We start from the raw sequence: 72,089 nt of genomic DNA, 5'->3' as shown, positions 1-72,089 counted from the left end.
TCGGAGTGTTCAACGATCGACCATCAAGAGAGGCCTGTGTGGCCAGATTGGAAGCAGCCTTCGAACAAGAGGCACCAAAGTCAGATCAAGAAGATCAGATCTCATCAGAAGAAGCTTGTGAAGCTAGAACAGAAGCACCCCTCAAATTAGGGGCAAAAATGTCCGATGTGCTCGAAGAACCGAAGATGGGTCCTTTAGCAAATCAATACAACAGTCATTTTCCTGGATTCAGATGACTTCAGGAACTTAAAACCATTTGGCACGGACTTGTTACACTTTTACCCTTTGAGAGGCTCGCTGGGCTGAAAACCTGGAAGGGCGACCCAGGCAAAAGTTAGAGCAAGAGAAAATACAAAAAAAAAGAAAAAAAATGCAAAAGAAATGAAAAGAGAAAAATAGAAAAAAAAGAAAAGAAAAGAAAAGAAAAGAAAAGAATGGAAAAGAAAATAAGAACAAAGCTCGCAAGGTTGAAAACCCGCAAAGGGCGGCCTTGGCAAAAGTTAGAGCATAAAAAGTGAGGGTTAATACACGAGTGTACCTTAACCCGAAACTACGTAGGCTTGATTCCCATGTTTGGGATACGTAGGCAACTTCATCCTGAAGTCCAGCCACCAACGCTTTCAAAGCGACTGTGTCCATATATTGGTTTTGACCATCTTCGTCTTCTCCGTGTCCGAGAGTTCGGTCGTGATCATCACTAATGAGGATTGTTTACAAAATGCTGCGGCGTTATCCAAACAAGGGGCAACTTCCGTTGCCACGAGTTGCCATTCAAACCAGGGGCAACTTTCCGTTGCCATGCAGCGTCCTTCGAGTAAGGGGTAATTTTTCATTTCCTCCGATCCGAGGTTGCGTATCTTAAGAGTAAGTTCTACGCCCGTCGAGCGGTGGCCGTTTGCCAATAAAAAATAGTTTTTGAGAATTTTTACTGAGGTTAACCATTTTCTCAAAAATTATTCTATCTTTTCCAAAACTGGACCATTTTCTTGGATCCAAAAAAGGAAAAGTTTCAGTGCTCATAGCCTAACTTGCATGATTTTAAATCAGAAAATCGGACAAGTATGATAATCTAACTCTCATTTTGGTCAAAATTGTTTTAGTAGAAAACCAAAACAAAAAAATGGTCAAAATGATGAACTAGGGGTACAGTTGAGTCAGGTGTTCTGTCTTTACCCCGTGGTTAACATTCCTTGCCATAAGGACACTCTACCTGCCAGAAAGGGCACAACTGGAGCTGTTTGTAAAGGGCTGAAAGCTCTCTCACCCTCCAAGCGACAAGGAATCAAACCAAGTGCGAAGCACGAACTGGAATGGATCAAGATACTCCGTTCCCTCATCTGGAACATCAACTAAATGTCCCTGGAGGAAATAGTTGCGAGCTAACAGTGTTGGGTTTGAACCCACAACTTCCTATTCATCTATCAATCACCCTGGGAAGGGATGAAAAAATGAGAGAATAAAGAATAGAGAGGTGTAAGTTGTGAGAAAAGTGAGCAAAAGCGTTTTTGAGAGAAAAAACTGAGCTTGAGGGCCGAGTGATGTGAGAATCACAAATCAGAAAGGGTGGGAACAATACCTGAAGGAACTGGCTCTTCATGATTTGAGGTCTTTCATTTTTAAACGTCTGTGTGTCATGTCTTTTGTTTTGTTTAGCTCAACTTTTGTTTTGAGTCTTTTCCGAGTATTACTCGTTATGTCTAGGTAGTTTACCTTTTGATTTTCGTTGTTGAGTCTTTTCACTGAGTTCAGCCGTAGGCTCAATACCACGGTTTGAGAAACCCTTTTTTCAAAAACAAATCATTTTGTGCTCAGAGTGCTGTGCCATTCTCCACATTTGTGCAAAGCAGATTTGGTTCTTTCGTAAAGTCGTGGAGGTTCAACCTAGGTCGCATGAAAACAATGAGCATATGGATTCCGGATTGCATCTGAGTGTGTTTCAGATTCAGCAAATTCAACCTTTGTATTCTGTCTTGTCAGATTGAACTGTTTGTTCAGGATTCGCTATATGCAGATTAATCCCCAGCAGAGCATGAGCCGAGTGTTCGGACTGAGCAGTGGGTTGTTTAAGTTGTTTTGCTGTTAGTTGGTTCATTACCTGGTTATTACAATACAAATGTTTGATTTTCAGACAGGAGATCAATCTCATTTACATTGAGGTGTAACATGATGCAATGCGATGCAATGTATAAAATGTACAAATGTAACAATTTTTCAGACAAAAAGTTTGTTTCATTTCATCATCTTTTTCAAGTACAAAGTTTTGGAGAAAACAAAAACCTGCCTGCGGCAGTACAAGGTACCCTAGCTACCAGCAAAAGAAAAGCAAAACAAGAAGAAGAAAAACAGCAAAAATCTAGATCAATGTCAAATGGTCTCAGGCCTAGAGGTCCGTCCTCGTCCTCTTCCTGGACGAAGGTCCAGGAGCATCATCATCAGCGCCGTCATCTGAGCCCGAGTCAGCGCCATCTCCGGTTTCCTCCTCAGATAACTCCGCCTCCGCCTCCGACTCCGACTCATCATCGTCAGGAACTGGTGCCCGTGAGCTACTTCTAACATGAGTGCGCCCCGCCTTGGTGCGGGGGTATACTTTGCCCTCTCCATCTCCCCTTCGAATAGGAATGGATGGTCCAGCTGGAGCACCTCCTACAGTAGAAATTTGGAAGGGATGCTGAAAAGTACAAAAGGAAAACGCACCAGTATGCCGCGCAAAACAAGGTACGAATGCAGAATGCAGTGTATGAGTACAGTGTGTGAATACAGTCAGCAACATATCAGTTCAGAATGCAGTGTATGAGCACAGTGTATGAACGTTGTGAACAGTGTGTCAGTGTAGAATGCAGTGTATGAGTACAGTGTATTAGATGCCGTGAGGGCCGTGTATCAAGTATTGTGTTGTGCATCAGATTGTGTGAAATAGTTTACGGTTTGAGACCGTGGTCAGAAGAACATATTGGAATACTGTAAATCGCCAGAAGGTCGAGGCTCTGCTGGAGTATCCCCATCACAGAGGCGGTCAACTCCAGGGACTGGCGAGTGTACTCAGAGGAAGCCTGCAAAAGTGTTAGAAGCATCAGTATTCTGCGGAATATCAAATGAATTGAAATGAACTAACTGTGTAGAATGCAAAAATGCAGTAGTACATACCGGAGGCAAGCCGTAGAACCCGACTAGCTCGTGATCAGCCGGAGGGGGAGCAATGGGGATCTGGTAAGTCACCCCACCACGCCCTCGGCATGTCATCGTCACGGGCAGTGCTGGCTAACTAGCCCCCCGTCCTCTCCGAGCTCTGCTCCTGTCACAGGCCCGAGCCACCCTCGGTGCTCCCGCTCTCGCTCCTGCTCCTACTCCAGCCGCTGACGTCGTAGGCCTCTCTCTCTTAGCTCGACGGCCGCTGCTCAAAGGCCGCATAATGTAGGTCCAGACGTACTCTGTGTAGTCGCCTATGCCTCTGAAGCGTGTCGAGTCCCAGCTGATCGTGTAGTCAGCCATCTGCTCGGGAGTGAACCTCTCGGTGTCCCTCATATGGTCAGGAGGGTGAACCGGGACTATCTGCTCCGGTAAACCTAGGGTCTGGCATAGGAAACGCTCACCCAGGTACCAGGCTCGACAGACAGGGCCCTCTAGCAAAATCCTAAAGCGAATAGTCTCCTCCGCATCGGCAAATCACTCCCGCATCGCAGCTGGCAATGGAGCCCAAGGCTGCCAGGTGATCTGAAAATGAAATGCGGTTTGTTATCTATCTGTTATCAGAAAATACAGTGTAAAGCAAAGCTCAAATGAACTGCAAGTTCTAAACATACCTCTGCGGGGGTGATGGTGTCAAAGTAGCGGCGGAAGAAGATGAATGTCTCCCGCGGTCTCCGCACGCATCTCACGTCGGGAGAATGGAACACCGAGAGGGGTCTCCACATCAGGCACTGGCGCAAGTCTCGAAAAGTAGGCGTAGACCTATAACTGCAGAGTAAGTGTCAGTATGCTTATCAGATAAAGCAGAAATAGTAGAACCGTGTATGGTGCAGTGTATTGTGCAGAGTGTACAGTGTGTACAGTGTACAATCAGTGTAAAGCAGAGTATATGTGTGCCGTGTGTGCAGTATACAGTCAGCATGAAACAGACCACAGTGTGTGCAGTGTACAGAGTACAAAAAATATAGAGCAGAAACAAAAAACAGAAGAAGAAGACGTACCTCCCAAGCCCGCCAGTAGCCTCCGAGCAATTGCCCGCTGTAACGGGAGGCTGAGCTCATGTATGCATACAGAGTAGCCAAGGTAGCGCCACCCCAGTCGTAGCGCAGGATCCGCGTGACGTCCACTAGCGCACTCAACAAACAGAGTGGCACGGTGTTTGCCCGATCGGCGAAAATGGTCGTCCCCAGCAGAAACATCAGGAAGCCGCGGGCGTACTGCTCTACAACCTCGGACCGCGTCTTCGGCATGCCATCCCTGAATATGTGCAAGGTGTATCCTTTTTGGTATCCTTTTGCCTCTTGCGAGATTCGAAAGTTGCCCCACAAGAGTTGCTTTACAAATGCTTTGTCGTGAACATGCGTTGGTTATACGTCATTTCATTCGCATTATTGTGCACGCATTTCGTATCGCCATGCTCATCTTACTTGCATTGTTATGCACCCGCTACGGTCTGGCAAGACCTTAAACCCGCTCGGTCTGGTGAGACCTTAAATACGCCCGGTCTGGCGAGACCTTAAATACGCTCGGTCTAGGAGACCTTAAATCCTTCGAAGGTGCGAAACCTTTGGCATCTACATTGTCATGCATGATCCTCGTCACGCGTTGCTATACGCACCTTACATGCGTTGTTATGCATCTTCCTTATTTGCATTGTCATACATCTCAAAAGCTGCGCGTTGTCGCGCATTTTGAAATCATGCATTCTCATGCATTTAAAAAAAAACAACAACAGAATCATGCATTTTTTATGCATCTCAAGCCGCACGTTGTCGCGCATTCCAGACAACATGCATTTCAAAAAAAAAAAACATGCATCATTTGCATTTCGAAAGGAAAAACCAAAAACAACATGCATCATTTGCATTTCAAAAAAAAAAAAAAAAACATGCACATGTCATGCATTGTAAATAGCATGCATTATCATGTATTTTCATGCATCTGTCATGCATCCACCGTATATAGTGCATATGTCATGCATCATTGTAAATAGTGCACATGTCGTGCATCATTGTAAATAGTGCATATGTCATGCATACCATTGTAAATAGTGCATATATCATGCATCACTGTAAATATTGCATATGTCATGCATTTTACTATAAATATTCCATCCATTGCATATTTGTAAATATTGCATTGTAGCTTGCATGCATTCACTGCATCACCCCTAGCTATGTCTTGCGCCTTTCCATGTTGAGCTTGGTCTGGTATGTACCCATACTTTTCACATCGAAGCATAGTTCTGCATGTGTACGTGCCTATTCCACTGCTGGTATTGTGGTTTGAGGGTTGCGGCACCTTTTCTGTGTTAGACGTGGCTTGTTTGTGTCGATGCTTTTCTTAGGCAAGATACGGTTTGGGCCGCAGGCCTTATCCATTGTAAATATTCCATTCCATTGCATATTTGTATATGTTACATTGTAGCTTGCATGCATTTGCCGCATCACATCCAGCCATGGCTTGCGCCTTTCCATGTTGAGCTTGGTCTGGTATGTGCTCATACTTTTCACGTCGAAGCATGGATTTGAGACTTTTGTGTACGCGCTTATTCCACTGCTGGTATTGTGGTTTGAGGGTTGCGGCACTGTTTCTGTGTTAGACGCGGTTTGCATGTGTACATGCCTTTCCTAGGCAAGATATGTTTCGGTCGCGCGCCATATCCGCTATATATACTGCATTGTAATGTAGTTCGATTGCATCTAGCATTAGGATCATAATCTTTTCTGAACAGAGCATGCCTCACTTATGTCATTCCACCCAATTACTTGTTCCTGTGTCTGTCTACATCACTCATAGTTCTGCATGTGTACACGCCTATTCCACTGCTGGTATTGTGGTTTGAGGGTTGCGGCACCTTTTCTATGGTAGACGGACTTTGCATCTCCATCAATCTATTTGACATTTGTGTGGTTTTGAACCGCTCATGATTGGATCATGATTCAATTGCATTGCATATCATTTGCATTGTTTATACATAGTTTTGTATGTTTTGCATATTATTTGCATTGTTTTTACATCTGTTTTGTAATTTTGCATATCATTTGCATTACATTAGATTCAATTGCATATCATCGCACTGTTTGTGCACCCCTTGGTCTAAGGAGACCTTAAATCCTATATTCGCGTTGTCGCGTAGCTTTCGATTGCATTGTTATGCATGTTGCTAACGATATTGCACCTGTTGAGTTTTCTTTCTCTTTCTGGCATGATATTGTATGTACAGTTCATTTGAAGCTTGTGCAACTAGACGAGCCGCACAGGTATTGTATCCTCCAAGTGAGACGTATCGAGAATTGCATAATTCTCTTGCATCCTCTCTGAATTATAGTGTAGTTGGATTAATGTATGCTAGCTTAAAACTGTTGCATGTTATGCTTCGTTACAGCTTTCTTTGCATGACCATAAGTTATGCTCGGCTTCTTGCATTATCAGTTGCATTTCGCCCCTGCCTTCGGGCGCATATCTTTATTGTCTTGCATGTTTGTCTAAGTCTTCGGCCTTGTCAAAAATGGGTCGTCTCTGGGCTTTGACACTCACTCCCGTCATTCTTATGACTTTCGAGTTCTGTCAAAGAGGGGCAACTGTAGACACCCCATTTTTGACCGTCCTCAAGACTTGGACGTCACCATTTGAACACTCGGTGATCATCCTTGTTTGTGTTCGTTTTGAGTTCCCGGAGGTCTCAGCTACGTGCCTTGCCTCAGGATCTCTCGACTCGACTGCTTTGTGTTTGGTTTTGCACCAAACACTTGTGTTTTGCTTTGGAGGTCAGGGAATGGCTTGTTGGCCATCCCCACACTCCACCGGCCATGGATTGAGGCCACCGGCTGTGTTTTGTTGCCATCGGCCAAATGTTTGGCCGACCGGCACTCTAGATGGTCGACCGACCATCTATTTTGGTCAAATTGCATTTTGGCTGGCCGACCACTGTTCATCTGCTTTTACAGATATTTTTATGCCAACTGTGCTAGCTGGCATACACTTTGCTCCCGTATATGGAGGGATCTCCCTCTTGACTAGCTTGTTTGGAAAGCTTTACAAGAGGGATTGTCTATAAGAGGGAGCCTCTTCTCCTTCCATTAGGGTTACAAAATTTTTAAGAGCTTTGAGTTTTAGGGTTAGGGTTTGTTCATACTCTGTCTCTATATCTCTCCCTCTCTTGAGTGTTTAATGTGTGTTTAGTCTTAGTTTTGCACACAAACACCTACCATTACACCATACCTTAGTTGCTGAGGCATAAGGGGCTTGTTCTTGGAGGTTTTGGACTGGTTTGAACCTAAGGAAGCTGCTGGTCTTCCATTTTTGAAGAGGGTCTACAAGGGTAACAATCTTACCCCATTTTTTCCCATTTTTGAATAGCTTTTTCACCTATCTTGCAACTATTTTTAGACTTTGTGTATAACATATAAAAGTCTTGTTTTTTCTTGCTCTAAATAGTTGTTTAAGAGTGTTTTGAGCTTCGGGGTTGTTTGACCCCTCTTAGGGCTTGTTTGGACCCATTTTGTGCCATTTTGGTTGAGCTCCGGGACCACCTTGTTTGGGCCTCCTCACCACTAAGATTTCAGTGGTGAGGATGGTGCCTTGAGGTCCTACGAAGGAGAGACCCCCTCTCCTTGTTGTCCTTGAAAAGGACTATTTTAGCCTCTTGAGTGAGCATCTTATTTAGGTTCATGTTGGCTATATCTTAGCTGCTATTTAGTGTTATTTTGCCATGCTATAGCACTGTTTTATGTTGGTTTAGGCACACCATGCTTGTTTAGCATACATGTCTTATAATGCAATCATTTGCCTTAACATGTACTCAGCATGTAGATTACCATGCTTGCTTGTTTTGGCCAAGCTTTGTGAAGCTTTTAGGCTTGCTTTGCCATTCTTAAGGTCTGATGTAGGTTGTCTTAGCCATGCTTTGTTTAGCCTCTTTGCATTCTTGGCTTGTAAGCCTCAAGTGTATGAACCATGAGCATGCATTACTTGCATTATTCCAGTGGTTTGGAACCATTTAACATGTCATTTCAGTCCTCATGACATGCTTGCATGCTTGCATTTGATGCCCCTTTAATGTGTTAAAAGGTTGTTGTCTTATGTCCCTTGTTTAGGCCCTTGTGCATGCTTGCATGTTTAAGCCATTTAGAAGCCATTTAGATGCCATCTAGATGTGTTATTGGCTTTGTCTTAATATGCTAAAACTCTGATTTTGGTTGTTTAATTCATGTCATGTCCGATTTTGCTAAGTGTAGTTCAATACACCTTTGGTTTGCCTTGAATTTTGGCTTTGCTTGCATACTTTGTTTGTCTTGTCTAGTTGGTTTGGCACCTTTCATGACTTGATTTTCAGAGCTTATAATGCATGTCATTTGTCCATGTTTTCATCCTCTTAAGTGTGCTTGAGAGTTGCTCTTCAATGCCTAAGTGTTGGTCCTTGTGTGCATACATGCTTGCATGTTATTTGGTCCTCATTCTCTTAGCAATTGGCCACTGTTTTGGGCTTAGTATAGAGCTGCCCAAATTAGTTTAAGTCCATTACTCGCATGTTGTTGCATGCTCACCTTGTGTGTTGTTGCATACTTGTGTGTTGTTACATGTTTAGGTTGTTTAACATGTTTGCTCCATGTGTTGCTACGTGCTTGAACATCCACATTGCATCTTGCACACTTGTTGGTTTGTATTGCCTCATGCCTTGCATGCTTGCTTGCATAGGTTGTATGCCTAGTATGCATTGTGCATTGCATGCCCATGTTGCATACTTAGTTAACATGCCTAGGTTGCATTGCATTGGCATGCATGCTTTGCCTCTTGAATTGAGTATGATAGAGGTTGAGCCTCACTTGTTTGTTTGATGTGCATCTCATTTGAAATCAAAGTGCATACATGGTTTCTTGGGTCATCACGTATTGAAATGCGCGGTTGGTGGTCCGAGAATTGAGAACCATGTCCCTTTAAGTCACAAACATGATAAGGGATATGTTGGTGCACACATTTGCTTGAAATGCATTGCCATGCCTTGTTTTGCCCTCTGCTGCTGTCAAAACAGGTTCTGCAGGAAGTTTTGGCCGGTCGGCTAGATGCAGTGCCGACCGACCAACAATTTGTGGCCGATATCTCCACAGGTGGTCGATGACCATTCCCCATGGCCAATGACCATTCCTCATGGCCTGTGGTGTTCCATAGCACTCAGAGAAGCAACCTTGGAGTTTGTGAAATTTTCAAAGGTGCCAAACAGTAAAAACAGAGGCAACTTGTGCATGGCAGTGGACTTCCGAACGGAACCGAGCATGCATTACATTGGGCCCTCTTCCCGAGGCTGTTTACTGTTTTATTAGATTAGTTAATTTGCTTAACTAGTTTAATTTGTTTGTAATAATTAATTAGCTTGTAAGTTAATTAATTGTATTATTCTTTTGGTCCCTCCGAGCGAGGGCTAATTTGTAATAAGTGTGGGTGCGTGTGTGCTTGTTTTCTAACCCCCACTTATTTCTCCCTTTTACTTACCTGCTTTGATGGTTAGTATTAGGGCATATTTAATTTAGCATACCTTATGTTATGCATGTGTGCATCATTCACCAGCATTGCATGCACTGAGCTCGGCGCATCATGCTAACTGCATAAGTATTTCAAATCTAACTTGAATATGTGCATCAAATGGTTGCATTTCACATGCCATCCTAGGATTAGCCGAGCCTATCCTAATTGCATTCTGTATGCGTTGCATTAGACACTTAACATGGACTTGGATCATACATTGATTGCTAACGAGTTCTTTGTTTTGGCTTGGAGTACACTGTAAGTATTTTGTGCTTTAGCATCTCGCACGAGTGTGAATGATAACATGACAGCATGCTAACCATGTGGCTAGATTCTTATGTGATATGAACTGACTGAATGCCTATGGGTGAAGGTTGGATTGCTTGAGTTGGAACAACTCATCAAAATCCATGTTTTAGCCTACTCGCGAGTAGCAAATTTCAAAACATTTTCCAAACAAACGGATATGCGATACTTTGTTCCAAATTAGGCGATCTAGTCTGTACTTGTTTTGCTGTGCGCATCACATAGTAATTCTAGCTAATTAACTGGAATAAGAACACATAACGTTTTCAAATTTGGATATCATGGTTAGTAGAGGCCGATCTTCGGATCGGGCGAGAGGGGGTGCTCATAGCTGACCTTCCCCAATCGTACCCAAGTTCCCGAGCCGAGGCAACTTTGGTGATGACGGACACGTGGCCTTAGGCAACGAGTCAGGGTTTCCTAAATTCTCCCATTAAAAAATATTTAGGTGGCGACTCTGTATCTGGCAAAGTAGTCCATGTTTGGCACTTCTTTCCTACAAATATGTTTTCTCAAAACAATTTGTCGGATTTGGACTCTTTGGTTCAGACTAAGAACCGTGACACAAAATGGAGTCCGAACTGTGGTGGCATAATGCCCGAGGGCGCGTCCACACCAACGTTCACCTTGTATAACGGTAAGTCAGACCCTACAGATCACATTCGTTATCACAAACAAGCGATGACGTTGCATGCTGATGATGAAGCCCTCATGTGTCGAATGTTTCCAAGCAGCCTGGGACCATTGGCCGTCAGATGGCATTATAAACTGGAGCCGGTGTCAATAAAAAGCTTTCATCAGCTCCAAAAATCCTTTAGGGCAAGATTCATCACCAACGAGGTTCAACCAAAGCAAGCTGACTCTCTCTGGGCGATGCAAATTAAACCAGAAGAGACCCTCCATGAGTATTCGGCACGCTACTAGGAATGTTTCAACTTGGTGAACAATGCCTGTAATGATTCCATGGCCATCACCGCCTTTAAAATGGGGTTACACCTCGATAGTCCTCTTCGAAGTTTGTTGACTAGACGGCCTCCCAAAACAATCTGGGTGCTAATGAAGAAAGTTGAAGAGTACTGCAAGGTGGAAGACAATGCCCTTCATGTCAAGGCCGGATAGAAAGTCGTGAAGTCGGCCCCATCTGGTCTGGTTTAGCTGATAAGCGTTGTACCACCAAGAAGCCCTGAACCTCGGAGTCGGGCTAAACGAGACAATCGACATGATTCGCACCGATCAAGCGAGTGTTCAAATGAACAGTATCAAGTGGGTAGTAGGCGCACCAGATGTTCGGACAAGAAGTATACGGAGTTAGCAGAGCCGATCAGTAAGATCCTATCCAAAGTCTAGCATCTGCCGTTCTTTAAGTGGCCGTCCAAGATGATTGGACCCCCTGATACTAGACGGAGGGATATGCGGTGTGAATATCACAAGAACTATGGCCATGCCACTGATAGTTGTTATGCACTTAAGGACCACCTAGAGGAGTTGGTGCAAAATGGCCAACTAGCACAATATGTCCGTAAGAACAATCAACCGAACAGGGTAGCTCTACGGCCGGATTCACCTTCACTTGGTGTAATTCACATGATATACAGTCTGCCGCCGCCAACTCAAGTACATACGATCCAGCTACAACCTAGCCCATCCAAGCCATTTACACCAGCTAAACGGCCTCATGAAACTAGCAAAATCAGCTTTGACGATGTTGATCTTGAAGTAGTAACACTTCCCCACGATGATGCCCTTGTCGTGGAGTTGCGTGTACACAAATTCGTCGTCGAACGCTTTCTGATCGATTAGGGGAGCACCTCAGAGATAATGTATTACAAAACATTTATTAAACTCGGCTTTACTGATTCGGACTTGTTACCGACCGACTATCCTCTATTCGGCTTCAATGCCAACCCCGAGTACCCTTTGAGCAAGATCACATTATCAGTCCGTGCAGGCACCAAATTAGTCGATATGGAGTTTTTGGTCATCAAACTTCCATCACCATACAATCTTATCGTGAGAAGAACCTGGTTGCACGCAATGCAGGTTGTATCAAGTACCTACCATCAGTTATTTCGTTTTCCAATGCAACATGGCATCGAGCAAATTCGGGGTTCTCAAAAGTTGGCAAAGGCATGCTATATTACTGCTTCGGCAAAGAAGCTGAAGGAACTGGAAGTAAACTCGATTGAAGTCCCGGTTCGAGAAGTCCTCGAGGACATTAGAAAAAACCCTAGTGAAAAGGCAACCGAAGACCTCGATCAGGTCGGAATCAAAGGGAAACCCCACAAGTTCTTCATGATCGGCACCTCCCTGAACGAAGCTGAAAGACAAAGACTGGTTTCCTTCTTAGTTGGCAACATTGACGTATTTTCCTGGACGTTGTATGCGATGCTGGGGGTGAATCCGAGTGTAGCCCAACACTGTTTAAACGTTGACCCAAAGGTTAAACCAATTGTTCAGAAAAGTTGACGGTTGGCTGCGAAGCATACTTCGGTCGTTGTCGACGAAGTTGATAGACTGTTGGAAGCTAGGGCAATTCGTGAAGTAACCTATCCAACATGGTTGTCCAATACTCTGGTTTTCAAAAAGAAAAATGGATCTTGGCGTGTTTGTGTAGATTTCACGGACTTGAACAAGGCCTACCCCAAAGACTATTTTCCTATTCCCCGAATTGATCAACTTGTGGACGCTACTGCACACCACCAACGCATGAGTTTCTTGGATGCTTACCAGGGTTACCACCAAATTGCCATGCATCTGGAGGACCAGGAAACGACTGTATTCCTCACCCTATGGGAAACTTATTACTACAAGGTCATGCCGTTCAGACTAAAGAATGCGGGGGCAACGTACCAAAGTCTGGTTACTACTATGTTTAAAAAACAGTTTGGCCGCACCATGGAAGTATACATTGACGATATGCTGGTGAAATCCAAACAAAAGCATGCTTATCTAGCCGACTTAGCCGCGACCTACGGCATTCTCTGAAAGTACAAAATGAAACTGAATGCATCGAAATGTGTATTCGGCATCGAATCCGACAAGTTTCTCGGCTACATTGTGAACCATTGCGGAATAGAAGCCAACCCGAGACAGATCGTGGCAATTATAGAACTCGGCTCCCCTCAGTCGGCCAAAGAAGTTTAGAAGTTGATGGGAATGGCCGCAGCTCTCAATAGGTTTATCAACCGTTCCTCGGATCGTTGCCGACCATTTTTTCATACACTTCGGTAGGGCAAAACATTTCAATAAACCCCTGAGTGCTAGGCCGTGCTGGACGATGTAGACGCGCCCCGAGGGGCTTTATGCTGTGCTACAGTTCGAACTCAAATGTCACGGTTCTTAATCTGATCTCACAATGTGCAATGTGAGATTGATAAATCACCAAAGAGTCCAAATTTGGCAAATCGTTTTGAAAAATTGATTTTTGTAAAGAAGTGCCAAACATAGATTGCTTTGCCAGATACAGAGCCGCCACCTAAATATTTTATTTTGGAAAATTTAGGAAACCCTGACTCATGCCTAAGGCCACGTGTCCGTCATCACCAAAGTTGCCTCGGCTTGGGAACTTGGATACGAGAGGGGAAGGTCATGCAATGAGCACCCTCGCTCGCCCGATCGAAGATCGGTCTTTACTAAGCATGATATTTCGTTTTTGAAAACACATGTGTTCTTATTCCGGTTATTAGCCTATAATTACTATGTGATGCGCACAACACACAAGTATAGACTAGATCGCCTAAGTTGGAACAAAACATCTCATGTTTGTTTGAAAATGGTTTGAAGGTGCTACTCGTAAATAGGCTAAGACGTGGATTTGCCACCCTCAAGTGGGCTTAGAAAAACATGATTTTGCCACCCTCAAGTGGGCTTAACATGCGCATTTCGATGAATTGTTCCAATTTAAGTAATCCAGTGTTTACCCACAGGCATTCGGGCAGTTATATCACTTAAGCACATAGCCTCATGGCAAGCATGCTAAACATGGCAACATTTACACGCATGCAAGATGCTAAAGCATAAAAGCTTACCTAGTACTCCAAGCCAAAACAATGGCTAGTTAGTAATCAATGCATGATCCTACTTTATGTTAAGATGGCTAATGCAACACATGCAAAATGTAACTAGAAATAGGCTCGGCTATTCTAAAATGGCATATGAAATGCAACTGGATAATCATGTATTCAAGTTGGTATTGAAATATAATGCAGTTAGTATGATGCGCCGAGCTTGGTGCATGCAATACAGATGAATGAATGCAAACATGCTATCATAAGTATGCTAATGAAAACATGACCTAGAACTAACCATCGTAAGCGGTTAAGTAAAAGGGAGAAAGACGTGGGATTGGAAGACATTCACACACTCACGCACACTTATTACAAAATTCGCCCTCTCGATGGAGGGTCCGAATAAATAATACAAATCAATTAATTAATTAACTGCTCTAGCTAATTAATTATTACATAACTCTTAATTAATTAAAAAAATTAATTAAGCTATGAAGAATAGGAAAGCGGCCTCGGGAAGAGGGACGAATGCATGCTCGGTCGCCTCGCTCGGAAACCTGTTGCCATGCCACATATTGCCTCTATTTGCACTGTTCTGTGCCTCTGAAAACTGCACAAGTCCCAAGGATGCTTTTGAATCACTCCCTGAGCATAGTGAGATGTCACCGGTCAAAACATAGGAACACCGACCATGTGTAATTTCTCATTGACCATTTGTGAGGATCTCGACCAACAATAATTAGTCGATCGGCACTGAAGATGGCCGGCCGGCCATATCTTCCTGCAGAATGCTGTTTTGCTGCAGCAGAGGACAAACAGAGCATGGCAATGCATTTTCACGGCAATGTGTGCACAACCATCCTTCCTATCATGTCATGAACTCAAGGGAGTGTGGTTCTCGAACCTCGGACCATCAATTGTGCATTTCAATGCGTGATGGTCAAAGGAGCCAAGTGTGCAAATCAATATGGAATGAATGCACAAAAAAAAAAAAACACATGATTGCCTAAAACTCTATCATGCGTAATCAAGAGCGTCGGCGACCGAGGATTGAGACACGCTTCGTCACTTCAAGTACGAACGTTCCTCGTTCCTCGTGTTTGGTTTGACACCCCAAACCAAACACAATGCAATGCATGCAACCAAGGAAAGCTATGCGATGCAGCATGAGCATGCCAAATACAATGCAATTCAAGCATGCACATAAGGTTAAGGTAACAAGCATGCCAAATGCAATGCAACCTAAACAAGCACGTGACAAAGTGCTAACTAGCAAACATGCAAAATGCAACTTAGACATACAAACATGCAATGTAATAGGTATGCCGCAACAATACCAACAACAAGCATGCAACAACATGCAATGCGATAAGCATGCAACAACACACAAACCGCATGATCCATGGACTTACACTGAAGATGGATAGGCCTCAGCCACACCAAAAACAGTGGCCAAAATGCTAAGGAATGATAGAATGAAATGCAAAATAAGCATGCATGCCAATTGACCTATCACTTAGGCATAAGGGCGCAACTCTCAAACATGAGCAAGAAGTGACAAACATGACAATATGGCAATGAGGTAAGCTCTGAAATCATGCAAGGAGTGGTGCCAAACCACTCAAACAAAGCAAGCATAGCATACGAAGAGGCTCAAAGCTCAAGATTGGCAAAGGGACTTACACCATGGCTATGTAAGGCAAGCCCCAAAGGGCCAAGGGCAACTAAAACAGTCCCAAATCATACCAAAGTGAGTCTAAAACATGCAAGGAATGAGGCCAAAACATGCTAGAAAGGTGAGCACAAAACATGAAGCATGCAAGGCTACAAAAGGGTGTTACACTACACCTACTACAACCGAGCATGGCATGACTTAGCCAATGAAAATTAGAGTTATGACATGTCAAAACAAGCCCAAATACCCACTGAGATGGCATTCCAAAGGCCTAAGCATGGTGGCATGCACAATGACCTATTCTTAAGGCATAAAACACAAACTATCCAAAGCATGGAATATGTGATAAATGCAAGTGTGTGACTATGAAACATGGACTGAAATCACATTTCACATGATGCCAAATCATGAAAATACTTCAAGTAACATATGCTAATGAACTCAAGGCATAAAGCTTACAAGCTAGAATGAACCAAGGCTATGCAAAACAATGCAAGCATGACCGAGACCACACTAAACAGAGTTCAAACATGGTAAAACATGACCAAAAGCTCCTTTGAGTTGAGCCAAAATATGCAAGCATGATGGTCCAAATGCATGATGCATGTTAAGACAAATGAGAGGATTGCAAGGCAAGTATATGATGCATGCAAGAGACCATTAAACCAACTTAAAATAGAGGTATAACATGACCAAATAACACCAAACACTTGCTGAAATGAAGCAAAAACATGCTAGGCAAACATGCTACTCTTATAAGCCAACAATACAAGCATATGAGACACAAGGAGAGGGGGGGTGTCCCTCTTCTATTCAAGACTCTAAAACCACCTTTCCACCACTGAAAATCCTCTGGGTTTTAGTGGTAAAAAGGTCATGCAAAGCAAAGAACAAGGGCCAAAAGGGGTGGCCTAAAATAAGGCCAAACAAGGCCTAAGAGGGGGTAAACAACCCCAAACCAAAAAGAGACCTTAAACAAACATCTTAAGCATATAAAAACAGAACCTTTTTCAGTTTATAGTTAAGCTTGAAACAATATGCAAATAGGTCTAAAAGCTTAAGCCAAAATGGGAAAACAAAAGGTTAGTTGCTCACCCTTGAAGAACACCTTCAAGAACACAACTCCAGCCACTCCCTTGGATCAAAACCAGTCCAAGAACTCTGAAATCAACTTCTTAGTGCCTCAACAACCAAAGGAAGGTGCTCTACTAGGTGCTCTAGTGCAAAAGTATGAACAAAAACACACTTTAGGTCACAAACACACACATAAATATATATAGAGAGAGATATAGAGATAGAAGGATATATGAACTCTATATCTATTTTGCTGAACCTCTGGAAAGGGGGGGGGTCTCCCTTCTTATAGAAATCCAATTCTCAAGCTTGAGTCTTGGGGCAAATCCCTCCATACACATGTATGGAGGATCAGAATTGTGCATACCAGCTGTCACAGTTGGCACAAAATATCTGCAAAAAGCAGATGGAAAGGGCTCGGCATAAAATATGGCTGATTGACCAACATAAGTGCCGACCGACCAACAAAAGTGCCGACCGGCCAACACATTTGGCCGATGGAAAGAAAACAAGGCCGATGGCTTCAAGCCTTGGCCGGTGGGTTGAGGGGATGGCAACCAAGCCACCCTCTTCCCTCAAAAGCAAAACCACAAGTCCTTGGTCCACAACCAAGCACAAAACAGACAAGTTGAGAGATCCTAAGGCAAGGCGCGCAGCCGAGACCTTCGGGAACTCAAAACGAACACGAGCACGGATGATCATTGAGTGTTCAAACAATGACGTCCAAGTCTTGAGGACGGTCAAAAATGGGGTGTCTACAAACGGCTTCAAAACTTATTTCCATTTAGTGCCACTCTTGGCAACCCCATCACCAGGCGATCTGCTCATTTTGTATCTAGTGGTATCCGACAGGGCGGTCAACGCCGTGTTGTTAAAAGAGGAACTTGGAGAGCAGAGACCAATCTACTATGTAAGCAAGGTGATGGTTGACATCGAAATGAGATACCTACCACTAGAAAAGCTCATCTTGGCTCTCGTGGTGGCTGCCAGAAAGCTGATGCACTATTTTTAGGCTTATACCATAGGGGTATTAACATACTATTCTCTCTGAGCAGCGCTTCGTAGCGCGGAAGCATCAGGGCGAGTCTCTAAATGGGCTTTGGAACTCAGTCAGTATGATATCTAGTTTTTGCCTAGAATGGCCATCAAGGGGCAGATGCTGGCTGACTTTGTAACCAAGTTTACAGGGTGCCATGCCGACTTCAAGACTGATCAACTCTTTTCTCATCCTCAACCAGACTGGAGAATGTATGTTGGAAACATTTGGCAAATGTATTGTGATGGATTATCCAACCAATGTGTGTAACAACCCCGACCCAAGATTAACGATAATCCGTGTTTTAATGTGCCTAATAAGATATTAAGACCATATTTTGAATTAAATTGCATATATGGTGTATTATTTATGTTTCCATCTGTTTATTGTAGAAATATCTGTTTGAGTTATTGCTATATTCTACGAATTGAAGGCCTTATCGGCATCTGACTCAGAAATTGATTTGATTTATGTGCTATTTGGAATTTATAGAATTTTATGGTAGGTTTAATTAAAATTCGATTTGGAACGATTAAATTAGATTAAATTAGTGCCCATTTATTTTAACTTCAATTAACTATACTTTAACCAAGCCTATATTAGGCACCAAATGAGCCCCACTCATCTCTTTCCTTTCATTTGAGTACATTTGAGCCCCTTCAAGAAAGAAAAACGTGAGAAATGGAGAGTAGGGAGAATTTGAGCTCAAACAAAGAATTGGTTAGGAAATTAAAGGAGAATTGGAGAATTGAGCTAAGATTCACCAAGAGCCCAAAGAATGGAAGACTTTAGGTAAGAAACCAAACCTTTAGTCTTGAAGTTGAGTTGATTCACCCATGAATTTAAGTGAATTGAGCAAGGAAATGTGAGAACCAAGCATAAGAAGTAGGAAGGAAGATGCATGTACATTTCATTACATTTGGAGCATGTTTACTAAGAATTTCTCATGCATGTCTTGACTTCACCTTGATTTTGTGAAATCATCAAGCTTCATGATGTTTTGTAGCATTTGATCATGTTTTGAGAAGTTGAAGTTTAAGGAAATTCATGCATGTTATGTTCATAAAACATTCATAGAATTTAAGTTGAATTTTTTGAACAATTGGCATGCTTTTGGGCCTTGATTTCATGAAATGATCTTCAAAGCATGATGTTTTGTGAGTTTCTAAGTGTTGTCCAGAATTTTGGCCCAAGAGGACGGGTTTTGAAGTGTTTGGTTTGAGTTTGAAGCTTGGAGATCAAATCTGGAAATTCCAGAATTTGAATCCACGCTCGAGCGAGAACTTTGAATGCGTGCACTTCCGCTCGAGCGACATGATACCCGCTCGAGCGTGAAATACATGTACCCAGAAGTTCATATGTTTTACAGCACGCTCGAGCGGCAAAAGTCACGCTCGAGCAAAGACCTGAGCCTCACGCTCGAGCGTGGATCGAGCGTCTGTCGAGCGTGAAAAGCAAGCAACCAGTACTTTTTTGAATTTACAGTCCGCTCGAGCGAGGTAAGTCACGCTCGAGCGAACCCTTACTTTATGCATGTCCGCTCGAGCAAGAAAAGACACGCTCGAGCGTGGACCCTGTTTTCAGCAAGATTTGAAAAATGTTTTCAAGTGCATTGTTACATCCTCATTCCATCCTAGGCATTCCTAGGTCATGTTTAAGACACTATAATGAGGATAAAGGCTAGAAACACACTTAGGACAAGAACATGTGTTATGTACAATTCGAGCGTGTGTTTCAATGTATGTCACCGTCATGTTGTGTAAGTCACGCGCCTCAGGATAAGTGAGTTGCCTACTTTATTTGTTTACTTGGAGCCATCTGCTAACTGTGAGTAATAACTCTGTAAAGCTATGTTTGATTACAAGTATTTTCTGACTAATATGATACGATCTGTTTTCTGAAATACTATTTCATGAATTATGAATGAATGTCCATTTTTCTGAAATGTATTTGTGGTATCCTTAGCTCACGTGGCCCTCGCCCGGGGGTAACAATACCGTAGCCAATATGCACGTGGCCCTCAACCAAGGGTAATAATACTGTGGCTTATATTCACGTGGCCCTCGCCCAGGGGTAACAATACTGAGGCTTATATTCACGTGGCCCTTGCCTGGGGGTAACAATACCATGGCTACTTGCGCGCAAGATATGGACCTTATGGTCATCGGTACTAACTATACATGTGGGTCTCAGGACCAAGTCGATATGATAGCTAATGGGTGTACCACGTATGATCTTATGCAAAATCTGAATATGAATACGAATATGAACATGTATCTGAATCTATTTCTGATTTGAAATCTGAATATGCATAAGACTCTATTTTCGATAAGAATTTGTTTCTGATATAAACTCTGATTTCTAACACTATGCTGGACATCATTCATTAAAACCCCTTTACCTAATTATTATTCACTAGGCTCTAGCTCACTGTATTATTTGTATGTATGTAGGTGAGCAGACACGTGACCAGGCCTGAGATGCCGCCTGGCGAGTTTTGGTGTCAGCCAGCCATCACGTCTCCCGTGGAGGTTCCCTTTTGAGATCTACCTAAGTTTTTGTGTCCTTGGGACTTTTGTACTTTCTAAATGGTTATGTCTGGTCTGAACACGTTTGAGAGCTTGTGTAAGTGGCTTGGGTGATGTAAGGCTACTGTATTTTCGACGCCACATCTGTATGTATATATATGTATATGAAAAGTTTAAATCTCCTGTCTCATGTATGTTTGCACAGCTCTATGGACTATGTAGGTTTGTATATTTGCTTCCGTATCCCCTGCTATATATATTATTCTGTTCAGAGGCCTTCGGTAATCCATGGATTACTGGCCAGTTACGATGCTAAACCCATAGGGGCGGGTTTGGGTCGTGACAATATATCAGCGGGGCAGGCATAGTAATCATGACCTCCAAAGGGGAAACAATGGAGCAGGCAGTCAACTTGGGTTTCGATGCATCAAATAACGAGGCCGAATACGAAGCATTGCTAACCGGCCTTCATAACGCGCTTCACCTTGGTGCCCAACGATTGTAGGTTTTCTGTGACTCAAAATTAGTCATCAAGTAGTTCAAAGTGGAATATAAGTGTTAGGTTTTATTCTTGGCAACCCCGTTTGACAAAACTCCTTTCAGTTGTATTTGTTTTCACACATTTTATTTCAGTGAGGCTATGAGTTTATTAGATGCGAATCCAACCCGAATCGTGCCTTTGTCAATTTCCACGGATCAAAACCGAGGTTGTTACAGGATCTAGTGTTCCAGATTTTCCAATTTTGGTCGTCCCACTCGAGCGGGACAAGGGACGCTCGAGCGGGGATTGCAAGCTTACAGCATCTCTGTTTCGCCTGAAAAAGTACTGGATGATGTGATTCGACGCTCGAGCGTGGAAACTTCCGCTCGAGCGTGAGGCCTATATGAATCACACAATTTTGAAGCCTCCGCTCGAGCAGGAAGTCCCACGCTCGAGCGGGAAGTCCTACGCTCAAGCGGACTGCGCGAACACAGATTCTTGGATTTCTATAAGGAATTGGTTTTCTTCCAAAACTAGGATTACTTTGGTTTTCTATAAGTAGTTGGGTTTCTCCCAAAACTTGGATAAGGCCTCCAGATCTTCTTTTTGGATTCTAAGGTTTATATCTGGGGATATTTTGCTAGTGTTCTTTGATGTTTTGATTGAGTATTCAACTCATGGTTTTAGAAGTTTACATCAAAGGATTGTTTGTTTAATTCTACACAAAAGAGAGAGTTGTTCTTCAGTGGATTCTGAAGAATTCGAGCCTGAAGCTTTAGTGGATTCCGGAGTGGCTCATCGTCAAGACAATTCTGAGGTGAAGACAGGTTTGGAAGGAGCACATAGAGGTTGGTTCAATTCGAGCATGGATTCGCTAGGTAATTGAGAGTATACCTGTGTAATTCCTTTATATCTTTTTAGTGGATTATTTTGTGGCTGTTGCCCGTGATTTTTTATCACAATTGGAGGTGTCCAATTGTGGTTTTTCTGCGTAAAATCGTTGTGTCGTTTTGTCTTGATTGTTTGATTGGGATTGTTGTTTACTGCTTAAAATTGATACATAATCACAAATCAACATCTAGGAGATTTCTAGATTTTTCAATAAGGCTAAGAACGACCGAATGGCAGCCTATATGAAAACGGCGAATTCCTTGCTCACGAAGTTCGACCACCACGAGCTGAATTAGATAACCCAAGATCAGAACACACATGCGGATGCCCTTGCTTGCCTAGCTTCTACCATTAACTCAAAAATCAAATGAACCATCAAAGTAGGATTCATTCTAGAGCCGAGTATCACTTCTTCCGAACCAGTTCAGGTTAACATCATTGACTCAGGTTCGAGTTGGATGGACCCCCATCGTCGCATTTCTCTTCTTAGAACAGCTGTCAACAGAAAAGAAAGAAAGCCTACAAGCTGCGGAATAAAGCCCTACAATATTACTTGGATCCCCAGGGAAAGCTTTACGAAAAATCTCTCTCAGGGCCATATTTGGAATGTGTTCACTTAGACAGAGTTGAGGACTTCTTGGCTAAAATACATGAAGGTAGTTGCGGTTCCCACTATGGAGGGCGTTCGTTGGCTCACCGAGCCGTAAGGCAAGGATATTATTAGTTGACCATATGTACTGATGCCGAGAACTACGTAAAGAAGTGCAAACAATGCCAAAAGTTCTCCTCATTAACTCACCTATTTGTCGAAAAATTAAATTTCGTTACTAATCCTTGGTCGTTTGCTCAATGGGGCCTTGACATCGTCGGATCACTACCGCGAGCTCCGGGAAACAAACGATTCTTGATCATTGCAACTGACTATTTCACGAAGTGGGTCGAAGCATAATCACTTACACATATTCGAGATGTCGATGTTAAACGTTTTTTTGTGGAAAAACATTACAACTCGATTCGGCATACCAAGAGCACTTGTATCCAACAATGGCACCCAATTTGATAGTGACATCTATCGGGAGTTATGTAATACATACGGTATCCGACCCTATTTCTCCTCACTGACATACCCGCAAAGCAACGGTCAGGCCGAAGCCTCTAATAAAGTGATCCTGGATGGAATTAAGAAACGATTGGAGAAGGCCAAAGGCAAGTGAGTTGACGAGTTGCCTAGTGTATTGTGGGCTCACCGTACCACTCCGAGATAGTCCACTAGAGAAATGTCATTCATCTTGTGCTTTGGGACAGAGGCTATTATCCCTCTTGAAATTGACCTGTCCACTTTTAAATCAAAGGCTTTTGACACAGGGCATAACGACATAATGTTGGCCTTAGATCTAAATTTGATTGAGGAACGCCGAGATCAAGCACTTGCGTGTATGGCATGATATCAGTAGCAGCTCGCCAAGTCATATAACCAGTGCGTGCAGCTGCGCTGTTATGCTCCTGGAGAATTGGTACTCAAGAAAGTGTTTTCTGTTATAAAAACCCGACAGACAGAAAGCTAGGCTTCAACTAGGATGGCCCTTACCAGATTGATTCGATTGCCGGCATGGAAGCATATCACCTCTTAGACATGGCTGGCAAAAGTTTACCACGACCCTAGAATTCGACCCACTTGCGTAAATTTTATCATTAAACTAACTTGTACAATATTCTAGTCCACTTTTGTTTTTGCTGCTGTCCAAGCATGTATGTACAATATGCTAGTCCGCTTTTGTTTTTGCTGCTGTCCAAGCATTTAAACATCTATGTAGTTACTCAGCAATACAATATGCCTATCTGATTGACTTCTTGTTTTAATTTGCCATTTGATAAAAGACTTAGAATTCGGAGCGCCCTTCGTGGTCGGCACGATTGGCCGAATAAGCCTCCGAATTTGGAGCGCCATTCGTGCTTGATCACATTTGGCCATTACAAAGACTCCGAATTCGGAGTGCCCTTTGTGCCTGATCACGTTTAGCCATTACAAACACTCCAAATTCGGAGCACCCTTCGTGCCTGATCACGTTTAGCCATTACAAAGACTCCGAATTCGGAGCGCCGTTCGTGCTCGGTATGGTTGGCCAAACAAGCCTCCAAATTTGGAGCGCCTTTCGTGCTTGATCACGTTTGGCCATTACAAAGACTCCAAATTCAGAGCGTTTTTCGTGCTCGGCACGATTGGTCGAATAAATCTCCGAAATCAGAGCGCCCTTCGTGCTTTGCACGATTGGCCGCATAAACCTCCGAACTCGGAACGCCCTTTGTACTGCGTACAATTGGCTGAATAAATCTAAGAGTTGCCGAAATAGGAAAAATGTAGTAATCGAATTATAATATCAAATAGCCAAAAGTCGCATGGGTCCAAGGCTGACCACAATATCAAATACACAAACACAATGTATATTTATTTCAAACGGTACATGGTTTCTTGCTACAAATACAAATACATGGATCCTGCTAGAATAAAAAGTACAAAACAAGTTTTTCTTGTTATTTAGGCCTTCTCTGGACTCAGACCTTCTTTTTTATCATTAGTCTGTTCAACATCATAAGCTTTGAAGAGAAACTTGTAGCTTTGGTACAATGGCGACGCCGAGCCGATACCAGCGGCTTGCAAAGCCTTGGTCCATCCGTGCTTAAAACCACGGTTCTCGCATTGGCAAATGTCATCCGCCAACTTCTCTTTAGTCTTCTCAATGTCGATTTTTCGGTCGTCAAAAAAGCCTTCTTCATAGGCCCGTGTTCTTATTGCTTTTTTTGTGAACATGTTTGCCATATCCCAATCGGGTATGGCATGATCAAGAAAGCGCTGGTTTACTCTGTTTATTACAACTGGGTTCATTGCGTCTACCAATTGAGTCTTGGAAGCTTTGGCTTTTCTCAGTTCACTCTTGGCCTTTTTCACGCGACACTCTAAGTCCCAAATATGCCCGTCTTTCTGTTCAATTTTTCTTTTTGCGACTCTAAGGCACATGCCAATCTTATATGAGCTATAGAGTCCCCTGACCGCTCATAGTCACCCCGTCCGATCATTGATTGTTGCACTTCGGGTGGAAACATTTGCCGAGTAAACTCGACTACCACGTTTGGATCACGAAACACCGAAAAACTTAACGGGCGTAGTGGCCTGCTCGGTTCGTTCCACATTAAAGCAGATGCACTCCCAATTCTTGAGTTTTCTTGTTGTTGCACCCCCCTCTTTGGTGATTTTTCTACCTTGCCCCCTTTTGGGGACCTGTTTCGATAACGGGGGGGATCGACGCTTCTCTCGCTCTTCTGACGCCATTTTACTCGTTCGGGAGGATTCATCACTAGTTCTGCGATTCATTTCTGCGTCCAGTTCAGCTAACGTCTTTCCTTTCCCTCTACTATTGAAGAATACTTTGCTGGACATACGAATTTTACTCAGATTGACGTAGTGTTTTTTTCCCTTTTACATTCAATTAGGTCTAAGCAAATTTCATTTAAAGAGGCCACAGGCCCCACACACTCCTGGCCATACACACGTCTGGCCACCCCACTTATTAATTGCAGTTGTAACAATTACGAAGCACTCGCGGTCGCTGCCGTTTTCTCATATATTCGGCAATTATGCTCTGTGATCAACTGGGGCAATGGAAGATTCTATTCGGCTTCTCTTCAGACATTTTGCCGAATTAGGACAATGCCCTACCTGATCCCATGAACATGTTTCATCCATGTATTTGACGGTTGTGCTCAGTGAACAACTAGGGCAAAGGCAGATTTATTAATCTATTCGGCTTCTCTTCAGACATTTTCCCAAATTAGGACAATGCTCCACCTGATCCCATGCACATGCTTCGTCCATGTATTTGGTGATTATGCTCAGTGATCAACTGGGGTAAGGGAAGATTTATTAATCTATTCGGCTTTTCTTTAGACATTTTTTCGAATTAGAACAATGCCCCACCTGATCCCATGAACATGCTTCGTCTATGTAGTCAGCGGATATGCTCAGTGGTCAACTAGGGCAAAGGGCAAATTTATTAATCTATTCGGCTCTGTAACCATTTCTTTTCATGTTTTTAATCTATATGGCACGTTTCAGTTTCTCAATGCTTAATCATTCACATTCATTAGCAAAACGGGCATTTTCATTAATAAACTGCATGAGTACATTTACTTTATACATGAAAATGGCCTAATTCCAAAATAAAGTGCTAACAAAAGCTAACAAAACAAACAAAACAAAAGCAGAAGAAAATATCTATTACAAAAAACGACCGATCAAAAGTCCAAATCCTTTCGATCCGATTCTAGCAGTTCGACTTCTAATTGCTCATAAGTAATCGACTGATCGAGAGTCACCTTGGCGGCTGCCAAAGCTTCGAGCCATCCATGCTTAAAGCCTCAATTCTTGAACTTCAAGGCTTCATCAGCATACAACTCCTTGGCCTTCAACTCGCCGGCATCAAAGGCTTTGGCCGCGTCTGCCTCAGCAAGCTTCCTCGCTTTCTTCTCCACTTTAAGATCGGCCTTCAGTTTTGAGATTTCTTCTTGAGCCGACTTTAGGGAGCCGTCTATCAAGCTTGCTTTCTCATCGACGGCCCTTTGGAGAAGATTGGCGTGTTGAGCTTTCTCCTGAGCAGCAACAGCCCTTGCTTGTTCTTCTTCAGTCTTCAACGTCGTCGTAGACAAATCGACAATTGCAGCGATGGCCTTGATTTTCTTTTCTTCTAACTGGCCTTCAAGGATGCCGAATCGCTCTACGACATCATAATGACGACGGCCGATCTCGGTGATCCTTCCCGCTGCCTAGCAAAACAATGAAGCCAAGACATGTTAGTCTGAGTAGGAATTGAAAGTTTAGTTATTAGGAAATTTTAGGTGTTTTTATAACTTGCCAATATGGCCGATTGCGCTGCCAAAGCAATTAAGCTGACATCCGGTTCGGCACAGAAAATTACTTTGTCTACTGGCAAAGAGAGCGCCGAAGCCACGCTTAGGGCCACGACGAGATCTTTGATGGCCGGACCACTGGTTAGTACCAGCACACTTTCATTTGTGGTTGGATGACGAATGCCTCGGATAAATCATCTATGATGGGCGGCATCTCCACCCTTGGTCGTTTATCAATTGGCTCCTCCAATAACTCGGTTGCGATCTCGGCAGGTCTTTTCTGCTGTATCAAATCAGCTCCCAAGACTTATGTCTGGCTCTTTTCAGGAACAAACTCGGCCACGATCGTTTCGCGGGCCGTTTCTTCTGTAGGAACCTTGAGTGTCAGTGTTACTTGACTCCTCCCCGCACCGTTGACTTGCCTCTTGGCCGCCATCCTCTCTGCATTTCGTTGTCTGGCAAACTGGGCAAGTGATTCTCCGCCTATCTCTTCGGCTTCAGATTCGGCCCCAGGAAGATTTTCTAATCGGGTGAAAATGTCGTCCTCTGGAGTAGATAAATCTACTTGGCCAGAGGTAGAGGAGTGATCGATGCAATGGTCAGAGCTGATGTGCTCAAATACCAATTCAATTTCTCTATTAAGTTCCTTATCCTCTGCATGGCCCTCAGATTGCGCTTCTTCGCCGACCTCGTCGACAGTGTCGGAACCCTCAACACCAATATCCCTTAGACTTTTGTAACTAAGGAATATAAGTGCAGTAAGCTGCCGTTCATGTTTCGGCATAAGGATATTATTTGTCGTTGAGAAAGTGGAGTAGATTGGGTCGTATCTAAGCAAAACATGGGTTGCGCGCCCTTGTCCTTAAAGATTTGCATGGCCTTTGTAATTAAGGACCGTTTTGACTTGCTCCAGAACGGCTTCGTCTGTCAATGTCAATGCCCTTTTCAAGTCGTTGCCCGCAGGACAAACAAATGATTAGCACCCAGTATTTGAGTCGAATAAATTGTTCATTTTAAGACATGCTAACAATTCTAGTCGGCCACCTGGTTTGCCTTTTTGCCTCAACACTAGGACTTGGCGATCTTCTCGCTCGCCGAATTCCCAATTGCCTCGGATGATGACCATGACAACGTCAACCCTTTTTCCAGAGTTGGCGAGCATGGTTACCAAGTGATGGTCAACATTTTTGTCTCTCAGCCCTGTTGGCCGGTTGATTTCGCCATAACATAGCAATGCCGAATAGCTGGGATTCCTAGGTTAAGACCTAGTCGGCGATTCAATTCTACCATACCCATGATTATTTGGTAGAAGTTCACGTTAGGCTGGGAAGGAATTCCTTAATAGCGCAGGACTGTCCTAAGAAAATGATGGAGGGGGAATCGAACTCCACCCTCAGCAATTGCCAAAAAAGGGAAGTTAATGGAGTTTGTGTCAGCCCTCTCCATGTCCACCACAATGTCTGCAACAAGGGATAGGTGAACGTCGTCTGGGATGGAAAAATGACGACAGAAGGCTGTGATTCGCTCTTCTGAGAGGAGGGCTTTCAAGTGCCTCGCTATTTAAAATGGAATACAAACAAAATGTATACTAAAAAACAAAACACTCAGGGGATTGGAATAAGAGCAGAACGAGAAGAGAAAGTGGAACGTACAAGTCAAAGAAGAAGATGAACAGTGGGGAGCGAAATTGCAGAAGTCCTGAAGGAGGTTGATGTAAAGGATGCCAAAGAAGATTGAGAGCCTTTTGATTCAAGAATATACGGAGGGCTGGTTTTCAAATCGAACATTAAATGATTGCCAAATACGAAGGGTGGGAAGCTGTAATGATTAAAATATCGAGCTTGTTCTGACGAGTTAGTTCCAAAAAGAGTCCAACCGCCGTATTTCTGACTTTCGAGAGTTTCTGACATGGTATCCAACAGGAATGTATTAACCAAACATGCCGACCAGAATGAACTTACTCGGATGTTTGGGGGGCAATTGTGGTGGCCGAGTTTAAGTCGGCCCAGGTTGGGCTTTATCCTCAAGATTGCCAAATATACAGTGATAAACAGGGTTGTGGCCGACTAGAACCTATCTGTAGGGCCGAATAGGCCACAGATCTTGTGGAAACGACTGGGGGTCCAGCTATGAGGCTAGGGTGTCTATAATAGAAAGTGGGTCCCTGAAGAGCAATAAAAAAAGGAGGACCATCAGCCAAATATGGGGCATGTGAAAAAGAAGTGATAACTTGTGATAAAAGAAAAACTCGAGAGAATATTAACTTGTCTGTTGGAGTGCTAATTTCGGCACTTCCAACTGAAGTATACACCCCCATCTCAGGTACCAATTCGAGGATTAAGAAAGTCTGCTTGGGCCAAAGGGTATTTCCAAACCCCATCACCACACTTTTCATTTAATATGAATAATAATTTCATAAACAATCTTAATTTACTTAAAATTAAAAACTTTAATTATAAAAACTATGAAAATTACATTAAACAAAATGTAACTAACAATTAGCTCAAAAGATCATTTTCTGTAGTTTGAAACTATAATGTTTATTTTATTTTATGGTAAACAATCGAAAAGGGAAAAAAATTATTAAAATTCCATCAATATAGTCATTAGTGATTTTCCTAAAGAAGTCATAAGAAATGTATTGTGAGATCCACCAATATATATTAGAGCAAGAACCAATTTAAAACCAAAAAAATAAACAATATAAATTTTCTTAGTTGATAATCTAAATTTATATAAGTTGCATTATGAATATAGAAGACAACATAATTTGTTGAATTGATCTTGCATTGTAGGATTTTCCATTAAACCCTTTTTTTTTAAATTTTTTTTATTACCAATTGAATTTTAGTACCAAAGTAGTTAAAGATACCAAATTTAATATTAATTTAAAGGAATTTTATTTATATACAAATTCTCAAACATAAATAATTTGTAATGCCATAATTTTATTATTGTATCTGTTAGTATTTCATTAATCAAATTGCAAACAAGAGCAATATCAAAACATAAAATGAGACATATATTTGAATCAGTCAGTACCTGGTTCTTAAGCTTTGATCTCAATTGTTCCAATTGTTGGTATACTTTTCTATTGCATTTCTTGCTAATGTCATTACTCATAACTAGCACTTCTGTAAAAATATTTGCCACTCTATGTTGAAGGAGAGCCCAGACAAATAGTAACACGAGAGACATACGTGTAAGTCTTAATATGTAAATTTATTGTCTAATAGATTTTGTAAAAGTTAATAGCATTTTTTATCAAACACTATTAAAAAACATAATTAATTGTAAATTTTCAGCAACAGTTTAAAAATTTTATTACAAAAAATGTCACTAATTTTTAACTTTTAGCGATAGTTTAAAAATTTTGTCACAGAAAAGCATCACTAATTGTAAGTTTTAGCAACAATTTATAAAAGTCATGACAAAAAAGTCATTAATTGTCAATTTTTAGCAACATATGCAAAAAATATCACAAAAGTTATTTTTAGCGACGATTTTACTAGGACTTATTTTTAATTGGACTTTATGAGAATTAAGTCCAACTATTAAGATTCATTGGTAGTTTACCCTATTAACAATCATGTTCTTTGTTTGTCTGTTTAGTAGGTGTTAGGTTTTTGTTATTGGCAATTCTGTTTGACAAAACTCTTTTCAATTGTGATTTTATTCGGTCTTTTATTTTAGTGAGGCTATGAATATTTAGATGCGAATCCAACCCGAATTGTGCCTTTGTAGAGGAGTTTGTGATCTTAATCCTATCATGTTTGCCACTTCACTGACTATGTCGGGGATCGAGCTACCCGGTCAGCTCGTGGGGGTTGAGGGGTAGCGCCCCTTAGCAGGCTCAGGGCAACGCCCTGGCTGGGTCGAGGGGCAGCGCCCCTAAAGCAAAAAGCAAAAAGCAAAAAGCAAAATTGCAGTCAAAGTTGTTTGTCCGCTCTAGCGGAGATGTAATTCTGTCAGAAGTTTCACTTGCCTGCAAAAGTACTGGGAATTGTGTTTTTCCGCTCAAACGGCTTTTCTTACGCTCAAGCGTAGATCCTTGCCTGAAACACGCGTTTTAGTTAGTATGCTCGAGCGGCCATTCTTGCGCTCGAGCGGAGATCGCGATTCTGATTACTATAAATCTGCGTTTCAGTCTGTTTTTAGGGCACGACTTCCAGATCTTCTTCTTGAGTATTAGAGTTTTTATCAGGAGCTTCTTTGCTTGTTTCCTTTAATATCTGTGAGAGTTTATATTATGAATTGAGTAGATTATATTAAAGGGTTTCTTTATTTTGTTTTATTCACAAAAGAGAGATTTGTTCTTCGGTGGATTCTGTAGAATTTGGACTTGAAGCTTTGGTGGATTCCGGAGTGACTCATCGTCGTGGATTCGACATCGGCGTTGTGGATTCAACATTGGGCAAGACAATTTTGAGGTGAACACGGAGCTGAAAGAGGCACATAGGGGTCGGTTCGATTCGGGCGTGGATTCACTAGGTAATTGAGAGTACATTTGTGTAATTCCTTTGTGTCTTTTTAGTAGATTGTTTTGTGACTTTTGCCTGTAGTTTTTTTTTTTTTTTTTTTTTTATCACAATTGGAGGCGCTCCAATTGTGGTTTTTTCACATAAAATTGTTGTGTCGATTTGTTTTTGATTGTTTGATTGAAATTGCTATTTACTGATTAAAATTGATACATAATCACAAATCAATATTTTCGAGATTTTAGATTTTTCAGTAAGTTTCTTTGTAATCAATGAAATTGGCTAGTCATCCAGTTATGGTTTGGCAATAATTTTTTTACTTAAATAAGTATAAAAAAATAAAATAGAATAAGAAGTTATTTGGCATGTATCACCAGTTATTTGACTCATATTATTTATCTGTTGCATCACTTCAATTTCAATTCACATTTTATATTTTTTCATATAAAGTCAAAAAGTATATTAATTTAACACTTCCTAAGCAATCTCAATAAGATGAAATGTAATATTTAAACCATAATCATTTTACTTTTTTTCTAACAACAATTACATCCAAACCAAAAAAATAAAAAAATTCTTCCAAAAATAAGCTAATTTAGCCCGACTAAATTAACCCAAAGAAAATAAAAAATAAAAAATTACTCTTCTCAAACGAATCTTGTACCTATAACAAGGGCAAGGTTTTTTTGTCAGCCAGATGAAGGGAAAGAGAAAGACCACTGATCACAAACTCCAGCAGTTGGAATTAATTGCACAGCTAGGCTACACGTGAGGTTGTTCTAAAAAATAAAAAATAAAAAATAAAAAATAGGATAAATTACAAATATACTTCTTAAAATTTGTTTAAAATATAAATTGTTTCTTGTAGTTTGAAAAATTACGAATACCTCCCTGTTAGAATTTTTTATTTGATAGAATTAATTGAAAAAGTGAAATTTCTAATTGTTCATCTATACAATAATAAAATTATCTGAATTATTAATTGAAATAAAATATTAACATTATTAAAAACTATTAATTAACTTGATGACTTATTAATAAAAGGACCTATTTGTTATAAAATTAAAAATCTTAGAGGACATAATATAATTTCTAAAACTATAGGAATAATTTATGATTTAAGTAAAGTTCATGAGGTGTGTTTATAATTTATTCTAAAAAAATAAAAAATTAATTATAGGCAAATGTAGTCTCCAGAAATCAACTTGAGAGAATTGATGGTGATTGATCAAAAAAGTGATGATGAAGAATGGTAGTTGAAAAATAGGTATTTCATGTCATGACAATTTTGATGATAATTAGTTGAATCTCAAGTCTTTTTTCATTTTTTTTATTGGTCCTAAAGGAAAACATGATCGTCGCCCGTAGGGGTGGGCAACGGTTTATCCGAACCGCTCAAACCGCCCAATCCGCCCAACCCGCATATAAATGGGCGGTTTCGCAAACATAATACGGGCGGTCGCGGTTTGAAATATGACAAATTTGCTGGTTGCGGGCGGGTTGCGGTTTAAACCCGCAACCCGCAAAAACTGCCCGCACTTTAATTATTATTATTATTATTATTATTATTATTATTATTATTCTTTATATACCAACTTTGTAACTTTTACAGGAGTACTGTTATATTCTCTATGACACTAGAATCCTTATTTTTAAGTATTTCTCAACTTTCTTAATGCCGTAGAATTATAAAGTCCTAAACTTGGTTTCTTATTTGATTTTCATGGGTGATTTATTCACTTTTTCCTAATAAAATTTTCCTTCTAATGGTCGATGGAATTTATAGTTTGATTATTGATTACTGAACTAGCAATTCTAATTGAGTACAACCTTCAATGCATTGATATACATTTTTTTCATAGCAAAAATGCTAGTGTAGGGTCTATTTGTTTTGGGTACTTTCATTTAATGCATTGATATTCAATTTTTATTTGTAAACTCATCAAAAAATTGTTATCACAAATATATAAAATGAATCTGATGCCTAAATTTGCTGGGAAAAAAAAACTTGAAAATTAACTTTTAAAGAAAAAAGTGTAAACCGCAAACCGCCCGCAACCGCCCGCACATTTGCAAACCCTATCCGCACAAACCGCAAACCGCACTGCGGGCGGTTACGGGTTGACTTTTTCCCAAACCGCATAAATGCGGACGGGTTAAAACCGAACCGCAAACCGCACAAAACCGATCCGCGAACACCCCTAGTAGCCAGCCTTCATGTTAAAGATTCAGAGCCAGCCTTCATGTGTGTTCAGTTACCGTTGAAAAGTATATGAGTCCTATATATGAGTTCTGTTGTTACTTTTATAGAAGCAATTTTTTTTTTTTTTTTTAAATGCTCCCTTTGTTTCATCAAAATATTTTTGAATCACAAAATATATAAAATTACTACAAAAATACAAAAATTTATTTTTGAACCACATTGTCCTAACAATAGAATAATAAGCACACAATAGATTTGATTGGGATTTCCTCCTCCCTCACTTTTCAAGGACAAAATAAGTCCCCATAGAGAGAGAGACAGAGAGAGAGCTTCTGCTCCCCTTCTGACCATAGAACAACACCCCCATAATCACTTAAATATTTGATCCCAAAAGTCACCAAATGAACAACACTCCCATAATCACTTAAATATTTTCTCCCCAAGTCACCAACTCCTTATAAATGTTCGCAAGTATACAACTCTTTACAAATGTTCATAACTATACATGCCAAGATGCTCGCAACATTGTGAGTTGTAGGCGATTTCAGTGATCAAATTTTTCAGCGAGCATATCTTTTTCTGACCATAGAGTCTCGAACTTTTCCTCAATCTGCCTAAGCAAGCATGTTCATTCGCTCGCATCAAAATATGCCATCAAATCATCCACATCAAACCAAACTAGCATCATCAAATTAGTGATCATTCATGTCTTTGTAGTATATTGGAGTATGAACTCTTGAATATCCATACATTTCTCAAAGACTAGACAATGAATTACCAAAAGCAAGTGTGAAATAAAGATGTTGAAACATATTCCATCCAAATAACAGTTAATAAAAATATAACTCTGGATGCTATGGATGCATAACAACAATCCATGATATACATAATGAAGTTTTCAACCTGTGAGCACCATACATTGGACATATCCAAACAGTTGAACTTAAAACACACAAACATTTTCCACCAAGGTTAAGAGGACAAGCTGAACATAGATTCAAAATACATGTAGGACTACTTACGAGACCCTATAGTTTTCTACTTTCAAATACAGCAACAGCTGGTACCTCAGGAACAATCTGCTCCCTACCGCTGGTATTTAAAAACCATGGATCTTGATATGTTCCTTCTTCACAATGCCCGCCTGTTGGAAACAACATTTTAGGAAACCCAACAAACTAAAAGATATGATATGATATGCTATGTTACATGGACTCGGTTACGAGTATAGGTGAAGGCACATGTCCAAGAGTAAGACTATCGTAAACTAGAATTTCAAGTTGATGTCATGAACATTTATATATTTTACATATTGTATAATATTCCTATATAAGATGATGTAATTTAGAAAAATATACATGAAATTAATTAAAAAAATTTTTTTTAAAAAAAATGAAATTTAATCTCCCTTGTATGTGAGAGACAAATGTCTAAATTAGGTTCAAACATCATATAAAATTATAAGATTCAAATGCCTAAATTAGGTATGGATGTCGGACAGATATCCCACACCCTTACCCCCATCATATCCAGTAGACACAGGTAATGTCGGAGAAATAGAAGAGTCTATGTAATACTAACGATATGTATAATTGTGAAGCATCTATGTAATACTAAGGATATGTATAATTGTGCGTTCATGAGAATTACCTGAACAAGAAAGGCCGAGACATTCTTTCGCTGATCACCTTGAAGTTGGATAACCTAAGTCCATTACATAATTATTGCAAAGTTAGTCATAAGACAACAAAATTAGCAGCGTTTGGAAGGAGGTTGTATCCTAATGGCATTCACCTGGCCCAGCTCTGGATCCTGGACAACGGTACCATTGCAGCAAAACTCCTTCTTAAGGTCCTTGAGTATCTTGTTATAGCTGAATTCCTTCTTCAACCCCTGGACAGTGGTCAGGCTTTTCCTACCATTACGCTGCTGTATACGGACATGAACATATTCCTTTGACCCAGCACCCGAGTCCTCAGCATTTGCCTCAGCGAATGGATCTGTTTACAACAAACAAAAAAACACCCTTCAGTTTAATTCCAATCATATCGGTGGCCAAAGATACATGCTCATTTCATTTCATTCATACTGGCGTAATGCATGCATATTGTCCTTGATAGAGCATAATAGCGAAAAAAGGTTCATGTAACCAATCGCAATTGATTAGGAAAAAAACTTGGCTTGGTACGGTTTATATTGCATAATTGTGCTCCACCCTAAGGTTAGCCTCTAAATAATCGTCTCATATACATAAGGACAATTTTCATTCCGACCAAGTATTAGGGAGAGATGCAGGGTGTTGAATGAGGAGCTTTTATGCCCAAATGTATCAATACTTAATAAATAATGCTGAAGTACAAACACAACAATAAGACAGGTGGAAACAGGGGCACCGGGGGGGGGGGGGGGGGGGGGGTGTCCCTGCCCTCCAACATTTTGAGCAAGCATAGGTTTTATAGTAGATAACTTGAAAAAAAATTATGGCACCAAGGCATTGGCCCCTCCTAGCTGTGACAAGTTTTAGTTGATATTTGGTCTTCTACTCTATCACCAATCATGGAACATCTTCCCCTGTTAACACCAGTATACACTGCAGGCTTCCAAAGGGATTAGGGCTTGTTTGCATAGGGAAGGCAACTTGGTGGGGAAGCTAAAAGAGATAATAAAACTTGTATATTAATTTTAAAAGGAAGAACATATTATTTGAAAGGGTGGAGACTCAGTTTATTCACTAATTAAGGTAGTGAAAAAAAAAAATTAAGGTATTACTTGGTTCACTAGAATGAAAGTGAAATAGAATCGAATATTCATTCATTAATTTTTTTTAAATGATCATTTAATAATTAATGATGACTTAATTTATAACATTTTTTATACCATTTTTCAATGAACCAAACGTGAAATACACATTCTAATGAAATAATCGTTATATTTTTATTCATTCTAGCTAATTAAACACTAACAAAGAGTTCATTAGTTATTTGAAAAGCTACTAATCAATAGTTAACAAAAAAAAAAGACAAAATGACAATTATAAAAATATAGAGATTTCAAAGAAAACATAGAAGAGATGCAAGAACAATAATGCTCTTTAGGTGGCCCCCCAATCTCGGAGTTCTGGCTCTGCCCCTGGGTGGAAAAATATTGGTTGAACAGATTTCATACAGAGAACTAGAGGTGTGATATCCCTGTTCCGTAATATGCTAATTGGTCCTTAAAATGAATATGATTATGTGTTTGATATGATTTTGTGTGCCATTCATGTGAAAATATGTGGTTTTGAATTTCTATCCGTTCACCATAGGAATATCTGCTTTGGAATTTAAATTGAAAGCCCTATCGGCCACAGAAACCGAAATTGATTGCGCCATTGTGATTAGCGTAAATTTTAGAGCCTACGGTGAAATTTAATTGAAAATTGATTCGGATCAAACTAATCAGATTGAATTTGATGAATTAGTGCTCAATTATTTTATATTAAAATAATGTGACCAAGGGAGCTCTTATTAAGGCCATTACACTCTCATTTTTGTTTCTTTTTGAGCTCAACATCTGAAATTATGCTCTAGAGAGAGAGGGGGCCGAATTTAATGAGAGAAGAGGCTCAAGGTAGAGATTTGCTAAGAAACTTGGTAATCTTGAAGCTACACTCAAGAATTAAGCATAAGTTTGACAGATAAAGCTCCTAGGTGAGTAATCAACCCTTAATTCATGAGTTTGAATTGTGAGTTTGTGAATTGAAGATTAAATGGTGGGTTAGATCATGAATTGAGTTGGTTTTGTTGAATTGGAGGTCATGGAACACATGCATGTAGGAAATTGCTAGGAATTTCCATGTTTGAGCATAAAGTGTGTAATCCATGTTGAATTGTGAATAAAGTCCATGCAATTGATCATCTCTTTACCAATTACGTTGAGAACAATGAGTATATCTCACATGCATGTACAATTTACAAGAATATGAGTTTGAATGTATGAGTTTGTTATGTTGGAAATGAGTTTGATGTGAATTGGGACATGCATGTGATTAATTTGTGAAATTGGACTTCATAATGATGTAATTTGGTGTTTGTACCATGTTAGTACATGTATATGTGAAGTTTGAACCATATTATGCAAGAAATGTTGGTTTGAATGTTGAATTTGAGCTCAAGAACCATTCTGGAAAATCCAGAAATTTTGATGTCCGCTCGAGCAGGAGAACCGCCGCTCAAGCGTAAAATACGAGCTCACAGTATTTTCTGCAGACATGCTGTCTGCTCGAGCGGGGAAGTTCACGCTTGAGCGGGAAGCCATGTAGTGAGGCCTTCAGCTCGAGTGCCCGACTTCACGCTCGAGCGTAAATTTGACATAGCTAGTACTTTTGCAGGCCTCATGGGTCCGCTCGAGCGGGGAAGTCCACGCTCGAGCGGGGATCCCTATTTCTGAAATTTTGTAATGATGTTCTGTGTTTCGTTTTCCGTTCTCTTTCACTTCTAAGTACTCTTAGGCATGCATTGAGCATTGTGAATGAATTAAAAGAATAAGAAAGAAGCCTAAAGAGGAATATGTGAATTAAGGAACGGATTAAATCGTTTGTAACCCATATGTGTTATGTGACGTGTAGGGTCAAGCTCCAGGGCAAATCAGCCAACCAATCACTGTGAGTAATATCTGAACAAAGATATCTGAAATATGTTGTTTGTCCAATTGCTTACTTCTATGTAAGTCTTATAAATGCAATAATTTGAATGGTGGACAATGTTTGTTACGCCAAATGAATAGGCCAGAGGCCAGTTTGTCATGAAAGTATAAATGGGCCATAGGCCAGTTTGACATGAAAGTATTAATGGGCCATAGGCCAGTTTGACATGAAAGTTTGAATGGGCCAAAGGCCAGTTTGACACGAAAGTATGAATAGGCTACAGGCCAGTTTGATATGAACGTCTGAATGGGCCAAAGGCTAGTCCGACATGAATGATAGAATGAATGGGCCAAAGGCCAGTTCGATCTGAATGAAAGAATGGATGGGCCAAAGGCCAGTTTGATCTGAATAAAAGATAAATGGGCCAAAGGCCAGTATGACACGAACGAATTGGGCCCGAGGCCGTATGATGTGTTCGGAACCGCAGTCACTTGACCTAAATTTGTATTTATATATGCTAAGAGAAATACGAATTGGGCCCAAGGCGGTTTGAAGCATGTTGTTCTACATACCGTCTGTATGACTTCTTTATTTGATATTATTCACTAGGCTTTCGCTCATGGTCATTCATGTGTTTGTAGATGAGCCAAGAGAGGTCCAAACCCAGCCTCAGTGAAGTTTGTGTGGAACAACCAAGATTTTGAAGAGTCAGCCTTACATCTCACGCAGGAGACTCGTCTTCGCCCTTTTGCTATCTTTTTATTTTGTCATGTTAGCGAGGATTTTGGTTTATGTTGTATATAGTTTCGATTGGCTGACCTAGACTTGAATAATCCTGTATGCACAGAGTTTTGTATTGTACATATTTTGATGTGAGTTATTAATACGTGTATGTGTGGTTTGTTATGATGTGCCATGTAAACACAGCTCTATGGACAAAGTTTTAAATTTTGCTTCTGTTTGGCCCCTTTACTCTGATGAGTTATGTCTGGTTTGATTTGAGGCTGTAAGTAATCTCAAGATTACTAACCGGTTATGTCCTTAACCCATGGGGGCGGGTTCAGGTCATGGCAGAGTGGTATCAAAGCACAAGTTGATAACTCACACACTTGTCCAAAAGAGCAATAAGCATCTAGAAAAGATCTAGGATGCATTCATGTGATAAGTATGAATTTGGAAGCATTGAGAACATGTGATTATATGAGATATGAATTGTTGCACTAATGTGTACAACAAGTTTGTTTTATTATAATCCACATACGTGAACATATGAATCATGAAAAGTTGCTTATGTGCATTCGATTCTGCAAATGGGTGTTTATGTGGAATATGAATATGGTTTAAGTGTATAATTACTTAGTAAGTGTTCAGCACGCGATATGTGGTAAGTATGCAATCATTTGTCACGTATCTGATTAATTGTCTTGGCAATATGTAAAATGAGAATATAATGATGTGCCTATGTGTATCCATTTTTATTTCTGTATTGGGCATTCCTTATTTGGCATGGCTTAATAAGAGTTTGTGTAGATCATGGATAAAGTAAGGGCATCCAAGTTGGCAGACTCTTTCACAGCCCGACTTGATAGACTGGAAAGAATAGTACAAGAAATGGCAGAGACATTGAGACAACAACATCAGTTGCCGCTACGGTAAGAACCTTTGCCCCCACCAGTGCAAGAGCACCAAGTGAATGTGTTGGAAGTCACAAAATATGTTGAGGTGCTAGACCGAACACTGATGACCAAAGCTAACATGAACCGATCTTCTGAATGGAAAAACAAGAGACAAGGTTTTTTCCCAAAGAAGAGGTCATTTAAAAAGCAAAATACTGGACCATCGCGCACTTCAAACTCTACAAGGAATACAGCACCGACGTGTAATGAATGTGGTAAGAAACACCGAGGAGTTTGTTACCGAATTTCTGGGGCTTGTTACAGGTGTGGCGGAATGGACCATATGGTAAGGAACTGTCCCCGAACTGAACAAAATGTGAATAAATCTTTTGCCTCAGCTAGATTCGTACCAATGGTAGGAATTGCTAATCAGGATAGAGTAATTACACTCATCTCAGAAAGCGCTCAAAATACTGCGACCATTATCCCGGGAATCTATACTGTTTATAAACGAATGCTTATGTGTTGATTGATTCTGAATTAGTGCATGTGTACATCTTTGCTTGGGATATTAATTGATTCGGATCGGCATATTCTTTCATATTTGCTGCATGTGTATCTAGATTGGTTAGACCCACAAGATCGAGACCGTATTCATTGAATGTATATGCTTCATTTGGGAAATTGTGAAATACGTATTGGGATATTGATTGACTCTGTAGATGCACGTATACATCTAAACCTATGCTCAGGGTGATTTGTTATATTATTGTCTTCAATGACTAAACCATTGGAATTATGACTCTGTGATTGTGTGACTGAGTTGAGCACCCCAAATAACGAACTCTATATATTGTGAGATCACGTGTCTTGATTGGTAGAAAATTGACTGGACTATGTGATTGTATTAAGCTTGACTCGTAAATCTATGCTTTTGTGACTGATTTGGAACTTTTGCGTAACAAATCCTATACTATGTGCAGCCGAGGAACTTTGTTTAATGTGTTACTGTGCGCCACGTACTTGCATATAAGACTCATTTGGGAACTGTTATATTGATTATGACACACACCACCTGTTATGAACAACTGCATGCATATGCAACTACACCTGAACTTATGTGGACAATGCCATATTGTACATGACCTGAATTACTTTGATATGAACAATTGTGATGAATGACTCTGATATGACTTTGAGAACAGATGAACTTAGGACAGTTGTGAAACTATCGACTATGTACCTAAGCAAACGAAGTATGTCTTACAGAACCAAAGGTACCCTATTTGAGAAAACTTTTGTCTCATTCGACCTGATAGAACTTTTGTTTGATTTGGTCCGATAGAACCCTCATTTGATATAATTTGATAGGACCTTGATTGATTTAATTCAATGAAGCACGGACACGTCCCTGAGGCTTGCGTATTAGTGTCGGACACGTGTCGGACATGGACACGCGTACGACACGCTGTTGACACGTGTCCGACACTCTCCCCTGCGTGTTCCCCTTTTTTCAGAATTTTTCAGAGTCGGACACGAGGTTAGACACGCGAGGACACGATTCAGACACGCAGGTGGGCGGATCGAAGAAGCCCTAGAACTGTTGGAGAGGAGAAAGAGAGAGAGCCAGAGACAGAGACAGATCGAGGGAAGAGAGAGAGAGAGGGAGATAGGTCGAGGGAAGACAGAGACAGATTGAGGACAGAGAGAAGAAACCCTAACCTGTTCGTCTTCCTCGTCTCCCTCTCTGCGCCTCGATCGACCATCGATCGCCCTCGTTTGACCCTCGTTTGACCATCGATCAACCATCGACCTCGTCTCCCTCTCTGCGCATCGTTTGACCCTCTCTGCTCTCTCTCTCTCTCTCTCGCTAAAATTTTCGACGCAACGATAGCTATATACGTTATATACTAACAATATATATACATATATATATATTTATATACTAATAATAAATTATATACTAATAATAAATAATATAAATAAATAAATAATATAACCCCTAACCTTTCTTTTGGTCTTAAATAATATAAATAAATACAAATAATATATTTATTTTTTAATTTTACATATAATAAATAAAATTAGTATATATATTTTTTAATTTTGCATATAATAAATAAAATAAATAAATAAAAATAAATACAAAAAGTATATATTTTTTAATTTTACATATAATATATAAATAAAATTATATATATTAAACGTGTCCCCAACGTGTCGTGTCCCTCAGTTTTTGAAAAATTGTGTGTCCGCGTGTCCGTGTCGTGTCCGTGTCCGTGCTACTTAGATTTAATTTGACAAGATTTTTGCCTGGATTGATTTGATAAGACCCTTTATCTGATTTGATTTGTTAAGAGGAATTACGAATTTCCTATGAATGAATAACCAGATTATTCTTGGCAAGGAAACTGATAGACCCAAAATTTGAATCCGTTTAGAATACTTGACTTATTTGAGAGACCTAATGTGGGCTATCAACAGATTGATCTAACCATGAACACCATTGAGAACCGACCTTCAACTATTGGGGACATATGTGTTATAAATGAACTGAATTATGCAAATCCAGTGATTGGATGTTTAGGGAATGACTGCTTCTGTGTTACCGAATTCTTACCTATTTAACGCTATAGGAATCGATAGCGGCAAATCGATTTGATTATAAACAATACTGAACATTTATCTTTAACTGGTCGAAATATGTTTTGTCTTGAATGGGAGAATAATTGCTTTAGTGTTATCGGATGTTGGGAAATTTTGTTACGGTAATTGTTAACCGCGAACAGCCTTGATTGTGAACACTATTGGGAATAGAAAACCTCGACTATTCGAAAATGTGTGAATTTAGTACGCCTTGTGAATAACCGCTCAGTGCCATTGTATTCCGTAATTGGGGCTCTGAGGATGTGTAAATTGTGCTTGACATGTGATTGACTCCTTTGATATTGTCTTTGACATCATGGGGATTTATATATGAATTGCCTTATGCTTTTGACGACTATCAGATGATGTGGAAAGACTCGATAGAACAGAGGATTGAATATTGAACTGAATTGTAAACTGTAAACTGTTGAATGAATTGAGAACAAGTGTATTGTGTTAGAAATTGATTGCTTCAATGTTATTGTACTTTACAATCAGTATTATGGGGATATGTGGACTATGTGCATTGTATGGGTAATTGCTTCGATGCTACCTTTGTTGATTCGGGAATCAGTATCTGGATCCACTTTATATTCCTGAAGACTTTTGATTGACCTTGAATAACTTTGATAAGTCACTGAACTAAATGCCGAATTAGATTGTGAATTGTGGAACTATTCGAGAATGAATTGAACTTCTGTGACGAGGAAATCGTTGAATTTGTGTCCAAATGTTTTCGGTGTCAACAAGTCGAAGTTGAACATCAAATATAGACAGGACTACTTTGACCTCTCTCCATTTCGGAATGGAAATAGAAATATGTGACTACGAATTTCATTGTGGGGCTGGCTTGGACACCCATGGTATAAGTCCCGTTCGGGTTATTGTATATAGGATTACTAAGTTTGCTCATCTCCTCCCTGTGAAATTTTCGTATGATGCTTATAGACTGGCCACTGGTTACATCGATAAGATCGCTCATTTGCATGGGGTCCTAGTATCTATTGTTTTAGACAGGAATCCTAAAATGTGTTTGAATTCTGACAAGCCTTCAAGAGGCAATGGGAACTGAATTGTGATTTAGTGCTGCTTTCCATCCGCAAATTGATGCATAATCATAAAGAACTTTTTAGATTTTGGGAGAAATGCTCCAAACATGTGCATTAAAATTTTCAGGGAAGTTGGAAAATCTATCCATCGTTGGCAGACTCTGCTTACAACAACAACTTACACTGTAGTTTTGGTGTGACACCATACAAGCCTTGTATGGAAGAAAAGGTAAGTCTCTGATTGATTGAGAGCTGAGTGTTACTTGATTTTGAGACTAAGCAAATAACTATCAAAAGGATTGGAACCTTTGAATAAAAAGTATCCCGAATTGTTTCCCGACGAAGGTAAAATAAGTTTGGAGGACCAAACTTCCTAAAGGGGGGGAAGATTGTGATATCCCTGTTCCGTAATATGCTAATTGGTCCTTAATATGAATATGATTATGTGTTTGATATGATTTTGTGTGCCATTCATATGAAAATATGTGGTTTTGAATTTCTATCTGTTCATCGTAGGAATATCTGTTTGATTATCTGCTTTGGAATTTAAATTGAAGGCCCTATCGGCCACAAAAACCGAAATTGATTGCGTCATTGTGATTAGCGTAAATTTTAGAGCCTACGGTGAAATTTAATTGAAAATTGATACGGATCAAATTAATCAGATTGAATTTGATGAATTAGTGCTCAATTATTTTATATTAAAATAATGTGACCAAGGGAGCTCTTATTAAGGCCATTACACTCTCATTTTTGTTTCTTTTTGAGCTCAACATCTGAAATTATGCTCTAGAGAGAGAGAGGGGGCCGAATTTAGTGAGAGAAGAGGCTCAAGGTAGAGATTTGCTAAGGAACTTGGTAATCTTGAAGCTACACTCAAGAATTAAGCATAAGTTTGGAAGATAAAGCTCCTAGGTGAGTACTCAACCCTTAATTCATGAGTTTGAATTGTGAGTTTGTGAATTGAAGATTAAATGGTGGGTTAGATCATGAATTGAGTTGGTTTTGTTGAGTTGGAGGTCATGGAACACATGCATGTAGGAAATTGCTAGGAATTTCCATGTTTGAGCATAAAGTGTGTAATCCATGTTGAATTGTGAATGAAGTCCATGTAATTGATCATCTCTTTACCAATTAAGTTGAGAACAATGAGTATATCTCACATGCATGTACAATTTATAAGAATATGAGTTTGAATGTATGAGTTTATTATGTTGGAAATGAGTTTGATGTGAATTGGGACATGCATGTGATTAATTTGTGAAATTGGACTTCATAATGATGTATATTTGGTGTTTGTACCATGTTAGTACATGTATATGTAAAGTTTGAGCCATATTATATAAGAAATGTTGGTTTGAATGTTGAATTTGAGCTCAAGAACCATTCTGGAAAATCCAGAAATTTTGATGTCCACTCGAGCGGGAGAACCGCCGCTCGAGCGTAAAATAGGAGCTCCTAGTATTTTCTGCAGACATGCTGTCCGCTCGAGCAGGGAAGTTCACGCTCGAGCGAGGAGCCATGTAGTGAGGCCTTCAGCTCGAGCGCCTGACTTCACGCTCGAGTGTAAATTTGACATAGCTAGTACTTTCGCAGGCCTCATGGGTCCGCTCGAGCAAGGAAATCCACGCTCGAGCGGGGATCCCCATTTCTGAAATTTTTTAATGATGTTATGTGTTTCGTTTTCCGTTCGTTTTCACTTCTAAGTACTCTTAGGCATGCATTGAGCATTGTGAATGAATTAAAAGAATAAGAAAGAAGCCTAAAGAGGAATATGTGAATTAAGGAACGGATTAAATTGTTTGTGACCCATATGTGTTATGTGACGTGTAGGGTCAAGCTCCAGGGCAAATCAACCAATCAATCACTGTGAGTAATAGTTGAACAAAGATATCTGAAATATGTTATTTGTCCAATTGCTTACTTCTATGTAAGTCTTATAAGTGTGATAATTTGAATGGTGGACAGTGTTTGCTACGCCAAATGAATGGGCCAGATGCCAATTTGACATGAAAGTATAAATGGGCCATAGGCCAATTTGACATGAATGAAAGTATAAATGGGCCATAGGCCAGTTTGACATGAAAGTATAAATGGGCATAGGCCAGTTTGACATGAAAGTATGAATAGGCCATAGGCCAGTTTGACATGAAAGTTTGAATGGGCCAAAGGCCAGCTTGACACGAAAGTATGAATGGGCCACAGGCCAGTTTGATATGAAAGTCTGAATGGGCCAAAGGCCAGTTTGATCTGAATGAAAGAATGGATGGACTAAAGGCCAATTTGATCTGAATAAAAGATAAATGGGCCAAAGGCCAGTATGACACAAACGAATTGGGCCTGAGGCCGTATGATGTGTTTGGAACCGCAGTCACTTGACCTAAATTTGTATTTATATATGCTAAGAGAAATACAAATTGGGCCCAAGGCCGTTTGAAGCATGTTGTCCTACATACCGTCTGTATAACTTCTTTATTTGATATTATTCACTGGGTTTTCGCTCACGCTCATTCATGTGTTTGTAGGTGAGCTAAGAGAGGTCAAAACCCAGCCTCAGTGAAGTTTGTGTGGAACAACCAAGGTTTTGAAGAGTCAGCCTTACGTCTCACGCACGAGACTCGTCTTCGCCCTTTTGCTATCTTTTTATTTTGTCATGTTAGCGAGGACTTTGGTTTATGTTGTATATAGTTTTGATTGACTGACCTAAACTTGAATGATCCTGTATGTACAGAGTTTCGTATTGTACATATTTTGATGTGAGTTATTAATACGTGTATGTGTGGTTTGTTATGATGTGCCATGTAAGCACAACTCTATGGACAAAGTTTTAAATTTTGCTTCCGTTTGGCCCCTTTACTCTGATGAGTTATGTCTGGTTTGATTTAAGGCCATAGGTAATCTCAAGATTACTAGCCGGTTATGTCCTTAACCCATGGGGGCGGGTTTGGGTCATGACAAGAGGCATGTTTGATTAATAGTATTATAGCATAGGATTGGGATTGTTAGTCTAATCCTAACAATCCCAATCCTATGTTTGATTGCAAATTTTATTAACTGGATTACATGTACGGCGGACATTCAATCTGACAAAATTGACAAATGTTTAATATTGGGAGGGGCTGGAGATCATAATTTCAAGTATGAAAGAAGAAAAATAAAATGAACATATAATAAATTGTTATCTCACTAATTTTATTGGATAACTAATCCTACAGTAGTTCTTGGGATGATAAATCCTTTCACCATTAATCATGTTAATCAAGCAAGGCCCAGAAGAAGTGCAAGCGATTTATACACAAGGACTACATTTTGCCCCAGAGACAAACAATATGTACATGCCGACACTGGTATTAAATGAAAAACTGAAATAAAGCACATACCGAAGGTTGTTGGGACCTGGATGTCGAGCTCAGACATGAACCTTGGCTGCTAGAATTGAACGGACCAAACGCCGAGCACTGAAACACAGATTAAATAACCATCAACATCTTACCAAACCAGAAAGAATCTAAAACCTACAAAGATGAAGTGAAGCCAACTAGCCATAATATATATATATTTTTTGATAAATGCCAACTAGCCATAATATGAATTACTTTGAATCAAATAAGATTAATACTTACTGATTGAAGGACAAGAGAATTTTTTTTTTTTTTTGGGGGGGGGGGGGGGATAAGAATCAATTATGGGTTATGGGTCTTCCAATATCGAGGATCATAAATCACAATTTAAATTCTACATAATACAACAAGATTTACATAGGCAATTCTAGGTATTGAAATTTTTTCTAAATTCACCAAAAATTGTGGCTTTATGAATCTTCTTATCTGCCACAAATAATTTCAAATGCATATATAGATACAAACAAATTGTTTCTTCTTCTCAGGCTATACACAAATTGTATATATACATAAAATATTACTAAAAGGGGTACAAAAATTCATTCACAATAGTAATACCATAAGCATGGAAGCAAAAGCATGATAAATACATAAATTAGATTGCAAAAAGTAACTATATCAAATTCCCACCTCATCATCAACCCAATGATTCACAAGAAATTTTTTTTATATCATTTCCCAGACAAAGGCACATTACAACTAATTTTAACCTATATGTCAATAATCAAAAAAAAAAAAAAAAAAAACCAAACCCACAAAAATTCGCAATCTAACACAAGAATTACCAAAATCAAGCCACAAAATCGAAGACACCTTGGGTATATATACACATGTATGTCAATGTAGAGAAAAATTGACTACCTGATCTGAAAAGTTATGGTTTCGAACAGGTTGAGGAAGAAATCGAAGATGGAGCCGAGCGAATCAGAAGAACGAAGCTTCCAGAGAGAGAGAGGGAGAGAGGGGTTTAGGAATTGGTATAAGATAAAAAGGTCGACAGAGAAAGTGGTTTTTGAGGATATACATGCCTGAGGAATGGTGGCCCGGGATTTATAGAGGTGAGCTCTTTTGGACCACACAATTATAGCACTTGCCAAACACACCCTAAGGTTAGGAATCTGAGGTGTTGCTGTTAAGGCTACTCTACTTTTTACTAATTTGGTGAATAGGGTAATCATCCATGGCTAAGAGCATCTCTATCAAGCCCATCAAATTCCATGTTTTAGCTATATTAAGAAAATTTACTAAACAAACACCTCATCAAACTAGTCTTTTCAATTATCAAATTTGTTGAGCCTCAAATCTTTTTAGCAAATAGCTAGTCATTAAACTTCAATAAATATATTTAAATAATAAAATATTAGACAAACATTACATAATTATTTTTATGAAATTTAATTTTGTTCACATATTTGATAAGTGTATGAATCAACCAACTTTTTTATTACTTGAACTAATGGGATATTTAAATGGTCAAGTGTATGAACAAAATAGTTTTTCTCATACAAAATTATAAGCAACTGAAAGACAAAGAATGAATTGAAAAAGAAAATTAGATTGAAGTGGATAAAAAATAGAGATGAAGTAATATTATTTATATTAGAAAAATATGACTATTAAAAAAAACACATTGAAAGAGTGTCGGTTTAAAAATATCTGACCAAAAGTTGAACTATTGAAAAATGGTAGTTTAAAAAATATAAATGTTAGAAAGAAAAAAATTAAAGAAATAATAAAATAAAAATATTTAAATAGAATAAAAAAAGAATAGAGAGTTTGTTGGAGAATGTATTTTAAAAAGTAATTAGCTAAAAGGCACTCGGTTAAGAAATCAAATTTTGAATTTTTTTAGTCTAAAGGTCCAGGCTCTGGTTTTCTTTGCCCATAAGGACAATCATATGTAAAATGACCAACATACCATTCGGTATAAGGACAAGCATATGTAAAATGACTAACATACCGTTCTGTATATAAACCATATACAACATTGTCCAAATCCTAAATACTCACACTCTTCTCTCACTCTCCTTTACCTCACACACGTCGACTCCGTCACTTTAATCACTCCCGCCATCACCACCACCACCACCACCTCAACCTCCACCTCCACCTCCACCTCCACTGCGACATTTGCGCTCGAACGAGCGTGTGCGTCTGAAAAACTTCTGAAGCTTTGTATTCTACGCTCGAGCGAGGCTTCTTGCCCTCGAGCGAGGTCACTTGTTGTGTCTGGTCGCTCGAGCGATAACTCTTTCGCTCGAGCGAAGACCGCGTATATCAGTTCGCAGCAGAGATATTTTACTTCACTTTTTTATTCCTTTTCATCCCAAAACCCTAATTCGACTCTCTATCTCTCATTAAAAATCCAAATTCACTCTACAAATCCCTTAGAATCTAAGAGTTTCTACTCTACTTTCTTTGAGAAAAAGGTATAGCATCTTATGGGCTTCCAATCCATCCGAGTAAAGCTTGACTTTGGGCATTTTCGAGATTCTCCTTCTTTCTCTTGAGCTCTACATTTGAGGTAGGGATATTCTACTCTTTAATATGGGTTTTAACCTAGGTGTTTGTCATTTTATATAAATGGTGGGATTTGGAAAGATTTGGGTGAAGTTAGGGTTTGGTTTTGAATTTTGAAAGAGAGGTTTTCTATATTTGGCTCCATATATGTATGTGAGGTCTTGATTAGGATGTTATATGGGAATAAATGGTGAGATTGGGTCTTGGGATTAATATTTGGAAAAAGGAGAAACTTGCCCTAATTTGTGTCAAAGAACTATTTTGTATAAATAATGAATTTGATGTGGGGAATGTGAAATTGGAAGGGTGTATAATTAAATGGTGTAGTTGGATTTGTTAAATCACTCACCTATGGAAATTTGATAAATTGTCTGTTGATGGATTGTATATCTGTTTAGAAATATCTATTTTGCGCTATCGGTGGAGGATATCAATGATTGTTGTAGAAACTGCATGAGGATTAGGTAAATTGAAGCTAATCAATTTAATTATGTCATTGAATATGACGGTTTGATTAAATCATTGAATATGTGACTTGGTTAGTCATTGTATATGACAACGCTTTTAAATACATTGTATATGTATCATTGTTTGGGATGAGATAGGGGATGTACTCCATTGTTTGGGAGGAGATAGGGGACGGACTCTATTGAAAATTAAGTTGGCCAGAGTGTCCAGGGTGAAAGTCTTGAAATCTTACATATATATATATGAGTGCCGATTCCCTCAGATGTGATTCCGTAAAATGGCAAGAAAATGGAAGTGTTTGAATAATGGTTGTTATTGAAGTGTTAATAAATGAGTTATAGTCTCATTTTGAATTGTTTAGATAACAATGAACTATATCAATGAGTTGCTTTGAATAAATGAATAGAAATGGACTGAGAAATAGATGTCGATATTGATTGGTCATGGAAAAGGTGTAAGTTGGTTTACAAGTATTGAACATTTATTTGATGTTGATATCTTAGTTAAATCTCATATGTTGTTTAGTATATCTCTATTGGGTTTTGGCTCACCCTACTTGGGAAACCATTTTCAGGTACAAGTGACATGTCGCCTCTAAGGACATAGCTTGGGAGGTTTAGGGGCTGAAGGCTCCGTTTTGTTGTTTCGTTTTGTGCTAAATGTTTATTCAAGCCGAGGGCTTTAAATATATAGAGCTAGGACTCTGTCTTTTCTTGTAACTAAGAGATATTTTGGAAAGATGTAAGCCTGTAAGGCGTTTATGTTGTTGTAATTAACTAGTGTTACATGCTGTAGTTTCAAAATGAATATATATGAAAGTATGATGCATGTAATCTCTTTTGTAATATAAACTCTAATGAATGAAAGTAATACATTTCCTATTATGTTTATGAATCTCTTGGGTTGGATTATCTTCTTTATTTTGAGTGCGTGACAACTTGGTATCAGAGCGTACTGGGTTTAAATACTTTGGATACGCGAGAAGTGGTTAGTACCACAATGGATTTGTCTCGCTTGTTAGAGACTTAACTATATGTTTAATGTGCTTATATGGTAACATGTCTATGTGATTATATGGGGATGGAATTTGTTTTCTAGGATGTTGATCGGGTCCATGGGTTTCTGGGAGTCCTGCACTGCCGTTTCTAATTGGAACTCTAGCGATGCCACGAGACGGTCATTATCCGGAAATGAAGTTCGCATGTGCTTATGTGATTATATGCATATGTGGAGTGAACTACAGTTGTCCATCGAATTAGGACGCGAGTAAGATAACTTCAGGACATTTGTAAATGTGCCAATCTCTTTTGCTACCTTTATTAGGATGTCAGGACAAGGTCGTGGTGGTAGGCGTGGTAGGCCTAGGAGGCATGAGATGCCTATTCTGGATAAAATTCCGGCATAGGAGGAAGGAGTTGGTCAGGCTAACGTGGCTGAGCTAGTAGGTCAACAGGCCATGGGTGCCTTAGCCCGTGAAATAGCCAGAGCATTGAGGGAATCCATGGACATTCTCAGGGCTGAGAATCAAGTCCAGGCCTAAGTAGCTGAAGCTGGGCCACCCTTTCTGAAGAGCGAGTTTTTCCGGTCGAATTCGGACAAGTAGTTGGAGCAGATAACGAAGACGTTTGAGATGCTTGGCATCGAAGACGGAGGTTTAAAAGTGACCTTGGCGTCCTTCCAGCTGAAGGGAGACGCGGGTCAGTGGTGGAAGTATGCACGGGGGCATATTGGAGGGACTTGGAAGGCCTTTGTTGATGCTTTCCAGGACAAGTATTTACTTGCTACAGTGAGGGAGAAGTTGAGGGATCAATTCTCCAAGTTGGTATAGTTAAATACACCAGTGGCTGAGTTTGAGGCCATCTTTACTAGCTTGTCTAGATTTGCACCAAAGTTGGTAGTAATTGAGGAGCGCTGATGTTTGGAGTTTGAGAAGAGATTGCGGACTGGACTTATGTTTAGAGTGGCTGGGTCCATGATTAAGGACTATGGGCGCCTTGTGGAGGCTGTAGCCCATCTCGAGACTATTATGCATACGGAAAAGGAGAGGATGAGGGGCTCCAGAAGGAATCAGAAAGGTCAGGGGGACAGTAAGAGGCAGAAGGGTTCTAACCCCCAACAGTCCCAGGGGGCACATTCGAGGTTTACCTTTCCAGTGTCGAGTTCAGGTTCTGGGAGTGGTGGTCAACGCGACATCACTTGTTTCAAATGTGGTCAGTTGGGCCACAAGTCTCCAGCTTGCCCTCAGAGGGGAGGAGGGCAGCGAGCAGCTTCATCTTCGATTCGTTCTCAGGGCCAGAGTCAGGGCAGAGGCCAATCGCTCACTTGTTATCAGTGTGGGCAGGCGGGGCACTTGAAGAGGTTTTGCCCACAGTTGAGGGGCACACCTGGTGTGTTTGGTTCAAGGCAGACATAGAGTCACTAGCCAGCGTAGACAACCCATGCCTTGAGGGCCAATTAGGGAGCCTCTTCGGCTCAGTCAGTACAGTAGTTTTATGCTCCGAGGGGTGAACAGGTAGATCAGAGACCTACGGGACGTGTGTATGCTGTTACCGCTCCAGATCTTGTACCAACTCCATCTGTTGTGAGAGGTACCTTTTTGTTTTGTAACTCGGTTGCTAATGTGTTGATTGATACGGGTGTATCCTATTCATTTATTTTGTCTGCATTTGCATCTATTTTGGGGTTGGAGTTGGTGCAGTTAGCATCTCCTATTTGTGTTGTGTCACCTATTGGGGGTGAGATGTTTTGAAACACGGGTGTTGGGGCTGCGATATAGAGGTCGTCGATCGAAGGCTTCCTTTTTCTTTTGTATTGATGGATATAACTGGTTTTTATGTTATTTTGGATATGGACTGGTTATCGTCATGCCGGGCTGTTATAGATTGCTACCGTCAGAGGGTTACTGTATGTACCTTGAGCGGTGATTGCTTTTATTTCTTGGGAGACCGGGTAGATAGAGTCTTATCACCGGTGTATGATCCACATGGACGGAGTGAACTTAGTTGCCTTCTTGCTAGCTTTTCGAGTAGTGAGTATGATGAAGTGCGAGTTGAGTTGCCAAGAGTGGTTTGTGAGTACTCGAATGTCTTTCCCGAGGATCTTATTAGTTTACCACCTCACCAAGAGATCGAGTTCTCTATTGATTTAGTGCCTGGCACGACACCGATTTCCATGGCACTGTATCGTTTTGCACCAGCTGAGTTGAGTGAGTTGAAGATTCAGCTCCAGGAACTACTAGATAAGGGCTTTATTCACCCCAGTACTTCACCTTGGGGAGCACCGACCCTCTTTGTTAAAAAGAAAGATGAAGCCTTGCGACTTTGTATTAATTACCGAAAGTTGAACCAAGTTACAATTAAAAACAAGTATCAATGCCTCGTATAGATGACCTGTTTGATCAGTTGAAAGGGTCTCGTTGTTTCTCCAAGATAGATCCAAGATCAGGTTACCAGCAATTAAGGGTTAGGGAGGAGGATGTCCCGAAGACGGCATTCTGTACGCGGTATAAGCATTATGAGTTTCTGGTGATACCTTTTGGGCTAACCAATGCACCAGCTGTGTTTATGGACATGATGAACCAAATCTTCCGAGAGTTCTTAGATCGTTTTGTGGTCGTTTTCGTGGATGACATCTTGATTTACTTACCCTTTGAAGAGGAGCACGAGGAACACTTGCGAGTGGTGCTTGAGTTGCTTAGAGCCCATAAACTGTATGTTAAGTTTGGGAAATGTGAGTTTTGGCTAAAAGAAGTTAAGTTCTTAGGCCATGTGGTATTCGGGGAAAGAGTGACTGTAGATTCATCCAAAATTGAGGTAGTGCAGGATTGGGCACAACCTAAGAATGTTTTCAAGATCTGTAGTTTCTTGGGATTGGGCGAGTATTACCGTCGGTTTATGAAAGATTTCTCTAGATTAGTTTTGCCTTTGACTAAATTGACGAGGAAATGGGTCAAATTTGTGTGGAGTGAGACTTGTCACGCCCTCAAAATAACAACATTAAATCCATCAACATAGACGTGTATTGATATATAAAAGCTTCACATTTTACTATTCATCAGAGTTCCATTACCAAAAGGTATTACATGTTAACAACAAAAGCAAATACCCTACGGGCTTACAGCTTTCCAAGTTAACACTTGGTTACAAAAAAAAAAAAGAGTACTAACTTAATTACATATTAAGCCCTTGGCTTGAATTTACATGTAATACATCAAAAAAAATAAGAAAACAAAAGTATGCCCGCCTCTAGCCTCCAAAGCTACGTCCTTGGAGGTGGCATGCTACCTGTACCTGAAAATGATATTCCCATATAGGGTGAGCCACAGCCCAGTAGAAGTACACTAAACCAAATATGAACAATGACTAAAAGATTAGCAATTGATAGATGGCCAACACTGATACTTTCCCTTATCACACTTTACAGTTTCATGACATACAAGTCCATGTTACAATCCATTTTCCAATTCTGTTCAATTCTCAATTTACAACCATGGCTCAGAACCTGGCCAAACAACTCATATGAGGCAATAACTCATATTAAGCACTTTCCCATTTCATAATAGATAAGCATACTAGCTATATCACACACCAACAGATAAGCATACAAGCTATATCATCACTTCCATAGATATGCATAAGAGCACTATCACACTTCCAAAGACAAGCATATGAGCTCTGTCAACACATTAATAGATAAGCATATGAGCTCTATCTATGGAGTCCATCCCCTATCTCCTCCCAACAACATCCGGTTTAGAGGTCCATCCCCTATCTTCCCCTAAATCGTGGAGTACATCCCCTATCTCCTCCAACACAACACAATGTATATAAACAATAATTATACATATCATCACACAACACATAAATTTAATGTATTCTTTCAACCGTCATACACAATGACACGCTCCAGTGATTAGTTCCAGTTTGCCTAATCATCATGCATTGTCTACAATAATCAAGACTATCCTCCACCAATAGCCCAAATCAGTTATTTCTATACAGAAAATAAATGCAACAATGGATATATAATCAACATTTCAACTAGGTGAGTGATAAATGATCCAACTACACCCTTTAACCCCTTCCCTTTTCAATTTCCACCTTTTCAAATCAATCCCTCATTTCCAACAATTAATTATACAAATTAATCAATCAATGTAATTAGGGCATTTTCCATAATTAACATTACAACCCTTCGGTTCCATTTTCATTAATGTTTCAACATCAATTCCACTTTTCCATGCCAAACATGCATTTAGGTTTTAAATAAATAAAAACCCCAACTTTTGTAAAATTACACAAAGGCCCAAACTCTCTCAAAATTACCCAACAACCCTCAACATATCAAAATGCAAAAAAATTAAAGACAAAGCTCATAAAGAGGAGTAGGATATCCCTACCTCAAAGTTAGAGCTCGGATGGAGAAGAGACCAAAACCAAAGTGCTCCAAAGACCAAGATTCTCGGATCAAAACGACGCCCTCGACGATCAACACAACTTTTACAAAGGTCGAAGGTGAGGAACTCACTCCTACTAGATCAATTCCTAGAGAGAAGTCAAGGTTTTAGAGAGAGGAGCTCTCAAAATGGGTTTTAGAAAAAGTAGGAGAGAGAAAGGAAAGTAAAAAGTGATTTAAAATCACCCAGCGGATAACTCATATACGCATGACCCGCTCGAGCGGAGAACACAATGCTCGAGCGCCAAGAACAAAAATCTGAACACGCTCGAGCGCAATAAGGCCCATTCGAGTGCCAAGACACAAGAATAAAGCACTTCCGCTCGAGCGCGAAATCCAGTCCGCTCGAGCGTAGATTTCTATCTCCCAGAACTTATACCCAGAAAGTACTACCCGCTCGAGCGTCACAAAACCCGCTCGAGCATAAACAAACCCGCTCGAGCGTAAAAATCACATCTGCAGAAGTTTTGCAGGAACACGAAATACTGGAGATGTGCAATCCCCGCTCGAGCGCAATAAGACCCGCTCGAGCGGATCGCCTAAAAACTGAACAACAAGGAATTGAAACCAAGGTCTAACCAACCTGTAACGAACTTGCCCAAAACATCCTAAAACTCAATCAAGTGGAATTAAAGGACGGCAACAAGATAGATACCACCACCAACTTCACAGAACCGAGTCCGGAATACAACAGAACGGTAAAGGGACAACCGGGATCGCTATAACCTCCCCTCTTAAAGAATTTCGTCCCCGAAATTAAACACAGGTTTTTCAAAAACAGGTTTTCTCCATTTTCAACAATACTGCAACATAATATTAAACAACCCGACCCATTACTAGTCGATCCTATCTCTTTTCAAGAGACATTTCACAACATATATTACAAGTGCATTATCAACATGCAATTTTCTTCCATTTCCAACCATTTCCAATATACATGGTTCACAGTTCATATCATAATCAATATACATGATACAATTCCAATTCTACAATATACTTCCATTAATACCAAAACATTACCAATGTTTTACAACTTAAGACATATATAAAGCTCTTAAGTCCAACAACATTACAAAATCTAAATACAAGATTATTCATCAATAAACAAGTTCGGATATTTCTCGCGGGCCTCCAACTCACGTTCCCAAGTGGCTTCCTCCACTCCATGATGTTTCCACAAAACCTTAACCAAAGGGATGGTCTTGCCACACAGGACTTGATCCCGCCTATCCAAGACCCGAACCGGTCTCTTCTCATATGAGGCATCCTCATCTACCTCTAAGTCGGTCCAATCTAATACATGCGATGGATCCGGCTCATACTTCCGAAGCATACTCACATGAAACACGTCATGCACTCCGGACAACTGCGGTGGCAACGCTAAACGATAAGCAACCTCGCCAATCCTTTCAAGGATCTCAAAAGGCCTAATAAACCGAGGGGATAACTTCCCACTCTTGCCAAATCTCATCAAACCCCGCCTAGGTGATATCTTCAGAAAGACATGATCACCTATCTCAAACGCCAAAGGCCTCCTCCTACGGTCAGCATAAGATTTCTGACGACTCTGGGCTGTAACAAGCCTCCTACGGATAAGCTCAACTTTCTCCGTCGTCTCTCTAACCAACTCTGGACCCAACAAAGGTGCATCACCCACCTCGGCCATACAAGGCCTCAAACGGTGCCATACCGATACTAGACTGAAAACTATTGTTGTAGGCAAACTCCACCAATGGTAAGTGCCTCTCCCACGTCCTACTAAAGTCAAGGACACAACTCCGAAGCATATCCTCAAGGATCTGGATAGTACGCTCGAACTGCCCGTCAGTTTGAGGATGATAAGCCGTACTAAAGGTCAACTTAGTACCCAAGGCACTCTGCAAACTCTGCCACAACCTAGCAGTAAAACGAGGATCTCTATCTGAGACGATCGTCACTGGGACCCCGTGCAATCTCACTATGTCCCGAATATACAAGTCGGCGAGATGATCTACCGAATCTCTCACGCGCATGGGAATGAAGTGCGCCGACTTAGTCAATCGGTTTACAACCACCCAAATAGCATCACTACCCCGCTGAGTCCTCGGAAGACCTACAACGAAGTCCATAGTGACATGCTCCCACTTCCACTCGGCAATAGGCAAGGGTTGCAACAAACCCGCTGGCCTCTGATGCTTGGCCTTCACTTGCTGGCAAGTAAGGCACTTAGATACGAAAACTGCCACATCTCTCTTCATACCCCGCCACCAAAACTGGCGACCCAGATCTCGATACATCTTAGTGCCTCCCGGATGCACCGCAAGGCGTGAATGATGGAACTCTCGGAGTACTTCCTCTCGGCAAGACTCCGGCACACACAGACGGTCTCGGTATCTCACGCTCAGGTCCGGATACACCGTCAAACCCTTCTCAGCCTTTCCATTTGAGATCTTCTCTCGGAGGGATTCTACCTCGAGGTCACCTCTCTGTGCCTCTAATACTCTAGTCACAAGTGTAGGCTGCGCAACAACAGAAAACAAGGCCGCAGCCTCAACAGATTCGCCCAAATGCAAATCAAACTCGCCAAGTGCATCCAACATCCCCCATTCCCGGATGGCTATACAAGCTGCATCACTAATGGATTTCCTACTAAGGGCATCGGCCACAACATTGGCCTTCCCCGGGTGATAGTGCAACTCGAAATCATAGTCCTCAATGAACTCCATCCATCTTCTCTGCCTCAAATTCAAGTCTCTCTGTGTAAACAGATACTTCAAACTCTTGTGGTTCGAGAACACCTCGAACCTCTCACCATAAAGGTAGTGCCTCCAAATCTTCAAGGCAAAGATCACTGTTGTTAACTCTAGGTCGTGTGTAGGGTAATTCTTCTCGTGAATTTTCAACTAACGTGAGCCATAAGCTACCACTTTCCCCTCTTGCATCAATACACAACCTAAACCCTCTCGTGAGGCATCATAATAAACCGCGTAACCCAACCCTCTCTCCAGAATAACCAAGACCGGAGCAGTGGTCAATCTAACCTTCAACTCTTGGAATGACTTTTCACAAGTCTCACTCCACACAAATTTGACTCCCTTCCGAGTCAGTCTAGTCAACGGCGAAGCTAGCTTGGAGAAATCCTTCACAAACCGACGGTAATATCCAGCTAGTCCCAGAAAACTGCGGATCTCAAACACACTCTTAGGCTGTGCCCAATCTTGCACTGCCTCAACCTTGGATGCATCAACGGACACCCCTTTCCCGGATACCACGTGGCCTAAGAATTTGACTTCCCTCAGCCAGAACTCACACTTTCCAAACTTGGCATACAGCCTATGGGCTCTAAGCAACTCAAGCACCACTCTCAAGTGTTCCTCGTGCTCCTCCTCAGAAGGCGAATAGATAAGAATGTCGTCCACGAAAACGACTACAAAACAGTCTAAGAATTCCCGGAAGATCCGGTTCATCAAGTCCATAAAGACTGCCGGTGCATTGGTAAGCCCGAATGGCATCACCAAAAACTCATAATGGCCATACCGCGTACGGAATGCCGTCTTAGGAATATCCTTCTCCCTGACCCTCAACTGGTGGTAACCCGATCTCAAGTCTATCTTAGAAAAACAACGAGAATCCTTCAACTGGTCAAACAGATCATCTATACGGGGCATAGGGTACTTATTCTTGACCGTAGACCGATTCAACTTCCAGTAGTCTATACACAATCTTAAGGCACCGTCTTTTTTTTTAGCAAAGAGGGCTGGTGCTCCCCATGGCGAAACACTAGGGCGAACAAAACCCTTATCTAGCAATTCCTGGAGCTGAACTTTCAACTCAACCAACTCTGCTGGAGCAAAACGGTAAGGTGCCATAGAAATCGGCGCCGTGTCGGGCACTAGATCAATAGAGAACTCTATCTCTCGGTGAGGTGGCAAACTAACAAGGTCCTCGGGAAAGACATCCGAATACTCACAAACCACCCTCGGCAACACAAGCTGGGTCTCATCACACTCGTTACTCTCAAAGCTAGCAAGTAGACCACTAAGCTCACTCTGCCCTCGCGAATCATACCCCGGTGGCAAAACACTACCAACCCGGTCTCCCAAGAAATGGAACCACTCCCTGCTCAAGGTGCATAACGTGACCCTCTGGCGGTAGCAATTGATAACAGCCCGGTATGACGATAGCCAGTCCATACCCAAAATAACATCAAAACCCTTCATGGGCATAACTACAAAAGGAAAAGGAAGCCTATGGTCGGCGACCTCTATATCACAACCTCTAACACCTTGTTTCAAGATCAGTTCACCCCCAAGAGGTGACACTACACAAATAGGAGATGCTAACTGTGCTAACTCCAACTCCAAAATAGATGCAAATGCAACAGATACAAAAGAATGAGATGCACCCGTGTCAATCAACACACTAGCAACCGAGTTGCAAAACAGAAAAGTACCTCTCACTACTGATGGAGCCGATACTAGATCCTGCGCGGTAATAGCGTACACGTGCCCTGTAGGCCCCTAATCCACCTGCTCACCCCTCGGAGCATACGATTGCTGTACTGACTGGGATGACGAAGCTCCCGGATTGGCCCTCGAGGCCTGCACAGATTGAGCTGGCTGATAACTCTACGTTTGTCTAGAACCAGACGCTCCTGAAGTAGCACTCAACTACGGGCAATACCTCTTCAGGTGCCCAGGCTGACCACACTGATAGCAAGACAAGGGCTGCCCCCTGCCCAAACTCTGACTCTGGGGTCTAGCTGAAGAAGAAGCAGCTCTCTGACCTCCGCCCTTCTGCGGCAAACTGAAGACTTGTGACCCAGCTGGCCACAAGTGTAGCAAGTCAAACCTCCCTAATTACCTCTCCCCGAGCCTGCACTCGGCACCGGAAAGGTCGATCTAGCAACTCCACCCTGAGACTGCTGAGGGTTATAACCCCTCTGTCTCCTGCCATCACCCTGACCCTCCTAGCCCCGCTTGGAGCCTCTATGCTTCTCGTCGTCTTCTTCCTGCATCATCAGCTCCATATGAGCTGCAGCATCCACTAAATGTCTATACTCTCGGATGTAAGACGCACCAACCCTCAGATCGAGGCCCCGCCTCAACTTCCGTTCAAACTCATAGCAACGGCGTTCTTCGGACGCCACCAACTCAGGTGCAAACCTGGACAAACTAGTAAAAGTGACTTTAAACTCTGCCACAAACATACCCTGCTGATTAAGCCGGCTAAACTGATCCCTCAGCTTCTCCCTAGCAACTGCAGATAAGAACCTCTCCTAGAAAGCATTCACAAACGCCTCCCAAGTACCACCAACACGAGCCTTCTCGTACTTCCACCATTGACCCGCATCTCCCTTCAGCTGGAAAGATGCCAAGGTCATTTTCAATGCTGCGTCCTCGATGCCAAGCATCTCGAACGTCTTACTCATCTGTTCTAACCACTCGTCAGCCTTCAGTGGTTCCTTAGGGTCTCCAACAAACTCGTCCGGATTAGACCGGAAGAACTCCCTCTTCAAGAAAGAAGGCCCTGCCTCAGCTGCCTGATTCCTTGCTCTGAGAATACCCAAAGCTCCTGCTATCTCTCGGGCCAAGGCACTCATAGCCTGCTGACCCGCTGGCTCGGCTACATTGGCCTAACCAACTCCCTCCTACACTGCCAGAACCTCCTTCGGTAACGGCACTTCCTGCCTCGCAGGCCTACCACGCCTAGCACCTCTTCCTCGTCCTGATATCCTAATAAAGGTAATACAGAACGTTAGCACATTCACAAATGTGCCAAAACTAAACACTCACATCCTAATGCATGGACAACTGTAATTCATTCCACATAAGCACATAAACACATAAGCACTTACGAATTTCATTTCCGGATAATGATAGTTCCGAGGCGTTACTAGAGTTCCGGTTGGAAACAACATTTATCAAGTGCCTTTCCAACAAGACTCATAGAAACCCAAGGATCCAATCAATATCCTAGAAAATAAATCCCATACCCACATAGTCACATAAGCATGTTATCAATTAAGCACATAGCATACGACACTACATCTAAGTCTCTATCAAGCGAGACAAACCCATTGTGATGCTAATCACTTCCCACGTACCCAAAGTATTCAAACCCGGTACGCTCTGATACCAAGTTGTCATGCCCTCAAAATAACAACATTAAACCCATCAACATAGACGTGCATTGATATATAAAAGCTTCACATTTTACTATTCATCAGAGTTCCATTACCAAAAGGTATTACATGTTAACAACAAAAGCAAATGCCCTACGGGCTTACAGCTTTCCAAGTTAACACTTGGTTACAAAAAAAAAAAGAGTACTAACTCAATTACATATTAAGCCCTTGGCTTGAATTTACATGTAATACATCAAAAGAAATAAGACAACAAAAGTATGCCCGCCTCTAGCCTCCCAAGCTACGTCCTTGGAGGTGGCATGCTACCTGTACCTGAAAATGATATTCCCATATAGGGTGAGCCACAGCTCAGTAGAAGTACACTAAACCAAATATGAACAATGACTAAAAGATTAGCAGTTGATTGATGGCCAACACTGATACTTTCCCTTATCACACTTTACAGTTTCATGACATACAAGTCCATGTTACAATCCATTTTCCAATTCTGTTCAATTCTCAATTTACAACCATGGCTTAGAACCTGGCCAAACAACTCATATGAGGCAATAACTCATATTAAGCACTTTCCCATTTCATAATAGATAAGCATACTAGCTATATCACACACCAACAGATAAGCATACAAGCTATATCATCACTTCCATAGATATGCATAAGAGCACTATCACACTTCCAAAGACAAGCATATGAGCTCTGTCAATACATTAATAGATAAGCATATGAGCTCTATCTATGGAGTCCATCCCCTATCTCCTCCCAACAATATCCGGTTTAGAGGTTCATCCCCTATCTTTCCCTAAACCGTGGAGTACATCCCCTATCTCCTCCAACACAACACAATGCATATAAACAATAATTATACACATCATCACACAACACATAAATTTAATGTATTCTTTCAACCGTCATACACAATGACACGTTCCAGTGATTAGTTCCAGTTTGCCTAATCATCATGCATTGTCTACAATAATCAAGACTATCCTCCACCGATAGCCCAAATCAGTTATTTCTATACAGAAAATAAATGCAACAATGGATATATAATCAACATTTCAACTAGGTGAGTGATAAATGATCCAACTACACCCTTTAACCCCTTCCCTTTTCAATTTCCACCTTTTCAAATCAATCCCTCATTTCTAACAATTAATTATACAAATTAATCAATCAATGTAATTAGGGCATTTTCCATAATTAACATTACAACCCTTCGGTTCCATTTTCATTAATGTTTCAACATCAATTCCACTTTTCCATGCCAAACATGCATTTAGGTTTTAAATAAATAAAAATCCCAACTTTTGTAAAATTACACAAAGGCCCAAACTCTCTCAAAATTACCCAACAACCCTCAACATATCAAAATGCAAAAAAATTAAAGACAAAGCTCATAAGAGGAGTAGGATATCCCTACCTCAAAGTTAGAGCTCGGATGGAGAAGAGACCAAAACCAAAGTGCTCCAAAGATCAAGATTCTCGGATCAAAACGACGCCCTCGACGATCAACACAACTTTTACAAAGGTCGAAGGTGAGGAACTCACTCCTACTAGATCAATACCTAGAGAGAAGTCAAGGTTTTAGAGAGAGGAGCTCTCAAAATGGGTTTTAGAAAAAGTAGGAGAGAGAAAGGAAAGTAAAAAGTGATTTAAAATCACCCAGCAGATAACTCATATACGCATGACCTGCTCGAGCGGAGAACACAACGCTCGAGTGCCAAGAACAAAAATCTGAACACGCTCGAGCGCAATAAGGCCCGCTCAAGCGCCAAGACACAAGAATAAAACACTTCCGCTCGAGCGCGAAATCCAGTCCGCTCGAGCGTAGATTTCTATCTCCCAGAACTTATACCTAGAAAGTACTACCCGCTCGAGCACCACAAAACCCGCTCGAGCGCTTCCGCTCGAGCGTAAACAAACCCGCTCGAGCGTAAAAATCGCATCTGCAGAAGTTTTGCAGGAACACGAAATACTGGAGGTGTGCAATCCCTGCTAAAGCGCAATAAGACCCGCTCGAGCGGATCGCCTAAAAACTGAACAACAAGGAATTGAAACCAAGGTCTAACCAACCTGTAACGAACCTGCCCAAAACATCCTAAAACTCAATCAAGTGGAATTAAAGGACGGCAACAAGATAGATACCACCACCAACTTCACGGAACCGAGTCCGAAATACAACAGAACGGTAAAGGGACAACCGGGATCGCTATAAGACTTGTGAAAAGTCGTTCCAAGAGCTTAAAGTTAGACTTACCACTGCTCTAGTCTTGATTATTCCAGAAAGGGGTTTGAGCTATTCAGTGTATTGTGATGCCTCACGAGAGGGTTTGGGTTATGTATTGATGGAAGAAGGGAAAGTAGTAGCCTATGGCTTACGGCAGTTGAAAACACACGAGAGGAACTACCCTACCCACGATTTAGAGTTAGCAGCTGTGATTTTTGCCTTAAAGATTTGGAGGCACTATCTGTATAGCAAGAGATTTGAGGTGTTTTCTGATCATAAGAGTCTGAAATATCTGTTTACACAGAAGGACTTAAATTTGAGGTAGAGAAGGTAGATGGAGTTCATAGAGGATTATGATTTCGAGTTACATTACCATTCGGAGAAGGCCAATGTAGTAGCCGATGCCTTAAGTAGGAAATCTATTGGCAGTGTGGCTTGTATTGCCATCCGGGAATGGGAGATGTTGGGGGCTCTTGGGAAGTTTGACTTGCATCTGGGCGAATCTGTTGAGTCTGCGACCTTGTTCTCTGTGGTTGCACAACCTACACTTGTGAACCGAATGTTAGAAGCGCAGAAGGGTGAATTTGAGGTAGAATCCCTCTGGGAGAAGATCTCCAGTGGAAAGGTAGAGAAAGGTTTGACTGTGTATCCCGACCTGAGTGTGAGATACCGTGACCGCTTGTTTGTGCCTGAGTCTTGCCGAGAGGAAGTACTTCGAGAGTTTCACCATTCACGCCTTACGGTGCATCCGGAAGGCACAAAGATGTATCATGACCTGAGTCGTCAGTTTTGGTGGAGGGATATGAAGAAGGATGTGGTAGTGTTTGTATCGAAGTGCCTTACTTGTCAGCAAGTGAAGGCCGAACATTAGAGGCCAACGAGTTTGTTGCAACCCTTGCCTATAGCTGAGTGGAAGTGGGAGCATGTCACGATGGATTTTGTTATGGGCCTTCTGAGGACTCAACGGGCTAGCGATGCCATTTGGGTGGTAGTTGATTGGCTGACTAAGTCATTGCATTTTATTTCTATGTGTGTAAGAGATTCGGTAGATTGCCTTACTGATTTGTATATTCGAGACATAGTGAGGTTGCACGGGGTCTCTGTGGCAATTGTCTCGGATAGAGATCCGCGTTTCATTGCCCGGTTGTGGTAGAGTTTATAGGGTGCCTTAGGCACTAGATTGACTTTTAGCACGACTTACCATCCTCAGACTGACGGGCAGTCCGAGCGTACTATTCAGATCCTTGAGGATATGCTTCGAGGATGTGTCCTTGACTTTAAGGGGTTGTGGGAGAGACACTTACCTTTAGTGAAGTTTGCCTACAATAACGGTTTCCAATCGAGCATCAGCATGGCATCGTTTGAGGCCTTGTATGGCCGGCCATGCAAATCGCCTATGTGTTGGGCCGAGGTGGGTGATGCACCTTTGCTGGGCCCAGAGTTAGTATGGGAAATGATGGAGAAAGTAGTACTTATCCGTAAGAGGTTGGTTACAGCCCAGAGTCGTCAAAAGAGTTATGCCGATCGTAGGAGAAGACCTTTGTCATTCGAGGTGGGTGATCATGTCTTTTTGAAAATATCACCTAGACGGGGTTTGATGAGATTTGGGAAGAGTGAGAAGTTATCCCCTCGGTTTATTTTCCCTTTTGAGATCCTTGAGCAGATTGGAGAGGTTGCCTATCGTTTGACGTTGCCGCGACAACTTTCCAGAGTGTATGATGTGTTTCATATTAGTATGCTTCGGAAATATGAGCCGGATCCATCACATGTGTTGGATTGGACTGACTTAGAGGTAGATGAGGATGCTTCGTATGAGGAGAGACCGGTGAGAGTCTTGGATAGGCGGGACCAAGTCTTGCGAGGCAAGACAATCCCCTTAGTCAAAGTATTATGGAAATATCATGGGATTAAGGAAGTAACTTAGGAGCGTGAATTGGAAGTCCGAGAAAAATATCCGGACCTATTTGTTGATGTTTGAGTATATGTTGAAATTTTAGTTTTGTTTATGAACTATAAAACATTGTATATGCTTTGGATTATGAAGACATTGTATATGTTATCTAGTTTTGGAAATACAAACTTATCCTAAACATTGAATATGTTTTGAAAATTTGAGATATATGCATTGGAACTTGTTAAAATTCGGAAGATGCATGTTGGTAATATATGTTGATCGATATGTTGTGGATTTGTTCTCTTGTGGAGAGATTGAATGGCTGGTGGGTGGGTCATGATGTCATGAATTGAATTGCAATCATTTGAAAATTAGGTAATCATAGTTTTGAAACTTGTACTAAAATTTCAAGGATGAAATTCTTTAAAGGGGGAGGTTATAGCGATCCTGGTTTTGTCCCAGCCTTCATTGTGTTCTGGACTTGGGTTCCGTGATTGAATATTGTATCCATGTCTTGTTTTTCCCCTTTGACCCTTGGTGTTTGAGTTTTAGAATTTGTTGGGCGAGTTTGGAATAGGTTGGTTGTTAGTTAGGGTAGATTATTGTTGCCTAGACTTTGGCCTCTTCGCTCGAGCAAGGCTTCTTGTGCTCGAGCGAGCTTTTTGTAATTTGCTTCTTCGCTCTAGCAAGGTTTCTTGCGCTCGAGCGAGAATTGGGAGTCCTCAAGTTTCTTTCCTAGACGCAAAATTTCTGGGAAGATGAAGTTCTTCACTCAAGCGAGACTTCTTGCGCTCGAGTGAGCCTTGTGTTATTTGTTCCTTCGCTTGAGTGAGGACTCTTGCGCTCGAGTGAGGGTGTGCATCTGTGAAATACCTGAAGGTTTGTATTCTACGCTCGAGCGAGGCTTCTTGCGCTCGAACGAGCGTGTGTGTCTGAAAAACTTCTGAAGCTTTGTATTCTACGCTCGAGGGAGGCTTCTTGCGTTCAAGCGAGGTCACTTGTTGTGTCTGGTCGCTCGAGCGACAACTTCTTCGCTTGAGCGAAGACTGCGTATATCAGTTTGCAACAGAGATATTTTACTTACTTTTTTATTCCTTTTCATCTCACTCGAGGGAGGCTTCTTGCACTCGAGCGAGGTCACTTGTTGTGTTTGGTCGCTCGAGCGAAGATCGCGTATATCAGAATCTAAGAGTTTCTACTCTACTTCCTTTGAAAAAAAGGTGCAGCATCTTGTGGGCTTCCAATCCATCCGAGTAAAGCTTGACTTTGGGTGTTTTTGAGATTCTCCTTCTTCCTCTTGAGCTCTACATTTGAGGTAGGGATATTCTACTCTTTGATATGGGTTTTAACCTAGGTGTTTGTCATTTTGTATAAATAGTAGGATTTGGGAAGATTTGGGTGAAGTTAGGGTTTGGTTTTGAATTTTGAAATAGGGGTTTTCCATATTTGGCTCCATATATGTATACGAGGTCTTGATTAGGATGTTATATGGGAGTAAATGGTGAGATTGGGTCTTGGGGTTAATATTTGGAAAAAAGGGAAACTTGCCCTAATTTGTGTCAAAGAACTATTTTGTATAAACAATGAATTTGATGTGGGGAATGTGAAATTGGAAGGGTGTATAATTAAATGGTGTAGTTGGATTTGTTAAATCACTCACCTATGGAAATTTGATAAATTATCTGTTGATGGATTATATATCTGTTTAGAAATATCTGTTTTGGGCTATCGGTGGAGGATAACAATGATTGTTGTAGAAACTGCATGAGGATTAGGTAAATTGAAACTAATCAATTTAATTATGTCATTGAATATGACGGTTTGATTAAATCGTTGAATATGTGACTTGGTTAGTCATTGTATATGACAACGTATAGCGGTCCAGGTTTCACCCCTACTTTTATCGTGTTCCGGACTTGGGTTCCATGGTTGACTATTGTTGTATATGTCTCTTTTTCGTCCTTTAATTCCTTGTATTTGAGTTTTGGGATGCGTTGGACGAGTTTGAAACAGGTTGGTTGTGAGTTGAATCGAATGGTTGCTGCCCAGGTTTTTCCTTCTTCGCTCGAGCGAGGCTTTTCGCACTCGAGCGAGCCTTGGGTGCTTGCTTCTTCGCTCAAGCGAGGGTTTATGCGCTCGAGCGAGTATTGTGGCTCTTCAAGTTTCTTCTTCAGATGCAGCTTCCGTTCGAGCGAGCTTTCTTGCGCTCAAGGGAGCTTTGTGTTTTGTATTTCCTCACTCGGGCAAGCAGTGTTGTGCTCGAGCGTGCGTCTACGTCTCTTTTAGACCTGAAGGTTGGTATTCTTTGCTCGAGCGAGCTTTCTTGCGCTCGAGTGAGCGAGCCCTATGTTTTGTGTTTTTCGCTCGAACGAGAACTTTTGCGCTCAAGCGTGCTTCTGCGTTGCAAACCTGAAGCTTTGCATTGTTCGCTCGAGCGACCACTCCTTCGCTCGAGCGAACCCTGTATATATCAGTTCGCAGCAGTGGGTTTATACATCACTTTCTCATCTCCTTTTCATCCCAAACCCTAGATCCGGCTGCCTCTCTCTCTAAACACTTTCTCTCTCTACAAATACACCTTGTTCTTGGGTCTTTCTACCCTAGTCTCTTTGTAAGAAAGTTAGAGCTTCATGTTGGCTTCTCTTTGATCCGAAAAATCTTGGGTTTGGAGCATCTTGGGTTTCACTCTTTGTCTCCTTTGAGTTTCTCCATTTGATGTAGGGATAAACTAGTCACTTCTATGAGTTTTAACATAAATGTTGGTCATTTCGTATAAATGGTTAGGTTTGGAAAGTTTGGGTGATTGATTTGTAAAAGAGGGGTTTTTAATTCTAAACTTCCATGTGTAAGTGGGTTTTAAAAATGGGGTTATTGGTGTATAATTGTTGAAATGGTGAGATTTGGACTTTAAAGTCAATATTGTGGAATTTGGGGGAAAATGCCCTAATTTGGAATTTAATAACTATTTTGTATAAATAGTAAAATTCATAGTGGAATTATGGAATTGGGAAGGATTCTGATTAGATGGTGTAGTTGGATTGAATAGTCACCCACCTATGGAAAAATTGATAAATTATCTGTTGATAAATTTATTATCTGTTTAGAAATAACTGCTTTGGGCTATCGGTGGATGATAGTCTTGATTGTTGTAGACACTGCATGATGTTTAGGTAAATTGAAACTAATCAATTGAATTATGTCATTGAATGTGACGGTTGGATTAACGAATTGAATATGTGAATTGATGGGTCATTGTATATGACTACATGTTTAAATACATTGTATATGAATATTGTGTGGGAAAAGATATGAGATGTACTCCATTGTGTGGGAGGAGATAGGGGATGGACTCCATTGATAACTAAGTTGGCCGGAGTGTCTAGGGTGAAAGTCCCGAAATCTTGTATATATGGGTGCCAGTTCCCTCGGACATAGTTCTGTAAAATGGCATGTGAATGAAAGTGTTGAATATTGTTGATTACTGAAGTGTTGTTATATGAGTTGTAGTCTCATTTTAAATTGTTTGGATAACATTGAATAATGTAAGTGAATTGGTTTTGGGTAGAAGGTAAATTGGCTTATAAAGGTTAAACATTTACCAGATGCTAATGTTTTAGTTGCTTCTCATATTATGTTTAGCGTATCTCTACTAGGCTTTGGCTCACCCTTCTTGGGACACCCATTTTAGGTACAGGTGATATGTCGCCTCCAAGGATGTAGCTTGGGTGGTTTAAAGGTTGAAGGCCTATTTTTGTTGTTATCTTTTTGTATTACATGTAATTCGAGCCTAGGGCTTTATATGTAAAAGAGTTAAAACTCTTGTTTTGTTATAACCAAGTGTTGGACTTGGAAAAGTTATAAGCATGTAGGGCAACTATTTTGTTGATAACCTGTAATCATCTCCTGTAAAGAACACTTTGATGAATGAATATATTTGTTCTCTTATGTCAATGGATATCATGGATGATTGATTTATGCATTTATTTTGAGGGCGTTGCACAAAGCTTTTAAATATATTGTATATGTATCATTGTTTGGGAGGAGATAGGAGATGTACTCCATTGTTTGGGAGGAGATAGGGGATGGACTCCATTGAAAATTAGGTTGGCCAGAGTGTCCAGGGTGAAAGTCTCAAAATCTTATATATATATATATATATATATATATGTGGGTGCCGGTTCCCTCCAATGTGATTCCGTAAAATGGCAAGAAAATGGAAGTGTTGGAATAATGGTTGTTATTGAAGTGTTAATAAATGAGTTGTAGTCTCGTTTTGAATTGTTTAGATAACAATGAACTATATCAATGAGTTGATTTGAATAAATGAATAGAAATGGACTGAGAAATAGATGTCGATATTGATTAGTCATGGAAAGGGTGTAAGTTGGTTTGCAAGTATTGAACATTTATCTGATGCTGATATCTTAATTAAATCTCATATGTTGTTTAGTATGTCTCTATTGGATTTTGGCTCACCCTACTTGGGAAACCATTTTCAGGTACAGGTGACATGCCGCCTCCAAGGACATAGCTTGGGAGGTTTAGGGGCTGAAGGCTCCGTTTTGTTGTTTCGTTTTGTGTTAAATGTTTATTCAAGCCAAGGGCTTTAAATGTATAGAACTAGGACTCTTTCTTTTATTATAACCAAGAGATATCTTGGAAAGATGTAAGCCCATAGAGCATTTATGTTGTCGTAATTAACTAATGTTACATGCTGTAGTTTCAAAATGAATATATATGAAAGTATGATACATGTAATCTCTTTTGTAATATAAACTCTGATGAATGAAAGTAATACATTTCCTATTATGTTTATGAATCTCTTGGGTTGGATTATCCTCTTTATTTTGAGGGCGTGACATAGGGATATAAATCTGGCCCCGCCGGCCCGGCCCATATCGGGTTTTGTGGGCTCCCGCCAAAATTAGGGCCGGGCTGGTTCGACCCACGGAAAAAATTAAGCCCAGGCCCTGCCCTAGGCCCAGGGGTATTCGGGCCTCGGACGAGTCGGTGGACTGGGCCTCGGGTCGGCCTGGACCTAGCCTCAAGCTTGGGCAGGCCTGACCATTTTTTTTTTGTTTTTTTAATTTTTTCTATCAAAATTTTATTATTTTTCACTAAAAAAGACATTAGGCCTCGAGCCGGGCCCACGAGCAGAGCTAGGCTTCAAAATGATAGCCCAGGCCCAAGTCTAGCGGTTTGGGCTAGGCTCGGATCTGGGGCCCATTTCGGGCTGCGAGCGGATTTCGGATTGCGGGCCATTTTTACACTCTTACTATAGCGACCCCGGTCTTTTCCCATTTAATTATTGTATCCGGACTGTTCCGTAGATTCTGTCATTGTATAATGGTTGTTGTTGTTATTCCTTATTTTCTCATTTGGAATTATAGGATGTGTTGGGCAGGTTTGTTTCAGGTTGGTTGGGTTTAGAAACCAAGTGTTGCTGTCCAGGTTTTTGGTTCTTCGCTCGAGCGAGGAGTTGTTCGCTCGAGCGAGAGGTAGTGTTTGATTTGGATCTGTAGCTGTGCATTCTTGGCTCGAGCGAGCTTTTCTTCGCTCGAGCGAGTTAGTTCATCCTTCGCTCGAGCTATAGTTCCTTCGCTCGAGCGTGTGTCTGGGTTCAGACCTGAGGGTTTGAGTTCTTCGCTCGACCGAGCTTTCTTTCGCTCGAGCGAGCATTTGAGTTGTTGGCTCGAGCAAGGCTTCCTTGGCTCGAGCGTAGTTTCTCTGTGTCTGGTCGCTCGAGCGACCAAGTCTTCACTCGAGCGAGCCTGTCCAGTTTATATACACAGCAGTGGGATTTGATCAGTCTTTTTCATTTTCTTTTGATTCCAAACCCTAGGTCCGACTTCTCTCTCTCCCTACTCACCTTCTTTCTTAGATTTGATCCACTTAGGGTGTGTTTCTACCCTAGATCTTTCATTAAAAAGATAGAGTGAGGCAAGGGCTACCATTTAATCTGAGCATTTGGCGATTTGGAGCACTTTGGTATCTGGGCACTCATCTCTTTCTTCACCTTTTGGGTTGTTTTCTTTGAGGTAGGGATTTCCTACTCCATTTTATAGGTTATGTTCTAAGTTTTGGTATTTTAATATGTTGGGAATACTTTGGTAAATTTTGGGAAAAACCTTAGTTGAATTATTGAATTGATTTGTATAAGTAATTCATGGAATTGGGAAAAGATGGTTAAATTCATGGAATTGGGAAATTCATTGATTAAATGGCATAATTGGATAATTTGAATCATTTGTCTATTGAATTGTGGACATAATTATTTTCAGTTTAGAAATAACTGTTTTGGGCTATCGGTGGAGGATAGTCATGATTGTTGTAGACATTGCATGTGGATTAGGAATAACTGGAACTAATCACATTGGTTAAGTCATTAATTTTGACTGTGGCATTGATACAGAAAATACGTGTATTGATTGAGCATTGCATTTGCATACATTGTTTGTGTGTGGGAGGAGATAGGGGATGTACTCCACGGTTTAGGGGAAGATAGGGGATGGACCTCTAAACCGGATTTTGTTTGGGAGGAGATAGGGGATGGACTCCATTAGCATCACTTTTATGTGTGCTTATTTATATAGAAGTGTTTTATTGATACAGCACTAAAATGTGTATCAATCTGGAAGTATGAAGTGTTTGATTTGAGCTTGAGTCTCATTTGTTTGTTGATATTGGAAGGATGTGAATATGATATATGTGATTCACTATTGTAAGTTTGGCCAGGTTCTGAGCCATGTTGATAAAAATGGAAAGTAAAAC

The 72,089-nt window shown here is 40.8% G+C and overlaps 2 protein-coding genes across 2 annotated transcripts; one reads left to right on the top strand and one right to left on the bottom strand.

Annotated features, from left to right (window-relative positions):
• The first annotated feature begins 11,394 nt into the window (after positions 1–11,394).
• Positions 11,395–11,817, top strand: LOC114322956 (uncharacterized). The gene has a single exon (XM_028270421.1). The coding sequence runs from the start codon at positions 11,395–11,397 to the stop codon at positions 11,815–11,817; it is 423 nt and encodes a 140-aa protein (XP_028126222.1).
• A 22,305-nt stretch (positions 11,818–34,122) lies between these two features.
• Positions 34,123–48,111, bottom strand: LOC114322931 (protein translation factor SUI1 homolog). The gene is made up of 5 exons (XM_028270397.2): positions 47,490–48,111; positions 46,608–46,685; positions 35,087–35,292; positions 34,943–34,996; positions 34,123–34,436 (listed from the first exon to the last, which is right to left on the bottom strand). The coding sequence occupies exons 2-5, from the start codon at positions 46,642–46,644 to the stop codon at positions 34,392–34,394; spliced, it is 342 nt and encodes a 113-aa protein (XP_028126198.1). The 5' UTR covers positions 46,645–46,685; positions 47,490–48,111; the 3' UTR covers positions 34,123–34,391.
• Positions 48,112–72,089: the final 23,978 nt, after the last annotated feature.

This window comes from Camellia sinensis, chromosome 9, assembly GCF_055761805.1.
Source record: "Camellia sinensis isolate YWXY chromosome 9, ASM5576180v1, whole genome shotgun sequence".
Lineage (NCBI taxonomy): Eukaryota > Viridiplantae > Streptophyta > Magnoliopsida > Ericales > Theaceae > Camellia > Camellia sinensis.
This window is presented reverse-complemented; position numbering and strand designations above follow the sequence as displayed.

Excerpts from the sequence above, each read along its gene's own strand:
- LOC114322956 (XM_028270421.1), top strand. The coding sequence starts at position 11,395 with ATGATTGGACCCCCTGATACTAGACGGAGGGATATGCGGTGTGAATAT.
- LOC114322931 (XM_028270397.2), bottom strand. The coding sequence starts at position 46,644 with ATGTCTGAGCTCGACATCCAGGTCCCAACAACCTTCG. Across the intron at positions 35,293-46,607 it reads CCAGGTCCCAACAACCTTCG|ATCCATTCGCTGAGGCAAAT; the intron begins GTATGTGCTTTA and ends TGTTGTAAACAG. Across the intron at positions 34,437-34,942 it reads TCTCGGCCTTTCTTGTTCAG|GCGGGCATTGTGAAGAAGGA; the intron begins GTAATTCTCATG and ends TGTTTCCAACAG.